This window comes from Conger conger, chromosome 2, assembly GCF_963514075.1.
Source record: "Conger conger chromosome 2, fConCon1.1, whole genome shotgun sequence".
Taxonomy (NCBI): Eukaryota; Metazoa; Chordata; class Actinopteri; order Anguilliformes; family Congridae; genus Conger; species Conger conger.
The window spans coordinates 48,552,354-48,624,442 of record NC_083761.1 but is presented as its reverse complement, the minus strand read 5'-3'; the positions used below and the strand labels follow the sequence as shown (position 1 = coordinate 48,624,442).

The window sequence follows — 72,089 nt, the reverse complement described above, 5'->3', positions numbered from 1 at the left end:
CCCAACCACTCTTCAACTTCAATGTCTGGACTGACCTTTGAACATCAGCCTCTAGAATTTCTTGATATTTGGTGGAATCCATTCTTCCTTCCACTCGCACAATATTTCCTGTGCCCCTAGCTGCCACATAACCCAAAAGCATAATGGATCCACCTCCATGCTTCACAATAAGCAAAATGATCTTCTCTACAAAGGCTTCACACTTTTTTCTCCAAACTTACCTTCTTTGGTGGTGGCCAAAAAGTTTTGGTTTTGTCAGTCCATAGCACATTGTTCCAAAAGACTTCAGGCTTCTCAATGCTTTCTTCTGCATACTTCAGATGCTTAATTTTGTGTTGAGGTCATTCTTTCTGGCAACTCTGTCATTTAGGTCTTTGTTGTTTAAAGTACATTGTATTGTGGCCTGTGAACAGTTAGACCTGTGTTTGCTGCTCTTTTTTGCAACTCTTTTGCAGTGATGTGTGGGTTCTTCTGGGCATTTCTCCATCTTCCAGTCCTTGCCTTGCCTTGCCTTGACTTCAACTGTTCCATTTATCTTCCATTTTCTAATAATGTTTATGAAAGTGGAAATAGTTTGAAACATTGAGGGAGTTTTTGTAACCTTCTCCTTTTTGGTGGAAATAAGCCGTCTTCATTCTGAAATCCTTAGACAACTGTTTAGAGGAACCCATGGTTGTAAACACCAGACAAAACAGTTCAGAATAAATAATAGAATAAAAAGTTCAGCCTTGGAATTATATTCACCTGACTCATTGAGCCCTAACAATAAATCACCTTGGTCCAGGCCTTAGTAATTTTTTTTTTAAAAGAATCCAAAAGCATTCCCAAATTTTTGCTCAGGGCCTTTTTCATAATTTGTAAACAGTAAAAAATGTAAACAAAAAGCAATCTTGCTTTAAAATTTGGAGAAAGAGTTCAGGTTTGCTTTGGATCACATACAGATTAATTGTAATAGACATGCAAATGTTTGTACCCCCACTGTACCCTAACCAACCAAGCCAATTTTCTTATAAAACTGCAGGACGAACGCACCTAAGAGAATTGAAGGTTGTTCACAAAAAATATTGATTTGATTTAGTTTTTAACTGTTTACTGCTGTTTATAGTAACCTTTTGATATTCAGAAACTTTTCATTTTATTATTTATGAAATCAAATTTGCTTTATGGATTTTTTTTTACAATATCTGTGCATAGTACTGTATAATATATGCAGAAATATATTCTTTCCACATCTATCTCTAGGTCAACAGTTTGAGAATCAAAGTACACAGAGAACCTCTGGGGTGTCCATTATCATGACAAAAACCTGCGTGTGCAGTACTTACTACTGAGTGGAATATCCTTTTCCAGTGAGAAATAAATATTATTTTATAATGACATGAATAAATAATAGTTTTTTCCTGGTTGAGTCAATGTTGACTGTCAGCAATCACACTTGTATGGATTGTTTATCTATAAATTGTTTTTGACTCAAGTAAGTGGATCCTTGTTGTTTAAAATGTCATATGAATTAGGTTTTAGCCTAACAGTGGCCGGACATTCACTGTTTTCATATCCAGAAGTTCCCATAAAATTCTGAATTTCATTGTCATCCCTACTCATACAAACCACCAAAGCTGTGCATTATATGTGGAATTGATGAGTAAGAGGAGAGAGACAGAGACAGTTGAAAAGAAAACCGTGCTGAATTCGTTATGACTGAAGGAATGACTTAAAAATTAATATTCCATTTTGTCTTTTTTGTTTAGTGTACCTTCAGTGTAATTTAGAAATAAAATAAGGAGATTGATACGGCTGTCCTCGATTTCAAGACAATAGTTTGGCTTCATAATCTTTATGAAAGTAGATCGCTGTGGGTACAGAAATCAATGCTGTAATGCTGGACAAGCCTGACACTGATGTGCATATTATATGTTTCTACATACACAGCCTTTCTCCTAAAGTGCACAATAATGCTTAAATACAGCTTTTATTAAAGATTATTTTTATGCACTTTGGTTTCATCAAGAAAAAATTACAAAACTTTTAATGTGGGGTGAAGTGCAAACACTTTTTTTTCAGGATGAATATAGTATTTTACGAGTCATAAGACCCATAATATCTTTTAGTTTCCATGTGTCATTTTGGTGCCTCTAAATGTAAATTTTTGGAAAACTAACTTGGAGACATAAATGAGCAAAAACTATTCAGAATCCAGATTTTGTGATATTGTCTTCAATTTGTAAGGGGATTTGTCCAGTGTTGTGACTAGGCTCCATTGTGTTTCTAAGCACACCAGCCACAGCTACAATAATGCGTGTCCAGTCAAAAACAGAAACTCTTTTCAGTGAGAAAAAAAGCTTCCTCTTTCGAGCTTCTTTGACTTTGTTTTAGTAATATTGGGAGTAAACTCTTGGAAAACAAACCCCAAAGGATTACTGTTAAGAAGAGACCAGAATTATGCCTGTGTGTGTCAAAAAAGGGGCAATACTTAGGGGATAATGCCAATTCAGATGACCTAATTGAAAAGATTGAGGATCACAGGATGGAGTAGGACATACACATTGTAATTCCCAATCTAGCACTACAAGATGCCTGAATTAAACTATTATCAAAGCCAGGTTCCATCCCTTTGTGCTCAGGACGACCATGTCTGTTCTGACTCCTGTCCGTTTCTAAGTACCATTAGTGACACCTATTGTCGCCAGTAGATACTGCGCCTTTAAGAAAATAATTAGACACGGCCCCTCGTGTGTGCCATCGTGTGATTCTCTTCAGAAGCAGGCAAACGTGTTCGTGCTCCAAGCCTACTTCAGTTGTCGTCCAACCCATAGAGTAGATCTATCAGTGAGTATGGTTGCTCCTTTCTTATTTAAGTTGGACATTTGAGTTCAGGAAACTGTGAAAATAATTAGTTTTTGGTTGTTAGAACCGGACGTTTATATGCCATTGTTAAGCTAACTGTTAGCTAACTGCTGTTTAGCTAGGCTGTGTAAGCACATTGTTAGCTACAATTTATGTTTGTTGGATGTTGTATTGCTATGCAGCTATGTACACCCACCTACTGTACTTACCTGGGAAGAAATCATCCTGTAATATTAAGTTGTTGGTTATAGCTAAATTGCACTCATTACAGCTGATGAACATTTCTGTTGGAATCTGGAAACCTGTGAAGGGAGAGAAAAATGTTAGTAATAAGAACTATGTTGAAGTTGCATGATGTTGCATATATATATTATTATATTATATACCTGTAACATGTACATACCATTGTCTGTGTTGCAGTTTTACAAAAAACAACAAAGATTTTCAGTAAATACACTCAACGTGGAGTCAAGCCTGGAGTCTTTTATGTGTTCGCTATCTGTCTAAACAATACAAGGGACGTATTTGCAGAGGGCAGAATAATGTCCTTGTTAGTGCTGATACATTTCTCATACGTCTCATTTTTCTTGCTTAGAATAGGCAGGTTGGCAGACCTTGTCCTGGCTGTCCCTAGAAAGGTGCTTAGGCCCCTGGTGGAGGCAGATTTAGAACATCTCCACAGAGTACAGGAGTACCCCTGGAGTACATTCTCTTACCACAAAACCCTCTATCCCTCCAGCATGACAGCTGCAAGCACAATTTGTCTGATTCAATTGATCCTTTGTTAGATATCCACATGTCCCACTTGCCACTGCAGCACCGTGGTGCTAATACTGCAAGCAGGCAGATTATAGACTACAACAAAAGTCAAAGCCCCCCTTTAGGTACGCAGAATTTTTCCTACCTTTGCGGAAGAGGATAACACAGTTTGTTTTTAAACAGGGGGTTATGACATTTCTATGATGTGCCATAGTTAGCGGTGGTTAGCGTTTCCGTGTATTCTTACCATCTGTGCACACCGTAGTCTATCTGTCAGTGCAGTCACTTCATTCATTCATTTCACCTGTGTCTCACTCATTGCCAGATTTTTATGTGTCCTGACCATACTCCCCCTTGTTATTTTCTGATTGACTTCTGTTTAGACCTGTTTTGTTTTAGACCTCCGTCTCTGGATTTATCCTTTTGTTCTGATTTGACCTGTTGTGTTTGGACCCTTTGCTTGTTACATCGACCACATATTGGATTATCCCGGATATATCTGTTGCTGGTGTTCTGACCCATTGCCTGGACTATCATTAAGCAAACTGCCTGTTCTCTGATTCTGTTTGCTCGTTAATGACCGATGCCTGTATACTCTGTTGCAAGTTTAATAAAGACTTTAAACTTACTCCTATGGTCTTGCTACTGGGTCAATTGTTCTGGATTGTGACAATAAATGTGGACACAGGTTTCCATCCTTTCTTGGATGACTTAGTGAAACATCTGTTTTGGTTGTTCATGTTGTCTCTTCTCTTTTATTTGAGATGTAGATCACAAGATACCTATGGTAATATTTCAGCTTATACTGTATGACAATTTTCAAAAAATGTTATGAAACAACTCTGGCTGTTTGATTTTTCCCAGGTCTCAAATACATTAACTAATGAAAAGTTGATTTCATGTGTAATTAATGTATTTGTAACAACTACATTAGTTTATGCCAATTCATGTTTCCTTATTGTACAGTGTAACCCTTTCCCCTAAGAGCAACCTTAGAGATGAGCTGATCTGAGCTGACACAACCCAGGTGCTATAGTCAGATGACCAATATTGGGCTTCTATATGCACACCAGCGTGGATTTGACATCAGAATGCTCATACTGAAAAGGGCGTTTTGGATATGATTAAATAAGGATCATTGATGTTATGGGGTTATTTTGCATATTCTTGTCCTGAAACACTTGATAAGGTCAACAGAATCAGGGACACTGACTTTGCTCTTCCAGGAAGCTTAAAGTGTTTGAGAATGGACCTTTCAGAAAGACAATGATCCCACAGATACCTCAAAATCAACCCACAAATGGTTAACTGAAGTGATAAACTCTACAACTCGTCTTTTGTGAAGACGTTGTAGTATAAAACAATAGACCACTTGGGAGTGATTGACCATATTACATCAGTCCTTCATGATTTATTTTCACACCAACCCTTTAAACTTAAATGAACAGTTCAACAACAGTTATGTGGCTAACAAAGCATGATTATTCATTCATTCATTCATTATCCTAACCCGCTTATCCTGAACAGGGTCGCAGGGGGGCTGGAGCCTATCCCAGCATACATTGGGCAAAAGGCAGGAATACACCCTGGACCGGTCGCCAGTCCATCGCAGGGCACACACACCATTCATTCACACCCTCATACCTACGGGCAATTTAGACTCTCCAATCAGCCTAACCTGCATGTCTTTGGACTGTGGAGGAAACCAGAGTACCTGGAGGAAACCCACGCAAACTCCACACAGCGAGGCCCTGGCCAACCGGGATTTGAACCCAGGACCTTCTTGTTGTGAGGCTACCCACAGCCGCTGAATATGTCATTAAAAAAAATAAAGATGAGATGCAAGAAAGTAAGATACTGGCTCCTGGAAAAGTCTAATCAAAACTTTAAACTTGTCATCATTTCCACAGTATCAGTTAAATGAGCAGTTCTGTTCAGTATATGAAAAAGGACAACCTCTGGATTCTTTAATGAATCGTGTGTTTTACTAATCGGTGTATCTTTTATTTTACCCATTCTTTAAATTGGGCTTGTGCTTTTAATCTCTGCCTTTTGCATGGATGGTGATTCATTGAAGTGCAGAGGCATGGGGGCTTAAGGAGGGAATAAAAAGAAACCATGCTTTAATTATAAAACTTTTTACCTCCTTTAGAATATGCTTGCTTTCAGTGGGCCTGAGATTTATATGGTGAGATTGATGGTAAAAACAAGGAGAGACTAATGATTAATGCAGCCCAATGTGATTGTTCAGAAATGTAATTTGTTTTAATGATTGTCTGCAAATGTAGTCAGACCGTTGCATGCACAATCAGTAAACGTAATGTTTTTGGTCATTGGCAGTCTTGTGCATAAATGGAATTATTCTGTTGTAAACATGCTTTACTTAAGTAACAGATTTAAAACAATTGTGAAAACAAATAGAAAATACATTTGAAAAACTAAATTAAAAAATGAAAGAATGTATGTAATAATACTCTGCATACATTGCTTTCATAATAATGAAACTACAGGTCTCCATTAGTAACAAGGTACTCCCATGTACACACAGTAGTAATTTGTTCTTTTTAAGATAAATACTTGCTTATTCTTCTGGGTTATTCTACGATAAGGGTCAAGAGAGAAAATGCAGTGTTATAGATTACCCTTCATCTTCCTTGTAATTCAGTATGTGTGGTTGATGTAAAGAAAGGTTAGCATGATGTTTAACAATGTACGCACAATGACAACTCGATGATTTTTGTTGGCTGCCTAACATCATTCTCTCTTTTCTTTACATCCGTTGCCATATTCCTATACTGTAATATGGGGTAAAGCAGCTACACCCTATGGACTATAAGGCTACCTATATTTCCTGATCTGTCAATTGAAGTTTTCTTTTTCTTGAGGTAGCTCCATAACCATGTCTCAGCACCTTGTAATCGGATGTGTAAGCATACCATAAACCAATGGTTTTCAAACTTGGTCCTGGGAGAATTTTAACAAATGGTACATTTTTCTAAGCGAGGTACTTGTCAGATTTTTTGGTATTATTTACCCTCATAAGTCACATTATATCTGAAATTGCTATTTATGTGTAACAGGTTACAAGTTACGGATTACTAAAAACACCCTAACTAGTGAATAGGCTATGTTAATGTGCATTCCGGTTTCTGGTTTGCTGACGCGCGTATTAATCATTTCTGGGAGCCTATAAATAGCCTGCAACAACAAGGTACAAGAAAATGCCTTACCTGTTGGGGTTCTTGTTCTTCCCTGCTTGTGTGCAGGTTCCTGTCGAGGTGGTGGAACTCGAGACTCTGCACATGCATAGCCTATTGAGGCATTTATTTTAATCTATCCTGTTAACGGTATGAGTCGGAAAGCATTTAGCTTCCGAGGTAATGTTGTAAAATGCGCTACAATATTGCATTTGCCAGAACGCCACACTGCATATGCACTAACAAATGTTTTTCTGCCATTATAGGACATTGCTAGCTGCTGTTTTGCCGACATTAGTCATTTGTGTTTATCGCGTAGTCTCATTAAAGGGCTAAGGAACGCGGATAGCGGGGCTCCAGTTATATTAATAGTTCGGTAACTGGCTACATGGAGCGTTTGTGTTTTTAAACTGTGTTGTACCCGTCTTTTCCCTGGGATTCCATATTTATTTCTAGTTTTAATACTCGTACCATTGATAAACCAACTGCTGATCGAGTTGGGGCTTTAGGGCGGCTTACTGTTTACATTGCAGTGCGTGGTTTGGAATCTGGTTTGGTGTGGAGGTCGCTACGGCGCCGTCAGAAGTGGTGCCGTTCTTTTCATTGCATGTTATTGTGTGTGTGTGGTAGAATATTTGATTCACCGTGTCCATATCTCGCCGATTTACGTTTACATGTGCATGTGTGTATGTCTGCTGGCACCTTCACGAGTGAGTGACCTTTTGGTTCCGCTTCCGGTAAGTCCTCCACCCTCCACGGACCCGTATCCGCACGCACCCAATAACACCCCTAGCGGCGGGGAAGACCTACCGGCTAATTTTAGTTCGGGGATCCTGTGGGTTTTTGTGTGGGTTTTCTACTGTTTCTTTGAATTGTAATGAATAAATTCTGGTTTTATTATTTAATTCACGTCTCTGCTTGTTCATTTACTTGAACATACCTATGTGAGGATTGATCACCAATCCTCGATTCTTAACCTATTTCCTTGGGCGTAATTCTCAAGGTGGTGTAATCGAGTGGTGTCATGCCAGGTCACATATGCAATGAAGAACAAAAGGCCCATGTTCATATTGTGCTAATTGTGCTATATTGCAAACAAAAGCAGCGTATTTTTCACTGATTAAATTAAAGGCTGAGGTCAATCAATATGCTCCTAATTAGGTTGCTGAATGCAGGTGTTTTAGTTGTTCATAATTTCATAATTGTTTCAGTCAATTTACTGACACAATGCACAATATCATTTTCTTGAATACTTACTACGTTGTCTCCCAAATGTTTAGTTTTCATGAGCAGGTGTCCACACTTTCACCTATTAAGAACCTATTGATTCACCTCAGTCATTGATTTATTCAGTTACTCTCTTTATGTACATGTTTGTGATATAGTGATATTCAGTTTGAATATGGGACTTATTCTTATTTTTCATTGCTCGCATAGGTATTTCTGACCTGGCTTAAGAGGGTAAATAATCCCTAAGTATCTAATTTAGAAAAAATACCAGCTTGTTAAAGGAGTAACATGGTGTTGGAATGTGACACTTTGCAGTTGTCTTCAGAGAACAATAAAACAAATGTGCACCATTTATTTATTTATTCAGTCATTTAAATGCATTTTAAAACATATTTTTCTATGCCCAAATTTCTCACTATAAACGTTCACCCAAACTGCCTGGCCTTGGTAATGAGAACTATCAATTAACTATGATTGATAGACCGTGCCCCCACGTTCCACAGATTGTTGTTCATTACCTTAGCTGCCTCCATAATACACGCTCATCTGAATTTTCACAAGCTAGCTAACTTTTGCAAGCTTATCAACTATGATTGATAGCTAAAGTAAGGACGCTAACTTATCTAATAATTAAGATGAAAGCATAACTATAACGTCCTTATGAAAGAAAACTAGCTGGCTAACTGTCAGGTAACCAGTCCTTCTTATTGGCATTGAGAACCAAGCAAAACCATTTGTAAATTATTTTAGCAAACTTGCATTGCCGTTTTAATCATGTGGAATGCTGTCTCTTCTGTCTCTATCACTGCCCCCCTCCCCCAAAAATTATGAGAGTTTAGTTCTTGGCTTGGGAAGAGGAATGCACATCTTTACAATAGGTAACTCTGGCTATCAACAAATTCGGCAATTGATTTTATAATATTGTTTTGGAAATATGGGCCTAAAATCCTGTTTGAAAAGCTTTTGCTGTTAACTTGAGATTGTCACAATCCGTCCCGTGATACCTTAAGTTCTCGGGTTGTTTTGTCTTTGTGGGTGTGTCTGTCATGTTTGTGTTCCCAGCTCCCGCAATTCCTGACTCCACCTTTGGTCCAGCCCAATCGTTATCCTGACCCACCCTGCTCCTGCTTACCTGCCCTGCATTACCTGCAATCTGTTATCCTATTTATTCAACCCTTTGTCTCTTAGTCTTTGCCAGATCACCTCAATGGTTTCCCTCCTGCCTTGTTTTCTGCCTGTTTCTGCCTGATTGCATGTTTGACTGTTTTATTCCTGGATTCACTCACAAGGTGATGCTATTGATAATGTTAGCTAGCTAGTTTGCTTTCATAAGGACATTATAGTTGTGCTTTTTTCTTAAAGTGGCTAGCTAGCTATCAAAATGTATTATTGGATGAGTCAGTGTTCTTCCCTTAGCTATCGATAGTTGATAACTAAGTTAGCGAGCTTGTGAAAATTCAGTCTCTCAAGATGAGCACATATCATGGAAGTAGCTATGGAAACAAACAACATTGTGTAGAAAGTGGGGGCACAATCTGTCAATCATAGCCAACAATTCAGTTTGGGAAACCTTTATAGTAGGAAATTTAGGCATAGAAAAAAGTTTTAAAATCCATTTAAATTACTGAATAATATTTTTAAGGACATTTGTTTGACAAGTGTCACATTCATCCACCATGTTACTCCTTTAATACTTGCACAGAATTTAATAATTGTTTGTCATTTGAATTGTAAAATTATTAATGTTTCCAGATATCACTATATGATTCAGTGAGCTACTGCTCTTTCTTGGGTATAAAAGTTGAATCAAGGATACCGCCTATCTCTGGTTCTCTCCTAAAGCCACTATCCCTTGATTGGTATTGACAGATCCCAAATTAAATGTACACCTATTATCCCTTGTCTACATGGGAAGCGGACGCAGAAAGCAGACACAAACATATAGTGTTTATAAATAAAGGGATTTTCAGATTGGTAGTAGAAGGCATGTGTGCATTTGAATTAAAATCTCATCAATTATTTATGCTTTAGAGAATCAGTGCCATGACCTGCAGTTTTATCCAGTGCACTCTCAAGGGACTCTGAGGCACTCTGAGGTCTCTCTTACATCTGTAGCACACAGCTGCCTGTCTGTATCATCATTGAGTCTGTTATAGTGGTAGTAAAGGCAGTACAAAACACCACAACAATTGTTCCTTCAAATTATATTATTACACTTATAATAATAATTTATTGTCACTCCATTGAAGCAAATTTATCCTTTTTTATAAGCACTTACAAAACCAAAGTTACAGAACCATCTTGTGTAAAATAAACAAAGGGGCTGAGGTGTTGATACTGTACCAGCCCAGGCGACCTGGATGGAGCGACCAAAGAGGTAGGACTCGATCCAGTTCAGTGCTGTGCCACAGATCCCTGTTGCTGACAGGGAGGAAAGGAGGATGGAGTGATTCACAGCGTCAAAGGCAGCAAAGAGGTCTAGAAGAATCAGGACAGAGGAGAGAGAGGCTGCTTGTGTGGCAAGAAGTGATTCACTGACTGAGTGAGTGCGTCAGTGGTCAGGTCTGAAGCCAGACTGGTGGGGGTCTAGCAGGTTGTTCTGGGAAAAGAAAGAAGAGAGTTGGTTGGAAGCAAAATAAAAAAGGAATAAGAGATACCGAGCAGTAGGATGATGGAGGGGTCAAGGGTCAGCCTTTTCAGCAGCAGGGAGATGTGGGCCGTATTGAAGGATGATGGAAAACAGCAGAGAATACAGGGAGTTCACTTGGTACTTATAGAGTGGAAAAATGATAGTAAGACAAAAATGACATTTTGTCTTACTATTGTGAAAATACCCTTTTGCCGTTTTATCTGTTTCTGGGTAAGAAATAAAACCAATCAAAAGTCAAATTTCATCGTAGCTATGGTTACCATAGTCAGCTAGCTTGCTGGCCTCAGTCAGGTGACCTTCACTGTTGTCTATAACATTAGCTAACGTCAGCTATGGAATATATAAGCACAAAAGCGGGAGTCAGAGGAAAGCAACGTTTCTGATTGGTGGTGGTGGTGATGATGGTGGTTATCCCTGCTGCAGCGGTGAGGAGCAGAAGCGAGGCGGGTTTGCACGTCAGGGACAAGATGACTGCTGAATTGTTATCTTGTCACCTTGAGAGGCGATCTTTGCTCATGATAAAAATACCTTTCATTTGCATACCATATCTCCGCCATGTTTACATACCAATAATGTGTTTTTCATTTGTTTTAGTTTGGCAGTAGAGCAAATTACTTACACGTTAATGTTGTAAGAGGTGGACAAATATTATCTGTATATTTATCTGGGCTTGATCTATCACGTTCAGTTTCGTGATTGCCTAACTGTACAGGTTACCAATACTTAAAACTGAAAATGACAGAGCCAGGAATTTTGATCTGTATAGTTTGGTGGATGATTTTGTGGATCACACGTTGCACTGGATGTCCTTTTAGCAGCATTTTTTCTTTTTATTGTTAAGCCATTGCTAGTCAGAGAGAGTAATGTGATATTGTGATGTTTTCTCCTATCTGTTAGTAACAATACTGGTGTCTGTTAGACGGACTGGTTAGCTCTTATCCCTGTGCCTTGTTTTCTGTCTGTGGTTCTGAATTGCTGGTGCATGCACATGCAAGTATGCGTGTGGGCCAATAGGTAGAGATCATTTTTGTAATCAGTTCCCGGGTGAAAGAAACATATGGCAAGACTTTTCCTTTCTGACCCCTGGACAGACCACCTCTGGTATACACCCATGGGAACAGTACCCCATTGACTGAACAAGTGAGTTGCACAAATTGATCAATAAATCTCATGTGCTACTGGTGATATAGGAATGGGTGATTTAGGTTGAGCTATGAAACAGGCCAAATTGTAGCTCCCACAGGAACTGTCCATGGCAGCAACTGGTGTTTGCCAAACACAATCTGACCAGGCTCTCCTGTTACAATGAAAGCTGATAATAATACTATTTTAAATAGAAAAAATAAGCTATTACTTCATATAGTTTGTGCTCTTTTACACAGTATGCCTCATCAATGTGTCTCTTAACAAGTTTATTATTTTTCCAGACAAGCCTTGTAGTCCTTTATGGTTCATATTCTATATCGGTTTAATTGGTTATTTCAATTAGCAATGGAAAAAAATGACTTGTTCCTCTGTATTGGAGTGTCCGTGTCTGTGGCTGCCTCCTGCAGGTGCAACCAATCAGACTGATTGCCAATTATGTGCAGCTGATTTCACACCTACCTTTTTTAGGTGCTCAAACTATTTTTTTTTTTAGGTCAGAGTAGGGAAATTTCCTTTTGCAAGATGGGGATAGAAATCTTTTGTGTGTCTTAGGTTAGGAATAGTTTAGTTGGCCTGTGTTTTGTGCTTGGACAATGTAGTCAATTTACTTATAGTATTTCGTTTTCCTTTTTTGATTAAATACACCTCCCCCATAGTTGTTGGGATTCTTTCTACATTGATTTCCCATGATTTAGGAATTAGGAATAATATGCTTCATCAGACTCTGTGTCCACCCACTAGTCCAAAACCACTCTTATTTTCTTTTTTCTTTTTCCTTCTGGCAGCTTAATTTTATGGTCACCCTAACAGACAAAAACAGAACTATATATCAGATCAGAACAAACAACTCCACAAATCAACTTGAAGCTTGACTCAAATTATGTCTTTCTCAAATGAGAACTATATAGGGCAGAGGTCAAGGTCATATGGCCAATTGAAAAAATGAGGTGCAACAAAAATTGGTGCTCAAATTTTGTGGAGGCGGAATCTCAGAAACCACAAGGTCCTGGAACTAGTCCTTGTACATCAGAGATCTATATATATACTGAAGTTGTACAACATCTATTTGTTTTGTGACCTTGACCTACTTTTCGTCTGGTAGGGAGGCCATCTTGGAAAACACATTTTTGCTGATAATTTGATAAATTGTCTATATATACTCATGGTTTGCACTTAATCTATGCCATCGCACAAGTAGGTAAAATGCATATAGCCCGGTTATTCAACCTGGACATGAACAAGATGGATTTCAACTTAGCAGCCCAGCAAAATTCACCCATCTCAGTGTCCCAATATATCTACATATTTACAAGGTATAGTTCTCCTGTGGTGAGTCATGGTCTGAAATATAAAAGTGACTCATATTGAGTGCATTGGGAACAAAAACAAACCAAGGCAGTGGAAGGGCAGATGGGGGAGGCTCAGTGAATTTCTAGTTTTAATTGTTTTTCTTTATTTTGATTTTGGACTTTGGTTTGGTGGCATTTGGTTTTATGTTACTGTCCATGTTGTTGAGAGGTTGGGCCATTACATGAGGCAAAAGTGTGATTTAACACCTTTTCCTAATATTGACTCCAATAGGTAATTAAGACCTGCTGTTTTAATGAAGCCCAGACATCCTCCGGGGCCTTTGAGAACCAAAGCGAGGCCATGGCTACAGAGTCATCTTGGTATTGGGTTAAACAGACAGCCTCTTTCAGATGTGCATAACCTTTCTGCTGCTCACTGAATTCCACTGCCTATATTCTGCAGCGTTTCCTCCACTGCCAGCAGTCTGCTCAATGCCAGGACAGTTTATTGGTTTGCGGGATGAGGAGGGGAGGGGAGGGATGGAGGGATTTTTTTGATGGAGTGATAGGAGGGAGGGCTGCCGTCTGAGCCATTGCAGTCCGATCCAGCCCACCGCTTCTGCCGGAAAACGGCAATAAAGCGAGTAGTTCCATGTTCATGCCATAAAATTGAATTAAAATATTAAATCTGTCAGTAGCTTACCTCGTAAATAAAATCATATATTACCTCCAATCCATAAACGTAAAAGAAAGTCGGTATTTCATAGCTGTGAAGAGGCGCTGGCCCATTCAAGCTCTGATTGTTGCCCTCCTCTGTTAGCTGTGAGGCAGCTAATTGTTCGCAAAACTGCAGTGCAAGACAGGGTGTGTAAATAAGAGACCCAGAAAGCCGTGACTACAGTGATTAACAGCTCAGATCTAGTGCCTCACTGTAATATCGGCAGTCACAGGGCAGGCTAGGCAGCCACACAGCATCTCCCCATCAATTCAGCCTCACTATCTTTACCCCACAGAGACAACTAGTGTGCGCCTACAGTATTTCCAGTTTGAACAGAGAGCACCTCATTGACATGTTGCAGTTTAAGCTAGCGTTCTCACAGCTTCCTCTGTGTTTTTTCACACATAATCCCTGGTTTGGACACAGTGCTGTGCTTATACTAATACTAATACTGTTATTAATTTTCTTCACCGATGCCCTTATCTAAGGTGACTTGCATACTTGACATTTTACACTGCCTGAACTAATAGAAATGGAAGCTTAACAAAAGTAAAATCACGTAAATGTAGGTCAGCCAATCATCAGCATTGACAAGGTATTTAAATGCTCTTCTCCGCGGCTATCTATGTTTCAGAAACTCACATCACCCACCACCACCAGCTTCTGGCTCCAGCTCGGCCCCTTGCCTTGCCTGATGGCCCTTGCTACCTACAGCATTAAGGAGGGAGGTTGACTAAAATTATTCAGCAGTACCTGCCCAAGAACCCAACGCTATGCAAAAACTCTATGAAGACAGCCACCTGTCATATCAACAGTATGGGAATTGTTTGTGTACAAATACAGAAATGTGATATTTCATAATCATGAGATATTTCTCACACTGAATGGTTTCAGATCAATATTACATTTAATTTAATAGATTTCATTTATTTAATAAATAAAAGATTTATCAAGCACCCAAAAGATAATTCCCCCTCAAACTTTACAATTGCAAACAAGCATTTTTCAATACTGAGTTTTTCACTTTTTCTTTTGTTTTTGTAATTTGTATTGCCTTGTTCCTTCATAGTGCAGTAATGTTTTTTTTTCTTCTAACTTCTGTTTGTTACCAAGCATGATGGCACACCTTTATTGTAGGGAATGTACTACAGTATAGTATCAAGTTATAGAAATGCTGCAGTATAGTTTTTATTGGAATATAGCCATCCATCCATTATCTTAACCCGCTTATCCTGAACAGGGTCGCAGGGGGGCTGGAGCCTATCCCAGCATACATTGGGCGAATGGCTGGAATACACCCTGGACAGGTCGCCAGTCCATCGCAGGGCACACACACGCACACACACACACCATTCACTCACACACTCATACCCACCGCAATTTAGACTCTCCAATCAGCCTAACCTGCATGTCTTTGGACTGTGGGAGGAAACTGGAGCACCCGGAGGAAACCCATGCGAACATGCAAACTCCACACAGCGAGGCCCCGGCCGACTGGGATTCGAACCCAGGACCTCCTTCAAACCCCATCCCACCATCCGTGCTGCCCAGAACAAAAAATATGAATAAACATTTTTTTTTTGTTAGCTCACTTTTATTCCACGTCCAGCCAATATATTTCCAGTTTGGTAGAAATAAAAGTTTGTTTTGCTAATTATTAGATAAAGACATATTTATGGAACCAAATATACCTGGTTATGAAGCTAATGTTGAAGCCATTTTCGAGAAAAGTATTTTTTTGCCAGCACTATGCCTCAGCAAATAAATGCATGGCTAGGTCATTTCAGTATCAAACTAATGTAAAACATGGTAAGCTTCTTGTACGGGGTTTCATACCCTTTCCAACGAGGTATTTGGAGACATTTCTGGACACCTGGGTGCAGTTTTTGTAAAATTCATGTTGAACTTCTCTGCCCAGTCTTTTTCTTCTGGTAGAGTCATGAAGATTGACATTAGCTAGAGAGGCCTGCATGTCTTTGAATATTCTTCTGGGATCATTTGTGACTTCCTGGATGAGTTGTCACTGTGTCCTTGGAAGAATTTTTGGCAGGCTGGCCACTCCTGGGAAGATTCACCACTGTTCCAAATGTTCTCTATTTGGAGATAATGGCTTTTGTGGAGGTTCTGTGGACTTTTTTCTGCTTTTACCCATTAGTTTTATTTTCTCTGTTAGTAATCAAACAATTCATATGTGGTCAAAGTGCAGATTCTCAACTTTTATTAATCGGTATTTTTGTAGTCTCACCTTGTAGTAATAACAGCTCTTTCTATATATAGCCCTGCATTTCAATGTTGGAGACATATATTTGTTGGCTAAATGGCTTTAAGTCATCAAGGGTCCACGGTATCAAATGAGCCACCATTCTGCTGCCAGATATGATATGAAGTAGATATGAAAATAATTGTTTCTCCTGAATATTTTTTCCTGTGAGTTCAACAAGAATATTTGTTGTTTCATTTGTTGTCTTTTATTTACATAACATTGATGTGTCCCAAATATTATGGTGCCCTGAAATGGGGGGGGGGACTATGTATAAACAGTGCTATAATTTCTACATTGCGAAACCAAAATGTATAAAAATGCCCCTTATTAAAATCTGACAATGTGTACTTTAACAACATGTGTTTTTTTATTGCAAATCTCAAATTCTGGAATACAGAGGCAAATAAATAAACATTATCCCAAATATTATGGAGGGCACTGTATATTTAAACTTTTTTTCTCATCTCTTCTGGAATTTCCTTTGATCATGGTATACCGAACCTATGAATTTGTCTGAATTTAACCCATTCCACCAATTTCCACCTATTTTGTACTAGTGATATTAAAGTGACAATATCTCACACACATGATTGAAGACTTAAATTTAAGAAGAGGCTTGTCCCATTCGGAAATTTGAGACAGGACAAATTTATGTCAAAGCATGTACATACACTGTACCCAAATATACACTAAAATAAACAAAAGATTACAAAACACCTCATGTTTTTATAGTTTGGCACTGAATATCTGAATTTCTCAGGACCAGTCAAGGTCCAACCCAGAACTATGTTATATTTATGCACAAACTTGATGTCAACTGGTTTACACAACATGGTAAAGATATCAACAGGCATTCAAATTCCACATGAGTTTTCCCAAAACTGCACCCAGATGTCCTCAGGTGTCCCCAGATCTCTCCAAATACAAAACATCTGCATATATTTTTGTCCAGACACATGAATGATCAGAAAAGCTTATTATTTTTATTAAAAACAGATTTTTCAATACAAAATAAACCTTCACATGTTTTATTCACATATATGTTTTTTGTAAAGCATGCCAAAGTGTCCAAAAAGCTTGTCAAAAAGGATTACTCACCCTAACGCTTTCTAACCAATCTGTATCACGTTTAAAATTCAATATTTTAAACTCAAAAACCTGAAACCATAGAGTGTGACAAATATGCAATAGTATAAGGAAACCAGGAAGGGGACAAATATTTTATAGCACTTGTAAATCCCAACGCTAACCCAACGACAGAATTTAGCGAGGGCTGAAGGTATCAGCGTACTCGTCCTTCTGGTGTTGCTGAAAGAATACTAATAGGGTTAAAAATTAGTGGCCCCTATGCAGACAGTCTAGATCAGCCAATAAACAAACCACGATACAAAGGCAGTAGTACCAGTAGTGCCTTCCGCTCTTTACTGGTCCGGGCTGACCCAGAATCTCGACAATAGGGCCAATAGATTCACGTTCGTTTATCTGACTCCATTTTAGAATAATAATTTAGATTAGTTATCCACATTTAGTGGATGTCTTATTTATAATTTTGACTTGATCGCTATAGGAATCCTGTACTGAGAAGAACTCGCTGAACAATCCTCTGCTGGTACCACCGCATGTCACATCGCGCGTTATATGCACGTCTCACGAACTGACTAGCTATCTGTAGTCATTACAGAGGTCGCAGGAATAGCTACTCTCGGGTATATCTGTTTACAGCCTAGGGACCCAAGCAGACCAACATAGCTACGGCTGTGCTCGACATGAATGAACTACGATGCGGAGGCGAGGGATTTACCAACATAGTTCTACGGGTTACATACACGTAATTACATTCTAGTTCCAAATCAAAAAACATCACAACGGAAACCAAATTATGGAGTCTTAAAAGTCATACCTGGTAATAAAAGCTACATACGGGAGTCTGGCTACAGACACCCTGTACGTAGAAATTACGTGCACGGAGTGCACGGGGGGCTGATTGCATTCTCCCAGATTGCTTAGTTTGCTGTCCTTAAATCCAAAATCTGGCCTTTGATGTTAACCCTAAAAATGGGTCACCCATCTGTAATTTGGAGCCACGCCTCCCCAGGAAGCGCAGGGGGGTTGAGGCACATGGCTTTCACTGGGGCAGAGCTCCACACAGCTTCTCCTGGTTGGTTATGATGTACAGGGTTTGCTGTTGCAGAAATAAAACCATTGCACCAGTATCAGAATAATACCAAACATGAATATTATCTAAACTGACTTTGTCATGAAACATCCAATGCTGTACACATCATTTAGTGACTGAGTAAAAGAGGGAGAGAGCAATAAAGGGGGGTTCAGGAGAAGGTCAGGGCCTAACAGGCCGTGCCCTCTGAAACCTTCCCGTGCCGTAAAGGATGTTGCCCCGTCGTAACGAGTTTTACGGCTGGAGGCCTGAGTCTTCCCCCACAGGCTCCTGCCCGTATGGGTGCGGAGATAGTGGGGGTTAATGATGCATGCTCCTGCGTTGTTATTATTAAATTACTTTACAGCCACATATTCCACAATACCAGAGGAAGCCAGCAAGCTGACCAGCCCTGAGTGATAATGCCAGATTTCCAGCCTTACACACTGTACATAATTTGTGAGCTACCTTAGATTTATTACATCTTGCTGTTTCAAGTTGGGATTTTTCACTTGCATCTTTTGCCTTATTTGTGTTTTAGGTCATTTTGTTTGTTTGATGTAATTTGGCTTAGTTTCTATCAAATATATCACTCAAATTATTCAAAAAGTTGAAGGAAGAGGGAAAGTGTTATTTGGCATTGAATACCTTTTTCCATAGCAAGTAAAATAGGCAGCCAAATGAAGACCTACTTCAATAATGTTAACCAAAATATCAGATGTAAGAAAAACCTTACTTTGTCAACATCATATCACTAAAAAGTTGCATGGCCATTGAAGGACAAGGCAGACAGAGGGCAGTTGAATTGTGAATCAACATATCCTGACACCCCATCTACAGTCTAAAGTCACTGTATTTGTTGTCAAGTCTCTCTTCTCTCCTGTTTAATTAGGATCCGGGGAGCCCCGCTTGAGTAAGCGCAGTATTAGATGATTAATTGCTGGTGGAGTACGGCAGTCCAGGGGGCGTCTGGTTGGAAAAGCAAGGTTGCAGCATTAGCAGCCCAAAATATTCCACACTTTCTCCTCTCTTTCACCCCTGCCGAACAGTGTAGGTCTTTTTCATGTTATCAGTATGCACTCCTTGGGGAAGCTTCTCTTCAAGACCTCCGATCTCATCTGAGTGGGGCTACCGTAGACCTCACACCCTCTCTCCCTGCTATGTCTCTGAACTGCGATGCATCTAGTCTGTCCTTGAGTGAGTTCTTATGTGCTTGTTAGAATACAGATGCAGGTATGATTGTCAGTTTGTGTTCCAACAGTCTGGTTTTTAAGAAGATAAAATGATGATAATTTCATCATCGTAAGACCAATGGCCAGCATTGTACTGTAGCTATTTCCTTGATTTTTACAATCCATTTGTGGGAAGTGCCAGATTGCAGGAAGGAAGCAGGGCAATTTGGGGACCACGCCTACTGGTTAAGTGGCATATACCTTGATTATGTTTCAAATTAGTCCAGGCTATTAAATGTGTGCTCTTTTCCACAGTAGGTGTCTGAGACCAGGGTTGCAGAGAAATGTGATGTTACATGTATAAACTAAATTCTAGGTTATTAGAGTCATTGTCAGTGTCATATTCATTCATTAATTCATCGTATTGTGTAAAGGTATGATCAGGAGGAACATAGAGTATAAAATATTTACCTCTTTGGTTTTCCCCCACTTCCTCAATTGCTTGAAAATGTAGAGATGTTTGATTCTCTCCCCCTTGTTTCTCCTTAATTTGCAGTACATGGCTTTGTCAGTTCAGATGAGTAGAAGCACCGGAGCTTCAGTAGACTAACAGCCCATCTGCTTTGGTGGCTCTAGAATTAGAGCCTGACACGTGGATGAAGAGGTTGGGGTAGGGCTATGGTCCTTATGTTTGATTGCTTTTCTAAGGTGTTTGTGCGATTATTCTGAGATGGAAACTGGTAGACATTACAAAAAAGTTTGGATTTATGCGTATTGAGGTCATGCAAGTTGGATCACCTTGCTGTAATTAGAAGCTTTATACATTGGACTCAGTTTTTGAGCTGAAATCCCTCTACTGGGATGGATTAGTATGCACACAAGGGTCCACACATTTGACGTTTTCAGCAACAAGCTTTTGTAACCTTGAGCAGAAACCCCAGTTGCTCCAATAAAATAAACATCTAGCTGTATAAGTGGGTTACGAAATATAGTGTACACCTTGAATGGCACTAATCAGATAAGGACTTTTATCAGATAAACGGTAAACCATGATATGTGTTATTACTTATTGTTTGGAATTACTGTCAACCTACCTTCTGCACTACCTCACTGGAGCAGGATATAGCCACACATTCAGATGTGCTAGGGAGTGAGTGTGAAGGTGGGTCTTATGCTTCAGGACAGTACATGGCCTGTGGAGGCCCTCCATGTGCTGTTATTGGTGAAACAGTCTCTGTTCACACCTTGTGTGTCACTGCTAAGCTTCTACAGCTAAATTTAGATTAATGGAGGCCAAACTCAGTTGGTTCCTGATTAATTCACTGACCTTGTGGGGCTCATATATTTTCTGATTGTTTATCACACACTAATGATTCTGTTCACATGTGCTATGGTTATATCATCAACATCACAAGAAGTAAGAACATATACTGTTTTACTTAAACACAGATCTTTTTCTAAATCATAATTGTAAATAAAAATAAAGTTGACCTCCCAAGAGTGGTGGTGGAGAGATTTAAAAAATAATGATAAAAAATAAGCAGCAGGGCTATATCGGATATCCACTGTTTGATCTGGCCTGATCAAAATCTGGGGTTTGTTCTCCTCTATCACTTTGGCTTGTACCTGCAGCATCAGGCCAAAGGGAAGAAAGGCATAGTGAAGGCCCTGGGGCCAGCGATGGGCCAGCTCGTTCACTCCCAAAGGGGCTAAATCGGCTGCTGTCATTGCAAACCAGAGCTATTAGCGAGGGATAGGTGCGGCGATTCCAGATGGGCTGTGCCAGTGGAAACCATCCCTCCACTAGACTCTGTCCTCCTGAGAGTGCATGGCAAAAGGTTCTCTCTGAAACACATGATGTAAGCAGTTGTCCACGACTGCATTGCAATGCTTCATGAAAAAAAAAAAAAGAGTGGTCTTTAATGAGGGCCTTCAGTTTGGATAAAAGGTCCATTCTCATAGCGGCACATTTCTGCTCGCAGAGGAGCTTTGGCAAGGTAGAAACGGCACTCTCCAGCTTGGTTGGTAATCTTGCACTGAAGATTTGAGAAGAAAGACTAAACAGCCTGCAATGTCGCATAAATAGCCACCACATGCAAATTCGGTCGCAAAACTGCATCTTTGCCCTGATTAGCCATCAAGATACCGTTATGTAGATCGTTTTCAGTTTCGAAATTGGATAAAATCCAATTGTATAATGGTTCTCTGCGTAATTTCCAGGCACTAGCTTTTTTTTGCTGCTAGAGGGCTTTTGCCAATTTGATGATTAGTTAACTTTGGCTATCACATAATCAATACTCTTGTGCTGATGACTGATTCCAATTGTTTTCCGCGCGTGGTCTGATTGCCGATGAGTGTCAGCTGTGTGCCTGTGTCTGTGTCCCACATCTTGCTGAACCAGGGCTTGTTTGTCATACCTCTTCAGCACTTTTTAATTTGCTTGTGCACTAATGTGAGGTGTGGCTGGACCAGTATCATTTACCCGTGGTGTTGACAGTCAAAGGAGCTGAACACGCAGCATTCCGTCATCATCTTAGGAGAATGAGTACGGTCAGACTCATCTGCACGTTGGCAGGCATGTGACAGTTGGAGGACAGGATTCATTTTGGAATGGAGATCCCGTCAGAATCTTCCTTCTGTCTAGGCCAAGTGTTTGGGTGGGAGTTTATGTCACCCTGTGCTGCACGCTTTCTCTCAGATACTGTTCGTCCACCTAAATGATTATCTCAGACTTCCTGTGGCTTGGGGCAAGTGTGAGGAAGAGGACGATTTTTCCCTGTTTGTATGTGGAACTTTCTCTTGGCAATGCAATATGTCGTTTTACTATGGCGTGCTGTTTCCAAAGCTGACAGCCGTATTACATTTGCTTCTTTATAGCGAGGTGTTTCTTTGTATCACTTTATTTTTATTTATGCAGTGTTTTCGTTCTCATCATAGTTTAGTGTCAGTTATTATATGAATTGCACTGAGGCTATATACCATTGTCGAAGGTAAAATCCCTATGAGAGAGTGTTTCACGTCTTCGGTACCCAGGGATCTTAGGAGGAGGTCTTCGTGGTGGGTTGTGTAGTTAGGTTACTTCCGCATGGTTCTCCGGGCAGGGATGCTTATGCATTTTGTTTCCTTCTCAGTGCAGGTCTGTTTTATTTGTTACACTTGGTTAAATATGTGAGTTTGGAGTGTTGCCAGTAGGAGCATTGCAAATCTCTGATAGCCCAGAGTTCTATACGGCAGATCTTTGTGGCTGTTCTCGTATTTATCTCACTTCCCCTTAGGTCTCCCGCATTGGCAGTGCAGCCTTAAAGCATTTTGTAGCTGTGTTAATATTAATGTATGTTTGCTGTTAGTATGGCTTTTCAATAAGTCTAAATGCATGGTGTTTGGAGGTTGTCCCGCTCAGTTGGAGAGCTCTTCTCTCTCGGAGGTCAGGGCTTTCTGTGTTTGATGCCCTGGCTGTTTGACGTGGCTGTTTGTGTGCACTTTTTGCCAATGTATAAATAATCACGTTGAACATGTTATTCATAACTAAGAATAAAGAATACATTTTTCAAGTATTTATTAAGTTTTACTAAACAAATCAGGGAAGATCATAACACAGGCCACCAAGCCATTCGCTGCACTGAATTATTCGGTATGAACTGTTGCTAAAACCAAATAAAAAAATTATGTCCAATTCAATCATTAATTCTTATGAATGATATGGCTTACTAAACTGAACTGATGGATTTTCTTCCAAGTGATGTTTGGTGTTCGCACACGTTGTATATGTGACTTTCTCCTTGGTTATTTGAACTTGAACTTGACCCAAATACTTGAACTTGATTTTCAGGCAATGAGCCAGCCCTCCAGACAAAAAATGTCTCGTTTATTTGTATTTTTGTATTTGATATTGAGCACAACCTGATATTAGCAAGGAAGATAGTAGTTCGGTAGTAGTCTTTCTTTCTCCACACCTTTCCATCACTTTGTAATCTTGGTGTCATCAGTCCAGAACTTTAGTGGCTCCTCTCTGTACTTCTTTGCAAGTTGTAATCTCCCCTTCTGATTCTTACAACTGATGAGTGGTTTGCATCTTGTGATATAGCCTCTATATTGCAGGTCTCTAAGTCTTCTTTGAACGATTGATTAAGATACCTTCACCCCTGCCCTGTGAAGATTGTTTGTGATGCCACTGACTGATGTTTTGGGGGTTTTCTTCACAGCTCTCACAATGTTTGTCATCAACTGCTGCTGTTTTTCTTGGTCAACCTATTCAATGTCTGTTGCTCAGTACGCCAGCGGTTTCTTTTGTTTGCAGGACATTCCAAGTTGTTGTAAAAGCTATTCCCAAATCTGATCGATTTGTCCTCTTTTCTAAGCTTCAAAATGGCTTGCATTTCTCCCAAAGACAGCTCTCTGGTGTTCATGTTAGTTTATTTTTTCTAACACAAATGCAGTCTTCACAGGCAAAACCCAAGGCTAAAACCAATTCAGAACTATTTACTGTTTATTGTCTCAAAAACAAGAAACACCTGTCACATGTTCCAGTTAATTTATTGTAAATTCATATTACAATTATTACATACAGTTTGCACCAAAATAGCCGTTTTTGCAAACTTAATTTTAACTATTTGCTAATTCTTTTTTTATTTTTAGTGTTTGGTACTATTACAGTTGTACTAATTTGAAAAAAAGACTTTTGTTTATTTTTTCATTGCTTTTATCACAGTGTTTTCTGTACTTGCGTTTAACTGTGCTACATTTTAAAATTGCAGTTTAATTACTTTATGCTCTGTAAAGAGGTTTTCTCTCTACTAGGAAAGCAATGAACAAATCACATAAATATTACAGCAGTAAATTACTTATCAGTTGCGGAAAACACGGTTGTCCTGACAGCTCATGACATGGATTTGAAGACAGAGCTTTCATTCATCACTGAATGTGGTTGACATGATGCAGTGGGAGCTCATGGCAGAATCCACAAAACCTACAATACAATTCATGCACAGCCCAGACAAACCAATCAAAAGCATGAAAACATTAAATAAAGTTGATACATTTCTAGTCTGAGCTTGATTATTGATTTATGGCTAGCTATCTATGACAACTGGCTAGCTAGTTCGCTATTCTTTGCACTGGAAGATGCATGGTCCATGTACCATAGATCTTACACCAATATTGATATGTCATGAGATTATTATAGAACTGCTGGCTAGTCATTCCAAACTGTAGCAAATGTTTAAATAGGTCTCCTAATAACACTCTGCTCTTGAAAATGTCTGACAGAAGCTACTCAATCTCTCAATGTCAAAAAAGTAATCCCATTCAGTTGACGTGATATCAGCTATCCCTGTGGCAGATCTAAGATTAGGTATTCTCGTGTCTTGAGTAGATGGAGTACTGATTTTAGATCTACTCTTTGGTGTACTTGCTTTTCACTCTCTGTCATGTTAGTTGCAGTTTTGCATCTTAACCACCAGATGTTGCTGTTGAATTTTCTTTTGAGCGTTAAATAAGATCTGAGCATTTAATATGATCAAATATGTTTCCTTCCTTATATTTGGTCTTGGTGGCACTAGAGTTCAGTCCAGGTGCACCGTGAAGGCTAACCAGATCTGTGGGGAACCTTGGAATGTAGTAATATATATGACTTGCAGGGAGCTATCACATGGAGATTTCTTGGTTTCAATCAAATTGGTTTAAAATGGATGCTGGGTTGTTTCAGCATCCAGTCACCAGAATGTATATATGTACGTATGCATGTATGTCTGGCGCTGTACCAACTTCACTGTAACATAATTAATTGCCGTGTACGCAGTATCAACAGATATCTCTCCATCTCCATAACTAAACTCTCCATGTATTTGGATGGAGAACCTGTCTCTCTGGTTTCTTTTCAAGCTGTCAGAGGTGAGAGGCATGGGGGGCATCACAGCTCAGCCTTTGATGGATGAGCAACACGTGGTGAACGGCAGTGCCGTTAATAGAGCCACCAGATTAAAATGCCGGGGAGGTAAATGCTAAGGGCCTCATAAAACATCCCTCTGCAATGGACAGGTTCATTAATTGGCGCATTTTGCAGCTCCATCTCTGTAAATGTCTGCCACGTGGGGGTAAGGATGGGGGGTGCCTGACTGATGGTGTTAAAAGGAGGCACCTAGCAGGTTCACTAGTGTAAGTTAGCCAAGACCCACTATTGGTGCTGTGGCCTGGAATTTACATAGTGGTTCTGCTGGTGACCTAAATGTGAAATCTGAAATGTGAACCTGCCCTGCTAGTCTGCTGTAATCTACATAAGGCTGAGAAAAAATCAGGGATTTCCTTAGCTGTTGGCCTCTCATATCCAGCATCAGTATTGGATTAAGATCTGTTCTTGGTGGGAATGTCCAGGCAGTTCTGTCAGCTGTATTAAGCTAATTGAGCAGTATGCAGGAAATTAATGAAAGGGAGTCAAAGGAGGATTAATTGAGGATTGATGTTGCAACCAAATTGGATACCCCAAAGCAACTTGGTGGTGCCAACACCTGGGAAAAAAGTAGAAAAGTGGATATATAGTAAGACCATTTCTGGTCATGTTTGTTTGAGGTCAAGTTTCTTCCTTTGCTTGAACTTTGGTGCAGATATTTTGTAGTTTGTACCTGTAAAAGGCATCGGTATTCATAATAAGGCAACACATCTTTGTGATTATGTACTTTGAAAGGACTGAAAGATTCATGTACATGAAATCTGACAGTCTCCAAAAAAGCAGAACAAATTGACAAATAAGACAAAAAAAGCATGCAAAACAAAATAAACAAATCCAATCCAATTTCTCATAAGCTCACGAAAATATACTGTAACTTGCACGTCAGCGTGTAAATCAGCAAGAAAGGCAATTCCTTTGATCAAAACCCTACCTTATGTTCAACTCAGACCAGTAATACACAGATTCAGAAGAGTGGAGGCCTCTTAATTCATACAGATTTTCCCATTGAAAGATCCATGCTACTTGATGAATGGTCAACCAATGGAAATAAGCAACTTTCAGACAGAGAGGTTTTTGCCCAAGTTCTCTGCATAGCCCAGCTGTTCCAAGTCAAGCAGTTTTGAGGATTAATCATTTAGAGTAAATCAATCCCAAGGTGCTGCTTCATCTACCAAGCCAATGACATGCTCTGATATGTTAATTCTGCCATTAATCATAATAATTCTTTAGCCATGCGGTGGGGGCTTTGAATCACATGGTTCAGTCAACACAAATCAATTCAGTAATAAAAATGCACTTTTTGTGGAAAAGGGACTGTAGTTCACTGGGAAAGGCAAGAGGACACATGAATAATTCAAAGTAGTAGCAGAGTGGTTAGAAATGGGGGAGAGAAGGAATGACGCCGGCTGTTTAGGAAAGTTTAGGGGCTTGTTTACAAAATGGTGTTCAAAGTGTCAGCACGTTCAGCCAGGCGTGGGACAGCTGTGAAGCACAGTGGCAGGGAACAAACAAATCAGCGAGCTCTGGTAGTGGAACCCAGAGGGCCAACAGCCAACCTCTGAATATGGCTGAGGCGTGGTTTGCTTATTGTGGACACCTTATACTTCAGTTAATACATGGCAATAGTTGTTAGACACCAGACACATGCTATTCTGTCATGTAGGCATTTTGATTAGCAGTTTGGAACAAGCAACTGTTGGGATGTGCTTGCTTTAAGTGCTATCAGCACCGCCAACTACAATGGCTCCGTCCTCTATTTAGCCAATCCAAATCTGGGTTCTGCTCTTTCAATCTGAGAAATCCTGTCGAAGATAAAAACCTGAACAGGAATATTTTGCTACATGAAAAAAAGTTAAGTCAGTCAATTGGAAAATAAATTGTTTCACAAAAGAGAAGGAATCACAAAGGAAAATGAAAAGAAATTGAAGACTGATGTATGTGCAGGCTAGGGAGGCCTGTTGTTGGTGTTGCTGAGTTGGCACATTGCAGTGTTCTTGATGAAGCCCATTCAGAAGTGCTGATAATGAGCTTGAGGAAACATGTGGAGATGGGGACAGATCCCGCCGATATACAACCCCATAGCATGGCTGTTATCAGCCTGGGCCCTGCGTGATAGGAAATGGCTGTCAGCAAAAAAAGAAAAAAGAAAAAACAGGGATTAGAAAAAAAGAGAATTTCAGAGTAGGCGGCGCTGCCAGATTGCAGATTTGTAGGACAGATTCCCAATAAGAGTCAGATCCATCTCAAGAGAGGCTTTTTTTTTTCTTCTGTTCTGGGTGATGTTGTTGGGTGTCTACTGGTTGAATTCAAACAAAGGCAAATGCCGTTCAAAACCATCTGGATTAATAATGTGTCATGTCTTAATAGTTTACTTCGATCACCATATTGGTTGGAAATAAAGTTCATGCCAGTGAAATGAGTTTACATGAGGGATTGACTCCTGATTCATTATTCAGACCACTTTATAATTCTTTTTAAAGCTCTGTTCGGTCCTCGCTTTTTCCAGCACACTAAATTCAGTTCAGTGTTTCCCATAGCACATAATGATGCCAAACTGTGGGGAAATAGACTGCTGCTGCTTTGAGATGACTTTATTTTGTCCTGGAAATCTAATAAAAAATGAAGAAGTTTTGTTTCATTGGTGGTGGCATGGTTGTGCTGTGTATGGGTAGAGATGGCATATTCTCCCTGTGTCCACATTCTCTGGTTTCCTCCCACCGTTCAAAGACATGACGGTTAGGCTAACAGGAGAGTCAAAATTTCCAATAGATATGTACAGATTTAAAAAGCTCTGCTCTGATTTTACTTGTATATTGATTTCTGAACTGTGTAATTGAAACAGTTTTTTAGATCTCATTTTCCCCCCATTCTCATGGTTGATGTGAACATTAATTGAAGCTCCTGACCCATATCTGCATGTTTGTATGCATTGCACTGCTGCCACACGACTTGCATTCTAAATATCTGTGGCCCAAGGCCATATCAAAAGGTAGTACTCCACTTGAAGTCACACATCTGACCCAGTAAGCCATGTTTTATGTCTAATTCCTTTTGTCTAATTCCATCTGCCTACTATGCCAGCAATGAAGGGATGTCATCTGATATTTTGAATGTATAATACTCTTGGGAAAGAAAAGTATCTCAGTCACACATATCTCTGCTGTGGGAAAAGGCAATTATCAGTTAAGTCTGGTTCAGTCGTCCCCTAAGCAGTGTTTAACCACCGATGACATTATCATCCTCTAGTTTTATGACTTTATCATGCAGGTGTGTGAGGAGTTTCTCAACAAAATTAATTCCACATTACATTGGAATAAAGCAATTTGCCTATGCTAGCCTCCAACTTGCCCAATCAGTCATCAGTCAGAGAATGAACATTACAAGCAGCAGGTACTAGCATTATAATGGTCTTGCATGGGTTCGTCACAGCCAAATGCATATGGTGCAAGAAATGTTTATAACCCAATATGCAATTTGCGTATGGCAGGTGCCTCCGAGCATGTCAAATGTATGCAGAAAATGTATTGCAAACATGACTAATTTCATTATTTGTGGTATTTTCTTTGTTAGCAAACCTAATTGCCTTCTTTTCTGATATGCAAGGATTGCTTGGAGTATGCCAGTGTATGTTGTTGTCCAATATCATGTGTATCATGTGTACATATCTTATCAGTTGACAATGCAGAAGGACTTAACCCTTTCTACTTGCCCCCCCCCCAGAGGGCAATTTCCACCTATCTTGTACTAGTCCTAAAGAAGAGGCCTGTATCATTCAGAAATTTGAGACATGCCAAAGCATGGACATACAGCATACACAATTTACATTAAAGTCTACAAATTAAAAATGCTTTATGTTTTATAGTTTAGCATTGAACAAATCTCAATTTTTAAGTCACGGACCAATCCAGAACCATGATATTTGTGCGCAAACTTGATAACTTGAACTTTTGGTAAACATTCAAAATCCACATGATTTTGTATCCAAAATTGCACAATGATGTCATCAAGTGTCCTAAAATCTCTCCAAATACAAAACATCTGCATATTATTTTGTCCAGGCACATGAATAATCAGAAAAGCTTATTTGTATCTTAAAACAGATTTTTTAAATCAAAATGTAAAGAGAATGAACCTTCATGTGTTTTATTCACATATATGAGAGTATGTTTTCATGAAGTATGTCCAAAGTGTCCAAAAAGCTCTCCAAAAAGGATTACTCACACAAATGCTTTCTAACCAATCTGCATCACATTTAAAATGGAACTTTATTTCAAAATTTGGTTAACCAGATCCATGTTAGCCCCGTTAGCCAGTACAATTACAGGTTTACCAATAGCAAGTCCAAAAGTCCACATGTAGTTACGCATGTCTGTATATTAATTCTGCTATGCAAACACTATTCCAAAACTGTCCCTTACCTGAATATGACTCATTATTCCTTGTTGGAAATGGTAAAAAAAAAAAACCTGTACAATAAGCTTACCATGTTTTACATTAGTTTGGTACTAAAATTACCTAGCAATTAATTCATGCAACAGTAAGTACTTCAAGACAACATCCAGTTAGGTATAATCCTGGAAAATATACACTCACAGAACCCTTTATTAGGAACATTTTTACTTCATTGCTACTTCATCTACTTATGCAAGAAGATCCCAGGAGATCAGCAGTTTCTGAGATACTCAGACCACCCTGCCTGCCACCAACAATCATTCCATGGTCAAAGTCACTTTGATCAAATTTCTTTCCACATTCTGATGGTTGATGTGAACATTAGCTGAAGCTCCTGAGCCGTATCTACATGATGGTATGTATTGCACTGCTGCGCCACAATTGACAGCTTAGTTAATCACATAAATAAGTAGGTGTAATAAAGTAAAAATGTTCTTAATGAAGTGCTTGGTGAGTGTACACTGTACTTCATTACCTTGCATTGAAACATCTTGATAGTCCTTGCACTAAACAGTACCTTGTAGCTGGCTGCAATCCTAAAATGCATATTCCACCCCCATATTTTTTGCAGCATAAATGAATGAAGGATATATTCATGAGGTATCAATTTAAGGCATCTATGGCCTTTGAGTGATCGGTGAAATGGATAATTTCAAACAATAGATGCTAAATTCTAATTAGGGAAGAGTATTTTGTGTCCTATTTCTACTGGGGCCTGAGAGCTTTTCCATGTCATTCGTCACCTCCAGTGCTCCTCCAGCCGTCTACTTCCTTTTCTTATTTTCTGGTGTGGAAAGAAGAACATTTGAATCCATAACCATAACAGCCGACTGATGTCTGAAGAGAGGAATATTTCGTTTTAACCCCAAAAGATACTTTTCATGCATGTTTATTTGCTTTCTTTTACCTGTAGCACTGTGTCATTCCTGGGAACAAGAAGAAAAAAATCAGGAGCTGATGGTTCTACTGTTGGTTCAGCCAGATGCTTCAAAACCAGAGGGACACCAGATCATTAAAATGCTGAAACATGAAACCACTTAGAGCGCCTGTGTAGATTGTGTGTCTTCTGTGACCACACAAAATTAGAAAGTATATTTGAATTCAATGTGCATGAATATATTAGTGTTTGCCTCTGGACAGGGTTGGTTTCCAGGTAACAGCGGAATAATTGCGTCCCCCAGGAATGTGCACTGTAATGCAATTTCCATTCATTTCTTTGTTCGAGATCATATGCTCTACCATGAAGGGAGCAGAAAGCGTGCAAACCTGGAGCATATTTTGCTTCGAGTACTTTGGTAGTAGTTATTGAGAATGATGACAATGATGATGATTATGGTGACATACAGTGCAGCCTGTAAGTATTTGGACAGTGACACACGTTATGTTGTCTTGGCTGTGTACTCCAGCACACTGTATTTGAAATTAAATGAAGGTGTGGTAAAGTTCAGACTATCAACTTAAGGTTAACCCATACATTGTACTGGCCCTGGTTTATTTCCATTCACTGCTTTTTTTCATGGTGAAATTTTAAATCAATATGGCCACTGGATATACCATTTGAAAGTTATAAAGTATTTTACAATGCCATTGTTTTAGTGACAATGGTTCCTTATTTTGTCACATTTGGGGTGGCAAAACATGCATGGGGGCCCAAAACATCCACAGATGACAGGAATTAGTGTAAAATTGGTGTCCTTTTCAGGGCAAGGGTCCAGCGAACCAAATCCATAATAGTTTTTAATTAAAAAAACCTGCTTAGAGAAACATCAATAGAATGTCCATAGTTTCATTGGAATTTCTCCGATGGAATTATCATTGTTGTCTGTTTCACTGTTGCATTCTTATGGGAGTGAGAGTATGTTTTTCAGGAGCATTTAAGTAAAGGATAAACAAGTGTACAATAGTAACACCTGTCTCAATGGGACTCTGAAATACAAGATTAAAGAATACATTTTAACTCAATTTAATGATCCAATTACTCATACACCACGTGCTTAGAAAAACAGTCAATAATCATTACGGGTACTTGTCCAAAATGAGTCGTCGGCACACCCCTACCCTTCAGGGTGTTAAACGGCCCAACACGAAATGCCACCTTGTCAGGCAGTTGGATCCAATCCAATTTACACTTGCTAGCTAGCCAAGTTAAGATAAAAGCACAACTATAATGTCCATATGAAAGCAAATTTGCTAGCTAACGTTATCAATAACATCACCTTATGAAAGCAAACTAGATGAATATAACCAGTAATTGTCTAATAGTCCTTAAAAGGCACTCTAATTTAAGTGAACCTAGCGTTAGTCAAATATTTGCATTGTGTTACCTGTATGCCAGTGGCGCGAACTACGTTGATAGGGGAGTGGTTATTCTTGTGTGACGTACTACTAGGCGAACATTCTCAACTGGTTGAAAATAGGATGATACATCCAAAACAAAAGAACAGACATATTTAATACTTTCATCGTGTTTCTTCAATGCCCTCTTGTGCAAATTGAATATAAAAACCTAGAAAGGGTGACCAACCACCATCTTACTCCTTTAAGTTAGAAAGTTATTTTCTGGACTGGCCTTCAAGGTTTTGAAGATTTCAAAACAAAGTTATAAAAAACATTGCTAGTGTAAAATCCAGCTATGACCAGCTGTTTCAAAAGATAGTTTGAACTGGTCAAACCATATGTACGGAGTATGGAGCCAAACTACTCAACCAGCTACCACCTGATCCATCATGAACAAATTACTTTGAGTGTATTAACTGACCGTGGCTGATTAGTTAGATAGATAGATAGATAGATAGATAGATAGATACTGCTGCTTGAGTATCCAACTGGATTTGAACCTGAGATGGCAGAGGTAACATTTTATCCTAAATTAACATAGAATTTTGGTCGGATATAAAACCCACACATCCATTATCATTTTCATCTCCTTTCTTGACACTGTATGAGTTTAGGAATGCTCTGTCTACACAAGTCTTTTGAGAAATGCTTAACACTTTCACAAACTGCATAGCATCATTAACAACATTGTTCAAGCTATTGTGGTGCAGAATTGTGACCTAGTCACTACAGTTGTGGGGAACAGTCCTGACTAGGTTGGTAGTTTAAGTTAGTAAGTTAGTAAGTTAGTTAAGCAGTGACTTTCATTGTTGTTCTGGAAAAGCACCCCTGGTCAGTATGGTACCTGCAGTGTGTTCCCTGTATTAAGTATAAACCTCCATAATGACAGAAGAAACCGCTAGCAACACGTCTGCCAGTCTGCAATCTTCTGGATTAGCAGAGGATGCTGTAGCGATGGGACAGGGAAACTAGTATGATTGAGCATTTTTAATTTGAAAAGTAGAAGAAATGGGAGTGCGAATAAAAAGCATTGATGTCAATTGCACTCTCTTGCACAGTCTTAAACAACATTGCAAGTGAAGTTAATGCATGTGGATGCATCTTGAAAGAGTTTCTATTTCTGACCCTCTGGTTGTCGTCTTTTCCTCTCCTTTCATCTGTTTGAGCAAGGTTATCCTGAGGCAGACTTTTATGGGAATAAGGAGGCGGGCAAGCACCAGCAGCCATGCCTTAATCGATCTTGTTTAAAGGGATGTAGTGACTTGAATGTGTGAATTCATCTCCTCATTAACTGTTGTCTGGAATTTAATTAAGAAGATGACCAGGCTTAATGTCAATTAAATCTTAAAAAGGCCAAAAGCACATATTCTGTGTATGTGTGTGTGTGTGTGTGTGTGTAGCTGAACCTGAACTGACTCAGCACAGACTATTCCCTGTTTAACTGCTTCTTTTTCTCCTGTAACCACCAGCGTAGCTTAGTAAAGTCTCTCCATCTCTTGTTCCTTGGAGATATGGGTATGCTTGTGTGGAGCATTTTCTCCATGTTGCATTGAAAAATACCATATTTGCCTAGGACTGAGATGACAATGACTCAATGTACTGATTTGAGATTGGACATGGGCATCAAACCACATTGGTCTGAATTGGATGTCCACCTCAGTCTTGTGCAAGAAAACAAGCTTCCAAATAAAGACACAGAAATGTGAAGACTTTTCAACAGAGTTTTAATCTGAACCAAAGATGGGGGTGTCTTTATGAGATAGTACAGAGCTGCTGCTGTTCTTGTATCATTTTATATTGAACAGCAATGATCTGTACCTCAGAAAGGCTAAACAAGCCAGCAGTGTGGCCTGTAACAATGAACCCAGGCCCACCTCCCCTCCACCCTGGGGAAATGCACTTAGCACTGGCATTAGCAGTCACTGTCCTCATCCGCTGCAGAGGAGTGGGAGGTGGAGCCCTTAAAGAGGTACCCAGAAGCCAGTTTCTATCAGTCAGTCAGTTCTGGAGTGTATGCTTCATTGTGAGCATTGTGTACTATGTTGGGCAAAGCAGTGTAGTCTGGTGGCATATTTCATGGTCAGAGCAGCATTCAGTTCCCCCCTATGGGCGGTGAGAGTTGATCAAAATCCTAACTTTTCCTCCTTTTTGAGAAGGCAGTAGAGATAAAACTAGCAGTCTCTGATTACAAAATGTAATGTCATAAACCATGGAAAGCGACCAAATGATCGAATGATGTGAACAGCACATGTGTTTTTGTGTGCGAGCATGTTTATCTGAATGAGTGAATCCTGAAGTGAGTGAACCGGAGTACAGTAAAACTGTAAATCAGTAATCCAACAGAGATTTGCCCGCATTGTTCATGCTCCCAGCACTGTGATTTCCAAATGGCTTGGGCGGTGGAGTGCTGCTTAGAGCCAGACAGGATGACTGGCAGTGCAGGAGCAGGGCAGGGTGTAGAGTCAGAGGAAAGGACTTCTTTGTTTCTCCATGATTGTGGGCTCACTGGGCTGAATTCCCAGTGCATCAAGGGAACAGCCCTCCCACTCCTATTGTCATGAACGGCAAGGTAGCAAAGTATGTGTTAGTTTAAATTCATGAATGAAGTTAATTAATCTTCTCTTTAAAACAGAATTTTTTTGGTGCACAGGGTAATGCATGTGTTGCTAGATGTTTCCTTCTGTTTTCTGCTTAAACTGAATGATAAAGGTGAACTTTTCTTCTAGGATATAATGTCTGCTGATAGGTAGGGCTGGGTTTATGGTACTTCATTGCTGCTGCTGAATTGTGCGATAATGTGACTTGAGTCGAATGGCCTTCATATTTCCATATTTTAAGTATGTTTTACCTCATACTTTGTCCCATTCACTGGCTAGCTAGGCACCAGCTATACAAAACTGCTCTAAAGTAGTTCCCACTTAATGTAGCCATTCCTTAAGTTTTAAAAAGTCATGTACCAAATCAGTAGATGTGTGAAGGGGAAGCGATAAGAAGGTTGTGTTAATAGCTTTTCTGAGGTAACTGTTGGCTGGGGGGACTTCACTACAATATATTGGTGCAAGTAGGGCTGCCACATGAAATTAGATTTGGATTGAGGAAGAACCATAAGCCAAATCATGGTGAATGGTTTCATATACACACACGCACACACACAACAACAAAAACAAAAAAACAAGCAAAGGGAATTACTTAGTAATTACTGTTGCAGCCTGTTCAAACCACAGCTTTATTGTAATAATTCTCTAGGCAGTTACATACAGAACCAGTAGGTGGAGTTCTTACCTTCTGTCTTCTTGGAGCCAATTTTTGGCTGTGTTGCCTAACACTACATTTAAGACTGTCATCACTGGACTTTATATTATTCATAAGTTACTGCTTAAGCATATACTTCCACTGTTTCATAAAGAAACAGCCTTTCATTGAATAAAAAAAAAACCTTTTTGTAAAATAAATTAATTAAATCACTCAATTTGAATAAAAAAATAATAATTAGGCATATATGTCTAAACATTAAAGACATTGTAGTCTGTCTTAGCACACTGTTTTAGGCATTGTCCTTGAGGTTCTGTGCTTAGAATACAAGCACTTTGTTCGGTTTCAAGAAACTGCAAACAGGGGTGACTACATTTCCTGCTGTACTGAATACCCACTCTGATGGATTGCTCAAAATGCACATACTTCATTGCTTGTTTTTCCAATAAAGGTAAGACATAACACTTCTCCCACCACCACATCTAAGCAAGTTGACAAGAATTTGATTGTTGTTAAGTGAATGATAAGAATGAACATTATGTTCACATCAAATCTTTATAGTCTGTCTTTTTCTAAATCAACATTAGCTGTCTTGGTACCGCAATTAGAAATATGACTAGACTACTTCCAGTTTCAAAACCAATAGTCTTTAGAACTATGTCACTCCCCAGGATTGACCAGTTGGCTAAGTTTAAGGTGTAGACTAGAACTCCTGTCAAGACAGGGGAGAGGCATATGCAGAACAAAGCACAATTTAGGAGCTGCATAGATGGAAGCAGGTAGCATTACAGTGTTTTCAAATTGAAAATACACATTTGAGCATTTTTTATAGTATATATTTACATTCAACAATACTGAAAAATGGTATAAACATTTACTGTTTAAAAAAATGCATAATCATGGTGATGAAAATCGAACTGGTTTCAATAAAGACCAGCATGATGGTTATAAGGGAATTGTGACAGCCCTAGTTGCAAGTTGCAGTTTGAGCTCTGGTTTGTTTTCTGTACTCTTAAGAAGGGGGAGATGAGTGATGATTCTAGTGCATAGTTATGGCATACACTTTATATTTCCAGTAAACTGTCATTTCTATAGCCATTGTGAAAATATAAATATTTAATATTATATTACCATTCTGCAGAAGACTCAAATACACATGATCAAAATAAAGCACCAGTTATACGTTGTTTGCAAATTACTGTACCTGGTACACATCAAACTAGTGACGACACTGTAATTTTCAGGGGAAGAATATCTTTCTTCACACAGGCGAGGGGAGGAGATGTTTCACATCAGGAGGTCTAAATGATTACAACAAACTTTTATCTTTTTTTAATAGAAACCGGCATGGCTATCGCAATATCTTGTAAAATGGGGAGAACAATAGAGTGAAAGCACCACTTAATTAAACTCCACATCTCGTTTTTCTTTCCTGTTTTAATTCAAATGCCTTTCAGATTTCTTGTGGTATATTGAGTGGCAGGACAGAATAAATTAGAACAGCTATTGTCGAACAGAAACAAGTCCTCCCGTTCTCGGCTCTCCGGCAGTTTGAAGTGCTCTATTTATATTCGCAATATTATGAATGCGCGTGAACTTCATTTTTGGAATGTGTGTGATAAAAATGTCAGATTTCCATTTTGAAGAAGAAAGTGAAGTTATTCTGGCTCGTCTTTCATGTGAAGCTTTGTCTAGGCCTCTTGTCACTTCATTTCAGGGTATCTTGGTCACATTTTGTTGATGGGGGGGTTTAATTGGGCTATGTGCTAGATATTTAAACAAATGCATATAAATACATTCATAAAAACATTATGATGAATTAATAAATAAGTAGCCTTGGGCACATCAGAACAGGAAATTCCTGTGAGTTTCGTGAATCATGACTGTATAATTCCCAAAAGCCCTTCAATGAGTCCCCTTCTTCTCTGTGCTGTGACTGTACTTCTCCACATGCCCCCACTGCCATTTCTGCCCTTCATCACACACCTCTACCCTGATGGCAGGTAGGGCATCTCGTTATGGTAGTTGTAGTCAGGGCAGACCTTCTGGACCAGGCGGTAATCCGTGCTGTAGAATGATATGTAGATGCAGATGACCTTGAAGGGCTTGGAGCAGATCCAGGAGACGTGGCTCTGAGTCTGCTCCTGAAAGCAGGTCTTGGACGGGTCATAGTTGCAGAGCGAGGTCTTCTTGTTGCGGTCCACCTTCTCGTAGTCTACCCGACAGTTGAAGATCTTGGAGTCCTTGGGATAGACCACGCTCTGCCGCTCCAGGTCGAACTCCACCGCCTTGACCGGCGGCACCAGGCTGACGGAGATGTTGCCTTGGCCGGTGGAGTTGTGGCGGAAGTACACGCTGAAGGTGCCGTTGCCATGGTCCACTATCTTGCCCGTGATCAGCAGGTTGAGCCGCACAGTCTTGATGTTGGAGTAGAAGTCCCCCCAGCCAAACATCTTCTTGAACTTGCCTGTCTTGACGATGGGGCGTCGTTTGACCCTTGAGGGGCTGGTGTCTGGCCGCAAATCGCTGCCCAGCATCTCCCAGAACTCCTGCTTGGAGAAGGGCACCGGGGATCGGTAGGGAAGCTCCAGTGCCGTAGTGTTGGCCGCCCGGCTTTTGGTGTGCAACATCCAGCGGCCCAAGGGAGAGAGACTTTGCCCTCTCAGGACACCAACCGTCTTAGCCTGCTCACTGGAGGGGACTTTGTGCCCCAGGGAGGGGTCTTCCTGTCCAAGAGCGAGCTGGGATAGTGCCATGTAGGAGAATAGGAAGGGAGACAGAGAGAGAGAGACATGGGTTTATAGAGTTTACATTGACCCCATATTTATTTTCTTCTCTCTGCTGAAAGAAATATGAATTGTATAACTTGAACTGATCAGTTGTAATAAATTATTCAAAACAATGTACAGCACCCTTGGCATTGTTGAATTTCAGGACACAATTAAAATGAAATAAATACAGTTCACAATATAGAAAATGTCAACAACCACAGTCCGCTAGTGTATGTATTCTTCATATTGGCATGCATACACATAAAGAGTAAAAACAATGGCTATATAAACACAGCAGTAATACTCTCCACAGAAATGCACATGCAAACAAACATATGCAAACTGTGTACATATGCCGAGCACAAGGAATACCTTCACAGACATGAACTGGTAAGAGCTCCTATGCTATCTGAGGGTGAAATGCTCTAAGCCCTTATAGCTACACTTCAGTTGGGAATAATGAATTACTCTGATACAAGACTATGATGACCAAAACAGGGTTTAATTAAGGCTTTTGATGTTTCACTGAAAGAAAAATCTGCCAAAGCAAAGTGCTGTTAGATCCTAACAGAAAGTGAGACATAAACATTGTTCACTCGGCTCAGTCTTGACTTTGTTCGAGTGTGTGGGAAATGGGAATTGATTTGATGGTGCTGCCTTGTTCACAGACCACTCTTTGATACTGGTGTCAGCAGTGCAGTAGTTAAGAACAAAGGAATAATGATGATTATTGTATATATGTACATATTATTCTAAATATGTACAGATATTCCCATTCCGGGGCCTAAAATGCCACACATGAGGACTGCGATGGCAAATGTGTAGTTATCTCCACTAGACACAGCAACTTCCTCTGCCTGTAAGGATCCCTGATGCTGCTGCGCTCTGTGGGATACTCCTCGGCTTCAGCACAGCACAGCACACCTGGAGCGCCTGTCTCCTCATTCTGAAATACAGGCAGCCAAGACCGGATTCTTTGACCCAACATTTTCATCTATTATTTAGTTCTTAGAAGTTAAAATATGGTGCTGCTTAAAAGAGAAAAAGCTGTTCTTTTTACAGTGTGTGCTTTGTGAAAGATGACAACATTGTACAACAGAGACATGTTTTAAGACACAGCCTTACTCAATTCAAACGGGCTATTCTGCTCTGTATCTATCCCTTCCTGAATGCTGGTACAGCGAAAAGCAGAATATGTTATTAGAATGCTTTACCACTGATCCTGGAGCAGAGAGAAGTACCATGTAATGACATTCAGCTATGGTAGTTGCCATACGGCTCAAAAATAAGACTAATGAGCACCTGCACAATGTGGCCAAATACAACAGTAAGAGGACTGGTATTTCAGAAACATATTTTGATGCTTTAATGGGGGTATTCCTGGGTTAATAAAAAAAGTGTGAAGTAAATGCACCTGAAGGTAAATGACAAATGGTCTGGAAATACTGATAATCCTGTGAAATGTTGCTCTAGATAATGTCCCCTACTAAACAGATAAATATTTTTTAGTGTAATGGTACTTGGCTGGTGGTACATTTAAAATGTGTTAGGGGGAGACTGAACAGGGTTAAAATGTGTACTGCATCTCTGTGTTCCTTTTGGTCATGGTGGTGGTGTTGGCTTGTGCCTGTTAGCTCAGGCACATACCAGGAGGCGGGTTGTGCCATATACACTTCTACTGTGTAAGTCAGATGGTCTCTTTCTGCTCACTGTGACTCATTTGCTGTCAGTGTGAATAGAGTGTAAAAGGCAATAAGAGCAGCAGAAGTAGTTAACTGAAGGTGAATGTGCCTCATGCATGCCAATGCAATATCGCAGCACAGCACTGCAACGATGTAGAAATCACAGGTGATCTGCAACCAAAATGACATTATCTTTCTTTAAAAAAACATTGGCATTCACACTGGCCTTCAATGATAGTACATAAAATAAATATGTAATTGAATTACAGGGGCTTGTTATAACAATTAATATAAAACAAGCAATTATTTATACAAACATGTGCATGGATATTAAACTAAACCGGACCACACTGATAATCATAAGCTGACATAACTGCTGTTTCCTGTAGCCTTTAATTGAAATTGTATCCTCTGGTATGACATCAATTCTTAATTAAAGGCTCAAGTTCTTTGCATCTTTTGAGATATGTTCACAGCTTTTTTCCCAGAGACAGACATAATGTGCTCATGGTTGGCGATTTCTTGTTTTATTAGGTGATTAAAACTGGAGAATTGCTGCCCTTTGACTAATTATTCCATTGGACAGTGGGGTGAAAAAAGGTAATTTCACAAGAAACAAGCTGTTTGACTTTAATGAATAATTTATGTTGCATTGAAGGGGCTTGCAGGACGCCACTCTGCCCTGTGGAGGCACATGCTCAGTGAATCAAGTCTTGTTTGGTTTAGGCCTCAGATCTCTCTTCAGCCACTGTATTTTGACATGCGTAAATGAGCTTTGGATGACCTCCCAGTATTGCAAAGAAACATTACATTAGTTATTTAGCTGATTGGACCAAGCAGGGGCCAGTCCATCCTGGAGTAATGTTGAGTTAAGGGGCCTTTGCTCAAGCACCCAACAACTGCACAGATCTTGGGCTTAAACCACCAACCTTCCAGGACCCAGTTAAGCACCTGAGCCACTAGGTTATATGCTGCCCCCTACTTGTAGCGAAGGCTGCTTCTCAAATATGGAGGTTGCAAGTAGAAAATATTGAAAAATATTTCACATCCCATTGATTATTTCTAATAATGTTGCAATGTCACATTTATATAAAATGGGACAAAAATTAAATTGAGTATTTAGACGTCTTAAGAATTATATAAAAAATGAACACATTAAACTTAATTCATAATTATTCACACCTTTGTATTAACAGCTGTTGCCGCATCTGCCCTGATGCAATCATTGCGGTCTGGTTCATTCTGCACGTTAAAGCCATTGCGCTACCTGGCTGCAATGCCCGTTTTCGGATTCTGTCATTTGTTGTCACAGCTGCCCTGCTGTCTGGTTCATTTCGCACGTGAAAACTATTGCATTGCCTGGCTCTTTCTGCTTCAGTACCTGTTTTTGAATGCTGCCATTGCCCATATTGCATGCTATTGCCACTTTTGCTAGCTGCTTTAGCTCAAATTATTCTGCTATTCCTAATTCATGCCTTCCCATTTTTCTGCTTCCACCACCACCCCAGTGAGCTCTGCTTCTCAAGATCCCCATGAGGGGGGGTTTGTAGCCACTCCCTGTTTCAGCAGGCTTGTGAGTGACCAAAGTTTGCATTTACATTAAACCTCAATTCATATTGCTTAATTCATTGTGAGTTGTCTGACTGAAATTGTAATTGTGTTTTTCATTTTTTGCACTAGTTGTGGTGACTATGCTAGACCCAGACATGTATGGCTATCCAGTGGGAAGTTCCTGATCAAACTCTTTTCTGGGACAGGACACAGAAGTCCTTACTTGTGATGATCTTCCCTACTTCAGAGCAGGCCTGAAGATGGAACAGAATGGCCAAGTAGGTGTGGGTGGCCACATGAGCCCTGTGTCTACTTTGACCTGGAGAGATCCATAAGCCAGCTAAAGACAACATGCCCCCTCTAATGAACAGGAAGGTACTGTATACACTACTGTCCGAAAACATGGTAATAAACTAAACTAAACTGTCTTCCTAAAGATGCCGGACCTCAATCGATTCCCGGGTCAGAGACAAGGAAAAGAAAAAAGAGGTGAATTATAAGCGATTCAAAAGAGCCCTGTGATAGCTCAGTCTTCCTTGGTTCCTTTGTGGTTAGAGGACAATGACGGGAGATAATACAAAGCTGGCTAAGCCTCTTTTTCTCATATTTCAGAGGAGAATCTTGTGACATAGCACCGACACTAACGTTCATAAGTTTGGGATCACCTTGTCTTTTTCTGCCTTTTCTGATTAATTATTTTATTTGCTCTGCTTGTAATCAAACAATTCAGACAGAGCAAAGAGCTTTTTATTAAAGGGTATTTTTATACATTTTGGTTTGCCCTTTTTATATCTAGTCCCTCATTTCAATGTTTCAGTCAAATTAACATAATGTCAAATAAAAGCGTCATGTTTTATATTTGGTTGCATAGACTTTCTGATGTCTGTGACCTAGCAATGTTATTAGAGTCTGAATATCTTATTTTCAGCTTGTCCTAAAAGCAATACAAAAACTCTGCATTTGAATTGATCTCAATGGAATTGATACAGTATGGTACATATTGTTGGCTAAATGGCTTGAAGTCATCAAGGGTCTAGGGTATCTAATAAGCCTCAACCCACCATGCTGCCAGATATGCAGTAAATACTACAAGGATAGTTTCTTCTGACAAATTTTCCTGTTGAAGGCAATGGAAAAACATTTCAGGAGAAACAGTATCTACTGCAAATCGGACAGCAGGACACAGTGGTTTGAGGCTCATTTGATACCTTGGACCATTGATGACTTAAAGCCATTTAGCCAACAAATATGCTCCATACTGTATCAGCATAATTTACAGCTGAATCTAGTCCCACCCCCCAATTCCCATAGAGATCCATTCAAACGCGAAGATTTGTGGTATTGTAGTAACCTAAAAATAAGATTCCCAGACTCTGGTGATGTTGCTAGGTCACGAACATCAGGAAGTTATGGCATGCAAAGGATATGCAACCAAATACAAAACATGACTCTTTTATTAAACATGACATTATGTTAATATGTCTCAAACATTTAAATGGAGGACTACATATAAAAAGTGCTGTAATTACTACATGGTGAAACCAAAATGTATGAAAATACCCTTCTGCGCTTTCACTACGTATTAATTGTTTGATTACAAACAGAGAAAATAAAATATTAAATCAGTAGTGTAAGTACATCCCTACCCACACACATAACGCAGGGATGATAACTACTGTATGTCAGTACTACTGCCTGTCAACACAACCAGCTGCAACTTCCATGAATCCATGAACATAATGCACATCACTTATGCAAAAACATATGCATACATTCCCAAGCAAATCAGGAGAATACAATTCAGCAGAAAGGGCAAGACCACAATGAACCAGCAGAAGCTTAGCCAGTAGAGTAGCAGGGCCACATAGTACCTCCAGGGCCACGTAGGGGTAGGTTATGTATCGCAAACCCCACTGAGACACCTTTGAGAGGGTGAGAACTAAGTGCTGCATCTGGACTCTCACATTATGGTGTCGCTTCAATCTGGTGAGTTTAGCAGCTGAGGTCACTGGGAGACCAGGGAGAACATGACTCTAATGGCAAAATGGGATGTGTCCGCGCACATCATACACAGATTTATGCTGCCAGTATCCCATTAGACACTCTGCAATCTCTCATTGCTAGAGCTCATCCTTTTGTTCAGTCTCCACAGGTGTCTCCTAAAATGGCTCTCCTTGGGAAGGCCAGCATTGTTCCGGAAAAGGCGCAGTCCTGCTGTTCCCTCTGTATCAAAACTAACAAAGACCTACAATATATTCAGGCTCTGTTATTGTTCCAGTGATGTAGCGGAGTGTTTAGGGAACAAGGAACAGAAAGCACTGCTGCTCTCATTGATAAAGTTAATCAATTCCTGGTGGATGCTTTTAGAAGAGTTAAAGCAAGAGAAAGTGAGGATGCCAATACAATCTAGGGAGGTTGGTGTGTTTCAAAAGTCCCTCTTGGTTACTACTTTCCCAGTCCGATATTCAACAAAATCATCTCTGATGCATTTCATATACAATATTTGCATTTCATTTCACTTCAGACTTTCCTTTTATGAGTCATATAACAGGTAATCCAGGTTTGAGTGGAGTCCTTCTTTCCCGTCTCTTTGTCATGATCACACATCCCATGCTGTTTTACTACAACAACAACAACAACAACATTAAAATTGTGGTTCATCAGTACTAATGAAAATGTCTGGGTGAATAGTCGATACTATCTAGCTGGAAAGTGTGCATTAAACCTACTTAATGCACAAGTAGTTTAAATTCAAGTTTAAGTAGTTTAAGTTCAAGGATTAAGTTCACTATTCAAAATTCATAAGCTGCCTAGCCATCTAACCAACCTATGTAACCATAGCAGCATGCTGAAACAGTAGCAAGCCTAGTAAACAACTTTGTTCATTGAAAAAAGCTTATATTTTGAAGGCTAATTGACCCACTTTATAATTTAATCCATGATATGAGTGGAATAATTCACACCAAAGTGCGCATAAAATGGTTTGAATGCTTTGTGTAGGGTGCTTCTTCTCCTCTGCAGCGTGCATTGAAACCCTTTCACCTTGTTGTCAATTATTCCTATCATAAGTGGGTGAGTCAAGGGGATATTTTAGTGTGGGTTCTCAGAAAATGGTGTCCTTTTCTGTGAAAGAAAGGCACAGGGCAAGGGCGACTAGGCCACTGACTGCGACGTTACTGTAGTGCTGGGTTTCCGAGAAGGACTTTCTGTCAGGGCAAAGCACAGAAATTTGGCAATATCCTGTACCTACCACTTTAAACCTTTTGGAAGTTCTAAGTCTACTAAGTGGGTGCTAAAGATCACTATAATCAATATTAGACTTACTATTGATTTACTTAGCTGATGCAAAGATAAAGCGCTTATTCAGCTAGGTGCTTACAGGGACAGTTCAAAGCCTTGATCCAACCATACCAGTTGTTAAGTGTTGTTAACATGAAGGGCGTAATGACTGCTCCACGTCATGCCACAGTTCACATTTCATCTAAACAAAACACAATCTATATGAGGCGTAGTTATGCACATTGTTTATGAAATGTTCTATACATTTGAATTTTTCAAGGGATAGCAATGAGGAGCAATGCTATTTTCAGTCAGTCTAGCTGTGATATAATGAACACCTTGATTTTTTTGAAGATTGTAATGATGTCATTTTATTTCATTGCATTGTTCTCACAATTCCATCCAAAGGGGTTATTTACATTTTACATCACTGTATTTTATTGGTGCCAAGCTGGTATGCCTTTATTTAAACTTCTTCCTTCAGATGTATACTTACCAAGATTTTAACAAATTAAATAATTATGCAATAAGTGGATGGAATCAAATTAACAAAGTCTCTAGAATGGAATCTGATATAAATTTGCAGTTAAATAATATGGTTGTCTCAGTGACACCATTGAGGATTTCTCACTAGTGCAGTGGAAAAATGAAACCCTTACACAATCCTACACTGAAATAAATTAATTCATTAGATAAACATACAATATTTACTTTAATTTGTCAGAGCTGTTTTTTAGGCTTTCTCAATTCCAAATTTTTGGGTTAATTTGAGTGTAAGAAATTGAAGTAAAATGATAGTTTATGAAATGACATTTTTTTAATTCAGTGTATATGTTAAAACAAATTTGAACACGCATATTGGATTAGATCTCAATGTTTCAACCAAAGCTAAAAATAAAGGAAATTAAAATAATTGCACTCCAGGCTATATTATACAATTGGGCCTACATTTCTACAGACCATAATTGCATCTATTCTGCACTCCTGTTTAGATTTATAATTGTGCTTCTCTGTGTACTTCACAGCTATCATTTAAAAAAATGCGGAAAAGGCAGAAGTGTGAACTTGTTTTTAGCTGTAGTCACTTTGGATGTTGATTAACTCTTGAAATGTTTCAAGTCAGGTTCATCAGGAAAACGAAAGTCCGAAATATGTTTAACCTGTAGATTCTGTGACCGTAAACAGGAAGAAATGGTAAAAATCTTGGAAAAATCTATGAATTCCATCGCAAATCATTAATTGGCCAGGTCATATGTATGGTTACATATTCTAGTTTCATTACATCTATTTAATTCCTAGCAAAATTAAAAATAATCAGGCTTGGAATATTATAACATTCTACAGACCACTTTCATGACTATTCAAGAACTTGAAACACTTGAAACCCTATTGCCGCAACAGTGATTATGGATGTATGTTATTTTCGCAAGTCAAGGACATATCATTTCTTGCTCGGGCTTGGCTCACTGTGATTTTGTCCACTACAGTGGTATCAGTAAACATGACTCATGTGTAATGCTTGTTCCTCACCTCAAAAGAATGATGTGTATGCTCTGTATAGTCAATAGAAGGTCCCATATTGCAAAAACATTATACAGTAACGTAAACTCACAGTGTTACGAACACCAAGTTAGCTCACATGTTCCAAACAGTGCAACCTTCATGACAAATAAATAATAAATTACTTCCAGATCGGCTTTGGTTTTTGTGCGGGTGTAAAGTTTTCATAAAAAGGTATGAGACACGTCCGCGATCTGCATACAGTGACATGGTAATGGTGCTCCCCTGTAACAGTGTGCTGGGGAGAGACTACTAACTGGGCAGGCTTACACGGCTGTGCCAAAAGTGTTCCTTGTAAAATTGTTCACACACGTACACATATTGCTTTATATAGACAGTATCAGTTTTTAATGAATGTTTGATGAACCAGATAGAGATTTAATAGAGCTTTCCCAGCATAACAGTACAAAACTGCAGTAGCTGTATCTCAGGTGCCAGTCGGAAACATCATGAATAGGTGTGCGGAACATGGTGAGCTAACACAGTTACTTAATCACATCACTGTGTGTGTATTTTATACGTCATTAGGTTCACCTGCTCATTAATGTACTGTGCCTGCTCCTGCAAACAGCAGATCATGTGGCTGAAACCTATATAAAGCCTGCAGACATGGCGAATAGGTTTAGTTGTTGTTTGACCAAATGTTAAAATTGATTATCTAAATGTGATCTCTGTAACATTAACTGTATGATTCTGGTGCCAGACATGGTGGTTCCAGCATCCAGCAGCTGGCAAAAACACAGGTCAGAAGGGAATGGACAGATTTGTTCAATCAGAAAAAGGCCAAAAATGCTTAAATAACCGCTGTTTGCAACAGTCGTGTGCAGGAGGGCATCTCTGAAAGCACCAAACTTGGAAGCAGATGGGTCACAGTAGCAGAGGACCACGGAAAGTTCCACTCCAGTCAGTTAAGAACAGAAAGGTGAGGCTACAGTAGGCACGTGATCACCAAAACATCGGCTGGTCTGAGACAAATCTCATTATATGCTAGACATGCAGTAGGTCAGAATTTTGTGTAAACACCAGGGATCCATCCTGCCTTGTGTCAATGTTACAGGTTACACCACTGTCAATAATGAGATGGTGTGGGGAATGTTTTTTTGGCTCCTTAATACCAAATGGAATGCTTTGAATGCCACATCATACCAAAGCATTGCTGCTAAGCATGTGCATCCTGCTACCTAATAAAGTGGCCACTGAGTGTGACTGTGTGTGCACGCGTGTACATATGCATCAAGCTGTTATGCATTGACTTTTTTTGTTTCAAATTATAAAATTAATGATAATGTTAATTCAAACTAATTAAGGAAGGTACAGCCATTCTTCAAATATGTTCAAATGGAATATAAAAGAGACATCCACCAAGGGACAGTGACACAACTCCCTGGACTATTAGCAGAAATGGTTATTTTAGTCAAATATGCTGAATTCATAATTTGGTCTTTTGAAGACAGTCCATTCACACTACTCCCAACATTTTAACATGGAGATGCTCAATAAAAATACATGTTAATCTACACCTACTTTAAGTCAGTGAACATTCATTATCACCTCAGTGGTAAAAATATTGTCTAACATTTCTGGTGGTACTTGCCAAGTCGTGTCCTAAATGCTATATTCTAAGTTTGACCAAATGCAATTCACCATAAAGGAGGTAGCAATAGCAGATAAATGTATTACAAAAATGTAAATACAGGTGTGTGTACAATGTCTTCCCCAGCGAAACCTCTGGAATGGGCCTTATACATTGACGAAGTTATGTCTGTGGTTGTCTCTACCTCGGTCATTCTTCAGTTCGAATCAATGCTTACTGTATTGTACTGTATGTCTGCATGTTTTGATTACACATGGTGCTGCATTGAGCTGGTGTTTTTATTGTATACCATTTTAATATTACAACTACTCCTTCTTATAATGGTGTGCTTTGTTTTACAGACACATATTCAATGCAGTGCTTCTTTTGGATAATGATGCTTTTTTTGGTTTTGGCCTTCTGAAAAAAGCAAAGCTGTCTGTTTTCATAGATGAAGAGTACAGAATATTAGACGTTCATTCAGAAACACCTCTAATTAAAGTGTAACATCTGTTCCAATACATTCACTTTTGAAATTTTTTCAATAGATAGTTCAAACTTTTTTTTTTATTCCTCGACCTATTGCATTTTTCCAATATTATGTATTTATTATTTTTCATTTAACCTTTTTCTGGTATATTTCAATATTGGTGTGCAACACATTTACCAATTGAATAAAACAGAACCACATTGGCCATATTTGCAGCAATATGTAGAACTAATAATGAGTAATGAGAATTTTCATTTATTGTGATCAAACTGGCAATATTTAATCAATCTAGCTGCTTTACCAAACTTTGCTGCGAAACGTAATTTCTGTTTGTAATACTTTTTCTTAAAATACTTAATAATGTGCACCGGATTCCAACTAACATCGTGTAATAAAAAACAATGTATTAATGACATACTGCATTATCCACGACTCTATAATTTGGTAGCTACCCAAATATACCAAAAAATATAATAATTAAACTAGTTTATTGGATCGCTGTACAGCTCAACTTCCATTGATACAGTAGATACAAGTGAACATTAATGAGCAAACCGCATTTAATATAATAACATTATCTTGTGCCTAACTGCGTCTAAAGGCCATGGGTGCTTGTCTGTCCCTTTCAGCCAAACATTGAACATACGTCCAAAATAGTTGGTCCATAGATCTGAAAAACACGATGGCTATGTACAGAAATATCTTCTTTGCTGCTTATATTAGAACCATTCGAAAGAACTTTAAAAAAATAAAATAAATAAAAGCCACATTGTATTGTTTCAATAGCTCGTGGGTATTTTAAGTTTTGAAAAGTATATGTTCACATATATAAACATATAGGAATGCATATATATCAACGATGTAATGTAAATATAATAACTGTTTCAGGGTTTCCTGAAGATTTTAACAGGCAGTTTATTTCATAGCCCATATCCAGTTTTCTTAAAATGCTATATGCTCCCCGTCTACGATGTGCCACTAGTTACAACATTTACTTTTATATTAATATGAAAAGGTAGCCAACATATTCACAAATATCAACGGTATTATTAAGCACCACCTTTTAATATTTTTCAAAACGATCACATATCATTGCTTTTGTAATTGAGTTGTATTGTTGGTGTTTTCATATTTCATATGTTGTATATTGGTAGGATTATCCTCCGCGAATCCCAGAATATTCTTATTCATTGTGAAGGACACATCTGCTTCGCCAGTGAAAATTAAGTCACTCGACCGACGGTGCGCTACTGCATCCATATCCCTTTATTAATCGTAATTTGGAACCGAGCAAGTTAATCAGTTTTAATATTGATCACAACATTTTGAAAATAAAAAAGACTGCATATACAAGCAAGTGGATAGTATTGATTGTGAATCTTTCAAAAATAATTATAGTTAGCACTTACCAGAAAACAGTCTCAATATCTATCAGTTAAGGGTACACGCGGACACATCCGATCCCACTGGTTGTCAATTTAGGCTTATTGCGTGTAGGCATTTTGCGAAATTTGCTCACTTTATTTATCAAGGAAATTTGGGCACAGATAAACCACCGGTGACTATATTAGGCTCTTGAATATACACACACGTAGAAACTAACTTATTTTAGACCCAAGACGAGTGCTGCTGACAAGGTTTTAAACTTGCTTCCGCGGAACAGTAGCTACCTACACGAACCCCGCGTAAGTGCAGTGAATGGCATTAGTTTTTTTCCCCCAAAATGTAAACTATGTAGCCCACAGCAGTTACTTATAAACATGCCCATTAAAAGCGTGTCAATATATGTCTGGTACCAATGAATCTGGTTTCGGGTTATAAAATATATGACCCATCCCCTTCTGCCTTACCAAACAAGTCGTCCCATTCAGAAGCAGCAATAAGAAGCCTCGGCTGGAACGCATCTTCACTGCGCGCAGTCCGCTCCTCAGCTCCCTTTGTCGCTAAAACCAAATTTCATTTAGGGAGACACAATTCCTCTCGTACCGTCTACCCCAAGCCCACAACGCGGTCCCATGTCCAATGAAAGCAAAATAGCGGCGCTGAATATCTAAAAAATCACTTGTGAAATCTTAGTCCCAGATGTCAATAAAACCACATGAAAACTGGAAATCCATACGGAGCATTTACGTGAAATACAAAACATCCACTTTAGTTTTCCCATATAGATTTCCCCTTTTAGTATGCAAGGTAGCCTACTGAATGTGACCAAATTTGAAGTTCAAATAAATCCTCTCTCAAACGGTGACACTTTCGCTCCACGCAGCGCACACGTGAAGCGCACGGACCCTGTAACTGTGCATTTCAGTGCGTGCACACTGACTAGACTCGCGTCTTGCCTTCACGTTTAAACAACTCCACTCTATGTTAGACACTCTATCTCTCTATCACTCCCCCCCTCCACCAGTGTCCATGTGCAACACCGACCTTATGATTGCGCCTGAAAACCGAAGATCAGCGCCTTTTACACAAATACAGTGATACCTTCATGTCAGTAACTGCATGACATGATTGTGTATGACGCGTCCTGAATAGGCATTACAAACATAATAGATCGAATTTAAATATGATGAAAAAATGTTTTATGTTTATGTTATGGATGCTACTAGACAACAAACGCATAAAAACATGTGGTAGTCTGTAAAGAGCATGAGAGTTGTCATGTCACCAAGGCAATCACACTTAAGACCCAAACCACTGGTTTAGTCTAAGAATGAATCAGAAAACATCCTCACGTCACCTCTGATACAAATACAGACTGTATTATTGCCTGTGTAAAAGGAAGATAACGCATACTATCCAGTCAACAACTGAAACAATAGATTATTTAATATTTATATTTATTATTGCCACACGGCATGTTTCAGTTCACTTATTTTGTCATTCTGTCAAGATTCTATTAATTGAACATGTAGTGACTAATTCATGACCTGTGCCCTCGGGCTATATGTTTTAACAACCAACATTCGCAGTGCTTTCAACTGCAATATTGGTTTTCTAGCATTCTCAGGTGAACTGGAGGGAAAACGTACATGACATACCGGATCTTATGATATGTTCTACTGCCCTCTAGAGCAAATTTTGCTGTTCGTTCTTAGATTTCCAGTTCAAAGACTAGTGCAGTCATAGCAAGTGTATATATCTTTAACACAGACAGTGGGACTGGGACCTGGGGCCTCATGTATAGAATTGGCGTGGATGTCATCCAACATTTTATCTTAACTAAATTGTGCATACACCTGATTCATAAAATGGGCGTGCAGATGAAAATAACTTTGTAAATCATACATACACACCTTTTATTTATAAATCACAAATAATAGTGTGCTGACGAGAACGCGCTTTACGACTCCACCCAGTAAATTTAAGGGAGGTGCAGGCATCACTCTCTCTCTCTCTGCCTAGCGAGTGGGTATTGGCAGGTGGCGGTGGCCCCATGGGACCGTGAGAAAACTGCCTTTGCCATGCCCATCGGGCTTTTCCAGTTTGAGCGATTCATCCCCGCTTTCTCCAAGTTTGAGGTTCCCCTGCAGCAGTTGTTGGAGGGGACCCCAGCCCGGGTAAGGGCACTCGGCGGGTGGAGTGGGAGTCGGAGTGTCAGCACGCCTTCCAGGAGTTGAAGGCGGCCTGCTCTCCATGCCCGTGCTTGGGTACGCAGATTTCACCTTTCTTTTTCGGCTGTATACAGAAGCGATTAAGGAGGGGCTGGGGGCCGCCCTGTCCCAGCTGCAGGGGTGATTGCCTACGCTAGCCGGAGCCTGCACCCCACTGAGAGGAACGACCAGGACTACAGCGCCTTCAAGCAGTGGACAGGTCAACTGGCCAGCTTTCAAGTATTGGCCAGGGGCCCGCAACGCCAATGCCAACTCGCTGTCCCGGCTGCCCAGGGGCGGGGGGTTGTGGAGGTGGGACAGGTGTCCAGTGGCCCAGCGGTGGAGAACACATGGGACTGGTCAGTTCTGCAGCAGGAGGATAACCGTAAAGTGTCTGTCAAAAATGACAGTTTTTCACAGACACCTTATTTTCTAACATGTGTAAAGTAGTGTGCTTTCTTAACGATTCAGTGTAATCAACTTTTCAGTATTTTCCTATAATTTGTGATGAGGTTAGAGAACACATTTGGATGGATTTTTGATAATTCTTCCATAGAGAACCAATAATTGATGTCCTTGGGTTTGCTTCTGGACCCTGCTCTTCCATTCAGACCCCAGGTATTTGATGGTATTTAAGTCTGCAGACTGAGATTGCCAAAATTGTTGTTTTCACTTACCGATTTCTGTGTAGATTTTCATATTGTAGGTTTTGATGTATGTCTCAGATTCCTAGCAGAGACAACCAGATTGTCTGCCTAAATTTCCAGGTACTTTGTTGAATTCCTTGTGTTATTGATCTTAAATAGTGCCCCTGGACCCCTGCCAAACAATGCCAACAATGTCATATTTGGCAGTAGGTATAAGGTGCTTCTCCTTGTATGCATTCCTATTTTGCCGCCAAACATGTTGATGGTGTGTACACCAAAACATTCAATTTTGGTCTCAGCTTATCATAGTACTCTCTTACAGCTTGGTTTTGTTCATTACAGTCATGTGCAAAAATTTGGGGCCCCGGTATAAACTAATACAATGAATCATTATGTGATCGAAAGCAAACCTGAACTCTAAATACAATTAAACATGAGACCTTTCTGCAAATTTGAAAGCAAGATTGCTTTTAAAAAAAAATTTGTACTATTTATGAATTATAAAAAAGAAAATAAAAGAGCCCTGTGCAATATCTTGGGAATCCTTTTGGATTATTCTTTGTTACTTTTAAAAAAGCTGATTACAAAGGCCCAGACCCAGTTGATTTACTTGTTAGGGCTTCAACGAGCGAGTGACTATAATTCCAGGGCTGCAGTGGCTGTTCTGTCTGGTGTTAACAACCATGGGTTCCTCTAAACAGTTCTCCGAGGATATCAGAATGAAGATGATTCATTTCCACTAAGAAGGAGAAGGTCAAAGTTTCAAACTACCTACCACTGTCAGAAACATTATTAGAAAATGGAGGATAAATGGTCTTCATTTGAAGTTGAAGTCAAGACAAGGTCTGAAAGACCAAGAAAGATTTCAGATAGAATGGTCTGAGACCTGGTGAGAAATGCTCAGAAGAACCCACACATCTGCAAATGCTGCAGAAAAGAGTAGCAAACACAGGTTTAGCTGTTCAACAATACAATATACTTTAAACAACAAAGACCTCCATGGCAGAGTTGCCAGAAAGAATGTCCTCAACACAAAATCAAGCATCTGAAGTATGCATAAGAAAACATTAAGAAGTCCAAAGTCTTTTGGAACAATGTGCTTTGGACCCGCAAAACAAAAATGTTTTTTTGGCCACAACCAAAGAAGATATGAGAGAAGAGAAGGTATGTTTGGAAAAAAGGGTAGAGAAGAACACCTTGCCAACTGTGAAGCATGGTGGATCCATTATGCTTTGGGGTTGTGTGGCAGCTGAGGGAACAGGAAATATTGTGCGAGTGGAAGGAAGAATGGAAGCATACCTCAAAATCAACCAGAAAGTACCTCCAGGAAAGACGGATTACGGTTATGGAATGGGCATCACAGTACCCAGACTTGAATAATATTGAAAATCTGTGGTGAGTTCTCTAGCAAATCACAGCTCCCTGGGTTCATTTTGGCCTCCCTCACCATCTTCCTCAACATGTACTTCAGTCCTCTTCATGGCAAGTTTGCAAGCATTATATACGTTTACATTTTTTAAATTATCGCTCTTACAGTGGTATTTTTATCATTATTATTAGTTTAACAATTTATGTATTTGTTTGTACCCATTACTTGATTTCTGATGGTCAATTACCACCTGTCTCTTTGTCAGATTCGACAGTTCTTTGGTTTTTTCCATGCTGATGGATGAAAAACAAGAGATTTTTATACTCCAGTGAAATGGAATGGCACAATATATTTCCTTTAGAATGATATTAACTTAATGAATACATTTTATTGCCAAATTTCATTGCTTTTATTTACAATAAATCATACAATGATTTCAGGGTGAAAACAAAAATGAGTAGACCCTGTGCCTCTGGAGACCACTGATCTAGATTATTATCTGTGTTGTTTATTATATGTAGCCTTTTTTCTTCATTTTTATTAAGGGTGCCAATCATTCTGGAGCCCATTGTACTTGTATAAGCTGATTACTGGTAAAGCAAAAGATTAAATGTTTGATTATTTCAACATGCAGTGTACACAGATGTAGACACACACCACATGTATAGTACATGCACATATGCAAACACACACAAGCAGACCATATGTATATAGATACACACACACACCCTTATTAGGAAGAGCAGGATGTGTGTGTGTTGTGTATGTATTGTAGCTACACACAAAACAGGAAGTTTTGTCTGAAACATACAAAGTAATGTACTGTCCTAATACAGCTATTCTTGAGTATTTTTGGCTAATGACACTGGAAGCAATCCAAAAGTAATCCGATTAAATTACCGCTTTTGAGTAATCCATCAGATCATACTATCATTACATTTTAGCCATTGATTCAGACCAGATTACTTTTTCCAAGTAATCTTCCTGAAACAATACATTTTTTGGTTGATCTTCTTTCAACCTTACTGTATATCTTCTACAGCCTGTGTGACATAAGCTTGCCATCGGGAAGCTATGACTGCAGGGTAAAAGTTAACAGTTTAGCCGTAATCATATTTCCAAAGCAGCTGTCCAGAGGCATTAGTGGAAGAAAGCTTTTCATTGTGCTTTCACTGTCAATCTGAATTTCAGTGTCTATGAGAGTGTACTACCACCTAGTGATCGCTGTTATGTTGACATTCTGAATAAAAAAGACCTTGCATTCATTCATAATTATATCTGCTGCATGCTTCGAAATAAAATATTTTTGTCAACCAAAGGTCCAGGCACACTTTTTTGTTTAGACATAATTTATACACATTAATTGAACACAAACACGTTTTACTGGGCCACTCCACTATGACGGTTGTCTGCAATCAGAGTAGAAATCTTCACTTGGTAAGAATGAAGTGATTCTGCTCCTCATTCTCAACTGCATTTAACACTCCCAGATCCTTCATGGTCTGCAGAGAATGGCATATCAGGATATCCTTTTACATCTTTTACATCCTGCAACTTCCCCCACTTGGCCAGGAAGGAATCAATGGATTTTTTGCGCAAGCGAGGGAATATACCTCAATTACTCAATGCTATACCAAAATAAATTATAGCCTGTTCTTCTTTAATGCAGCAATTTGGAATGTCCAATCATGCTCACAATGCGATGATCATTACAGCCTCCTGACATCACAGTTGGACATCGCAGGTGCAGTTTAACAGATTTTGTTAAACTGTAGGTACTTTGTAGGCATTCTAAAATAAAGAATACGCTTACTGAATGATAATAACATATTTAGAGAATGTATTCAGATACTCACCCTATATAAAATGGGGTCACGTCACTGAAATGATCGAGTCAAAGGTGAGGCGTTTCACTCAGACGATAGATTCCTTGGTCCTCCAAAGGAAGCAAAATACAAACGTCAACATTTTTTTGGCACAAAATCTGAATAATTGTTTTTGCCGAAGCACAACAGTTTCAGCATGCGTATTGAAAATGCTGCGGTTTTGTTACGCAGGCAGAAAAATCCTGTGTGGTTTTATGCAAGCCTAAGAAATTATACACCATTGGAAACGTAATGTCATTAGCTAAAATGCTTTTCAGTCCTCACGTCAATAATTATGTCCAATAACATAACAGTCAGTTCTTTGCTGGACAGAAGTTATACTGTAGTTGTTGCGCAAGGATAGGGAAAATGCCTAAACTTAGCAATGACGTTATAGTTACTAGTGAGAGAAGCTTGTACCTGAGCTCACGTTGTTCCAGAGCGCTTATACAAAACGTAGGTAATGGCATTCCTATGTACAAGTACTTTTGTAGAAGTATACAGTGTTGAAACGGTCTAGAATCTTAATTCTAAGTAAACAATGGACATTCTATCGAAGATTCTCTGGGTTAGCGTGTTTTTAATTAGAAACTATTATGCATTTGGTTCCCTGGACCCTTGCCGTGAAAAGGACAGTGACATTACTATATTATATAGTATGTGGATTTCCAAAGAGCTGACAAGGCGAGGTACTCCCACCCCGCTTGGTTTGCCACCCACATGTTACAAAATAAGGTACTGTTGTCGTTAAAGCAATGGCATCTTAAAATGAGTTATACAGATTGAAGAGATTACCACTTTAAAACAGCGCATCTTGTTACCATAGTGATTGAAAATTGCACCAAAAGACCCATATCAGCCCAGCCCCGGGTTAATTTTGAAACTTAAAATATAACAACTGAACAGCACCACCATGTGGTAAATTCAGTGATTTGTTTGTGAGGATTTATTTCACAGCAACCTATATGTACGTGTACAGTACATTTTAATGATTTTTATCTGCATGTTATAGTCATTTATCTAAATAATAGAAATTCTGGAAATACCACATTTATACAAACAATGGCATTGAATTATGCTAGCCATTTTATTTTATTAAACCCGAACATTTAAGTAAAATGGTAATTGTTGTCTAGGTGTAGATGTTTGCTTCCTTTGTGTTAATATAGATGTGTGCATGTTCCTTTACTTTGTTGTGTATACTATAAAAACATTACTTATCAATAATTGACTAGTAATTCATGCTATTTGTGATCCTTACTGTATTTTATATGTGAAAATATGTTGTATTAATTTAAGTAACATCCTATATCCTACCCTATATCTCTGACTGTTTTTCTCAGGCTTATGATGGCTTCTTTGAGTTTCTCTGGCACAACTCTGGTCCTCATGGTGACTAAGCTTTTAATATGAACATGGCACGTACTATACAATGCTTCTATCTTCTATAGTTTGCTAGTTTGGATTCCCTGTTACCTGGGTAGCAATAGCTTGCTCAATTAAACGGGGTAACTTAGTTGGCTACCACCTAGGTTATGCAAATAGCAAATAGCTATCTCTGCTTGTTGAAAAAACAAAAAAGCTGTTTTTATTAATTTTATGCAATTTTATATTCATTTTATATTAAATGTTACAGCTGATCAGAGCAGTCAGGATCTTACAATGGAGATCCAGGTTCTGGGCGACATTTCCTCAGAGGTAAGACCATCTGACAGTCTGAAGGTTGCCAGTTCAATCCCTCACCCTGGGTGTGTCCCTTACCTAACCCTCAACTGCCCCTGATAAGCTGGTCAGTGCCTTGCATGGTGCAAGTGCAAACTGTCTCCTTTAATTTTAGGGTATTTACATCCATACTGGGTGATTGGAATAGAAATTACATCCCCTTTTATGTAGTAACCCCATTTTATGGTTAAAAGTAATTGGACAGTTGGCTTCTCAGTTGTTTCTGATTCGTCAAGTGTACTGGGAAATGTGTGTGGGAAATTTGTTTCAGTTGAATATTGAGTATTTTTTAATGTCCCAATAACAAAACAATTGTTAATAATATTGCAACCATTTATTGATACATAGGTTAACTGCGTTTTATGGATTTTCCCCATTACGTTTGAACTTATGAGGGCATCAACTCATGCAGCAAATATTTGTGGGAAAAGTCTCAGAGAGCTACATATTACTTACAATTTTCTGTATTGATTAATTGCTTCAGATCTGTTATTGAGCAGACCTAAAAGTTTTATTAGACTACTTTAACAATGTTTCTCACTCTTGCATGTACACTCCACCTGGTGGTAAAAACTGTTCTATGCAGCCAAAATACTGTAAAAAGGAAATAGTGAGATACACTGCTGGCATGCCATGTACTTGACAAATCATTTTTATATTATGTCTATACTTGTGGTTAACATGACTGTATAAGTATATGAGCAAAAGTACAAATGTTTCAAGTGAAGAATGCCACATATTGAAAATTAAATAACAGTGGTTTACATTAGTTTTGTTCTATGGTGTATAATCTATTCGGATTGTTGTATAAAATCCCCAAAAATCTACATTAAGATAGGTGCTGGAAGTCTTCTATGATTTATTTACTTCCTGGGTGCATACATGTAGAAAGAGTGTAACTAAAAAGGGAGAGTTTGTGTGGGATTGTAACAGTTTTCATCGTCTGCTTGCTCTACCTCTTTCACTAAGGTGAGTTTTGGTGCCATCTATTAGCTTTGAAGTTGCATTTTCAAATCTGTTGCAAATCTGTTGCAAATTTGCATTTAGCAGTCTGCACACATTTGATAAAAAAACAAAAAAAAAAAACAATCATCAAATATGTTATTACATATAGGGATGCAACTGACATGGTTTACAAAAGCTGTATCCAAATTATAATCTAAGGCAGTGTTCACAAAATCTTGCACAGAAATGTCACACATATGATGTCAAAATATAATGCAAGATGGCCTACAAAAATACATGAATGTTCTTAGTTAATATATTGTATATTTCAGGATGTTGCATTTTATGCAGAATCTAAAGGGACATGCCAAAATGCTGATTCCCAGTTAAACCTTGTTAACATTCTAGTTTAGCACAATGAGAAACATAATCTTTACAACAAAATGATTAATGCCATGTTGGCTAAACTTTTAATGTGATTTATGACAAAAAAAGGGGAGGGAGTGCCCTTCTGACACTGTAATGTGAAATAACTGGATGGATTGAGTTAATAACATTTTTACAAACATTATGTCACCAATCTGAAGAGTGCAAATTATTAAAGTGTAACATAATCAAAACATTTCAGATCTGTTACATATGAGCTTTTAAAAACTTACTAATTAAATGTATTACATAGAACTGTGCATTGCCACTGGCAATAGCCAACATAGGTTCTGATTGGCGTTCACTAAAATGTATTTTGACTTTTAAAATGGAAAATGTTGCTTTGTCCACTGTCATGTGTCATTAATATCTCTTCAGATTTTGCAGTAGCAAATTTACGGGAGGATTTTAAAACTGGACTATCTCCACAGGGTGGTCAGCTGCAGTTTAAGAATGCCGGAGGCTGCCTTACATTAAACACGGCACCATCAAAGCCTTGATCTAGTTACGGCCCATGATAGAAGAGTAAGGAAAGAAAGGCCCTGTTCGAAGAAAACGATGGGGTTGAATTTCTCCTCTTTGTGCCAGAAACCTTTGTTGGGTCAGGAAGAGAGACAATATTGGCATCTTCCTTTTGAGGTCAGCGTTGGGATGGGTGTGTACCATGTTTATATATGGTATGGACATGTAGATAGTGTGAGGCATATTCATAAACCATTGTGTGTTAATTATGACATTGTCCATCAAGCATAAAGGTAAGAATTGCATTGTGGTACTAATGTGTTAAAGGGTGGCATCATGTAAGATTTCATGAAATCCCCAAAATGGGTGTCGCTACTATGTTCTGTCAGTCACGCTGGCAGTTGCTGAATCGAAATTCTGTTCTCCACAGGAAAGCACTTTAATTTGCTCAAAACAGTATTCATTCAATATATTTTATAGCTCCTCTCTTTCAGGGAGTCATAAAGCCTCACCTTTCAAAAGCAAAAAAAGTCCTGACCTTTAATCTATTTTTGTTTACCTTTAACCTGAAAAAAAAACAAAAAAACAGGTACTACACAGATGATGGTGGCTCTGAAGTGCCATGCCTGAGTCTTTAGATAATGTACATTTTCTGAAATAAAATGGAATGAAGTGGAATAGAGAAGTGTACAGTATCTCAGAATATAGGACTATAGCAGAATATATGACTATAGCAGAATATATGACTATAGCAGAATATAGGACTAAAGCAGAATATAGGACTAAATAATTGGTTGGTAAGTCAAACAGAAAGGCTGAAAAACTGACAGAAGCAATCAGCAGTTGGGCGGGGGGTGGGGGTTGGGGGTTGGGGGGGGTCGTCCAGGGAAAGGTGGGAAGCAAAGTGGTATAAATCTTAAAAGCTTATGCAATGGTGTCCCAAGGAGGCCAAGCTTCATTAAATCCTTCATTCCGTTTCATTTCCTTTCTTCCTCTTGCAAACAAGAAACCTCTAACCCCAATACTGTGTACCTTCATAAACCTTTTCCCACAGCTGAAGCTGCACTCATGAGCTGTAACATACGTTATCAATTACCTTTGTTTGTTTAGAACTGCATTTTTTTTTAATTAACAGCAAACATCCCCCCACTTAAAAAAGTAATCTCCCGTTCTTGTTCAGCCAGATAGCTTTCTGGGCAGCTTTGTACAGTTATAGCTTCTTAGAAGAATTAGGGAATTAGGGATTAGGGAAGACTTTCACGCAATGTCCATTGCAGCATATTCAGATGGCAGAGCAAACATGCACCTTCATGTGTGTTCTGTTTTGCCAAGTATCACCATGGATAGGTCCATTGTGCCAGCCACGTTTTATTATCAGATTTCCTTTTCCTCGTCCTTTTCACTCAATCCCCCTAGTGGTCATGGTGCTGGTGTCCCAAGACTGCTGAACTCAGACATTCAGTGCGCCTTATTAGTAAACAATGCATAACAACTAAATCAAATAGAGAGTTTATAAGTGCCACTATTGTCACACAGTTCAGTTAACAATTAACAACCACCCTTGCCCAGTCAATCTCCAACTAGCGTGACACACCAGACAATAGCATCTATTTGGAAGTTCATAAATATATTGTTTCACCACCAACATTTTTTTTTTCTGTTATAGCAACAGGATAATGTAAAAAATAACCCAAATATTCCAAATAAACAAGAGGAATTCTTGTGTAATTGTACCAGGTCATTTTATCAGTCATTATAAAAATAATAATCTTACAGTGAAGTAGACTAAGCAGGAGGCAACCCCCGAGGGTCAATGCAGGATTAGCAGCTGCGTGGATCTTATCATGGCTACACTGGGTCTTGAACCACCAACCTTCCAAGTCCCACGCATGTACCTTAGCCACGAGGATACAGGCTGCCGTGCCTCACTAAATAAAAAAACAATCTTACCGTTGACTTACACAAATTGAAAGTGGAGGTAAACATTCACTTGTGCTTAACCCTGTTTGCCCACCCTGACTGTGCCTTTGATTTGCCACTCTGCTCACTGTATAGTGGCTCCAGTAAAGTGTTTCCAGCAAGAGTGCATCCTTCCAACGGGACACTTTGTTATTTTGCTTTGTTATTTTTCCTTAGTTATTTCTGAAGGCGATCCTGGGAGGATTCCCGATCTCCGTTGGTGGTTGGCTATACACCACTTTGAGCCTGGTAAGCTTTCGAAGACTAGCCAAGGTTTATTTAGATTTGTTTAGGCAGAGAGGACAGGAGTTACTCGTCAGTCTGCAGAGTTCATTTCATTCCCACTCCACCTCCCTATCCTTTACCCTGTCACGGCCTGACCCTAGACCAGGTCATAACACCCTAATGCTTTCTAACAATCTGCATCACATTTAAAATGGAACTTTATTTCAAAATTATGTTAACCAGAGAGTACTTGCACATATGAATGCTATAACCTATGTTTTGTATAGACTGTATACAAGACTCTCTGACCAGTATCGGTAGTCCTGTTGCACAGTAAAGGCATTATATTACATTACATTACAGGCATTTGGCAGATGCTCTTATCCAGAGCGACGTACAGTTGATTAGACTAAGCAGGAGACAATCCTCCCCTGGAGCAATGCAGGGTTAAGGGCCTTGCACTCAAGGGCCCAACGGCTGTGGGGATCTTATTGTGGCTACACCGAGATTAGAAGCACTGACCTTGCGTGTCCCAGTCATTTACCTTGACCACTACGCTACAGGCCGCCCCCGGCATGATCCACAACCATCTGCATCCATGAGCAAAGAATACAGTATACCTTCTGCTGAAACAGTAGCATTTTCAATACGCATGCTGTTACACTTCACACTGTTTTAAAATTTTATGGCCGGAAAGGTTGGCGTTCTACAACAAATTTGCGATGCCTATGTGAAAATTGAGGACTTCTCTCTAGCTTCCAATTTCCATAGAGATCCATTCAAATGCAAAGAGTTATAGTATCACTTGTAGGACAACCTGAGAACAAGATATCCAGACTCTGGTGATGTTGATAGGTCACAGACATCAGGAAGTCATGGTATGCAATGGATATGCAACCAAATACAAAACATGACGATTTTATTTCACATTATGTTAAATCGTCTCAAACATTGGGGGGCTATGTATAAAAAGTGCTGTAATTACTACATGGTGCAACCAAAATGTATAAAAACATGGTTGAATAAAATATGAGAATCTGCACTTTGACCACATATTAATTGCTTGAATGCAAACAGTGGAAATAAAACATTAATCAAAAAATCCAGAAAAAGGCAAGGTGTGTCCAAACTTTTGACTGGTACTGTATAGCTTAGAAAAGAATGATGCAGAATGTTCAATTTTGGTGATATTGTCATCAAATTTGAAAGGGGACTTGCTCATTTTAGTTTGAGGTTCCGTGACTTTGGTTTACTAATACTTACACTAATTCAGACTCATGGAAAACAAATCTCAAAGGGCTCAGGAGACAAAGAATAGCAGGCATTTTATTTTGGGTATGTCATTTTCAAGCTTGTGTTAAGAAAAGGGGTGATACTTAAGGGGTTAAATGCCAGTTGAATTGACACAGTTGCTGTGCATGTGTGTGCATATGTGAATAAAATGTATCAGTTTATTGCTGTCTATGGACTTGTGTACATACATTTTGGGATGTTACAGCCGTGTGCATGTGTGTGTCCATGTGGCCTATGTACACAGTGTGCTCAAAGTCTGTGACAGGGTATTTGCAGTTGTGTGGTTGTAATTAATGAAGACTCAAAATTGAAAAGGTTGTCAAAACACTTCTAGTCCAGAGAGGACAACATTTCATAACACTATGAGGGTGACAAAAACACATGGGAATGCACACAGATGGACACAGAGACATACACTCACTGAGCACTTTATTATTTTAACTTTATTACACCTACTTATTCATGCAATTATCTAATCAGCCAATTGTGTGGCAGCAGTGCAATGCATACAATCATGTAGATACGGGACAGGAGCTTCAGTTAATGTTCGCATCAACCATCAGAATGGGGAAGAGTTATAGAGAGGAAATGGTTTTCTTGGTTAAGAGCACATCTCTAAATCTTTCAGCCGGAATGGTCAAAAATCCCTCCAAATGTGTTCTCTAACCTTATCACAAATTATAGGACAACATGACTATCATCTTTTACAGGGGATGTTTGCACAAATTATTAAACCAGGGGTGCCAATAATTTTGGAATCTGGTTTTTGTGGAAATATTTTTTTATTTGACAAATGTAAAACTCGATTCTATTGACTCATTAATAAATCACACTGCTTTACACAAGTTGGAAAATAAAGCTTATGTCAATAACTATTATTATTTTAATGTATATTTATCAAGGGTGCCAATAGCTTGATGGCTAAAGTTACATATAAGAAGACTATTTTAAAAGTTGGTTCAGTAAGTCACATTGCCATTAAGTAGCAAACACTATTCCCCTTACCAACTCTGATCTAGTGGACAGGAGCAGTAGATTTAAGTTGGAAACCCTGCTGAAAAAAACACAGCTCAAGCTAGGTTTTGAAAAATGGTAGCTGGTCATTTCAAGCTAGTCGTAGATTGATTTTACACCAGGAAAAGTGTGTTTTTTGGTGCAGGGCCTAACTTATTCCTGCTCAAAGACCCGCTTAGTATCCCAGTTGCCTGAATCTCATGTTTCAATATAATGACTGCTGCTTGGGCAGTGATATTTTTACTGAGCAGGAGAGTTGATGAGTTCCTGACATGGGATCATCTTGATTTCATCATCCCCTCTCCCAAGTGTATAATGCTTAGTCAGTACAAAAAAACACACAGTACTTCAAATTTAAGTCCTGGAGAATGGAAAGGATTTAAATAGATTAACTATCACATCTTTTTTGATTTAAAGAAATCCCCTTTTTCACTTGCCACCCAGAAAACCTTCAACTCTAAAATGTGTGGCATTTTATAGCTTTGAAAAGGAAGGCGAGAGGGCTCTGGGATCTAGCTCATGATGGACACGCTCTGCCAAAAGTCAGAAACAGCCTCCTCTCCCCTGCTGCTTAATTGCACAGATCTGACACAACGCGTTAAGATCAGACCAGTCTGCGTCTCGCTCAGGACTGGCTTTCAGCTTGACACATTCCCCTGCACCACTTGTGTTTGTGTCAGTGGCAATCCAGGAGGACATCCATCACCATCTCCCAGAGGACCCGCTGCAACATGTGCTTCACTTTATGACAGGAACCTGAAATGGAGATTCAAACGGGCTGCTTGGACATTTAACAAGAGATATCGCAACACAAAAAAGAATGATACTAATGAAGATGATAACCATGGCTGTAAAGTTATTCATAATATGGATGACACTTCCAGTGAAAAATAACTTGGAACAAAAACATTTGTAAAGTGTTTCCGCAGCTGGCTGAGGTTCAGGCAGACAAGAAACACTCGGCTAAAACAATCACCCTCACGGGAACTGTACAGTCTTCCCACCTAGACTTTGAGTGTGCTATTCAGTGATTAAAATTCCAGTACTATTGACTCTTATCTGCTCCAAAACATGATGGATCATTTTTGCATCCAGTTCATGACTCATTCCTGCAGTGAAATAGGAGACCGGACACACAAAGGGTTGAGGAGAACAAGTGCCCTACCATAGCTTGCTCTGTTCTTCTATCTATGGTATCAGGCATCTGACAGATCTGATTCATATGAATACAGCCACTTTTCAGATCCCTGGACACACTAGCCCATGCTCTCAGTGCTGGTCCTACTCCTCAGTCTAAACTAGTAGGCTTGGCCTTCACTGTCACTCAAAACCATCTTCCTTCATCTCATCATCTCCATCCACAAATAACATACTGAAATGACGCTACTTTGTAGACTGGCATTATGGACTCCACGTGTCTTGTTTTGCATAGCAAACTGTATACATTTATGTTTCTTTGCTGAGTCCTTGTGGATACTCAGCAAAGAGGATCATTTTTCCACAGGCACAAATTTAACTCCATCCTATCGCGGCGGGCACTCATTTTTTATTAGGCTGAGCGTTATTTGATATTGTTATATCTATCGGACTGTTTATTGTCAAAAATGCGTTTAAAACATATTTTAAACAGTGTGAAACTAATCATTTTGCTTTTGTCGTGAATATAGGCCGATAAAAGAAGGCACTGTGTTCACTTTGAATGAACTTATCACTTATCTTAAATACATGATAGGCCAAAACCATTTTACCCACCAAAGATAGTGAAAATTAGGCCTACCTTCCTGTAATGAAACCCTTGGTTTGCAGATTGTTTTCACAAGGCTGCTGTAATTCGGCTTAATTGAAATAGTTGCAATACGGAGACTGGCCCAGTCTATAGCTGTTTTTCACAAAGTTCATTACATAGACTCACCATGTTCCAAAGACCCTGTTAGCTCCCGATGTTCGGAACAGTGCTACTTTCATGACGAATAAATAAGAAATTACTTCCAGATAAGCTGTGGTTTTTGCGTGTGTGTAAAGTCTAATTCCTTCCATTTTCATAAAAACTTGGTGCGAGTCACGTACATGATATATTTCAGCATACAGTGACGAGGTAATGGTGCTCCCCAGTGGCAGTGTGGTGGGGAAGCTGTTGATAACGAGACTAAGAACCGGACAGGCTCATACGGCTCAGCCAGTAGTCTTCCTGGTAAAATTGTTCACGCACATACACACATCACTTTATACACTCACTGAGCACTTTATTAGGTAGACCAGAACATCAGCTTGTTAATGCAAATATTTCATCATATGGCAGCAACTAAATGCATAAAAGCATGCAGAAGTGGTCAAGAGGTTCAGCCTTTTTTCAGACCAAATGTCAGAATGAGGAAGAAATGTGAGCCAAGTGACTTTGACTGTGGAATGATTGTTGGTGCAAGACGGGGTGGTTTGAGTATCTCAGAAACTGATGATCTCACAGCCTGACAACAGTCTCTAGAGCTTGTAGAGAATGGTGCAAAAAAAAACCCATTTGCTCTGATAGCACAATCTGTATTCTTTGACTTCTTTGCATGTGGAGCTTGCGTTAACAGAAGTGGCTGCGTCTGCACCTTGATGGCTTGTCGGGGTGACGTGGCTCAGGCAGTAAGAGCAGTTGTCTAGCAAACGGAGGGTTGCCGGTTTGATCCCCCGCCCGGGCTGTGTCGCAGTGTCCCTGAGCAAGACACTTAACCCCCAAATGCTCCTGAGGAGCTGGTCGGTGCCTTGCATGGCAGCCAATCGCTGTTGGTGTGTGAGTGTGTGTATGAATGGGTGAATGAGAAGCATCAATTGTACAGCGCTTTGGATAAAGGCGCTATATAAATTCCAACCATTTACCATTTGTCCGATTGCGGTAGATCAGGATTTTGTTTTGAATCTGGCATCTTCATTTTTAGGAACCACCTGTCCATTGTAAAAGAGTTACTGCTGTCATTTTTCAGAACTAGCCTACCAGTTATACTATTGTCATTCAATGTCGAACACAGGTGCCAAACAAAAGGTGCATATAAGCAACATCTTCAACAAGTTTAGTGCGTAAACGTTTGACCCTTTGCGTCATTAGCTAGTTGTAAGTCTGATTATAGCCTCTGACTGGTGGCTATGAATGTGCATTATCAATATAATAGAAGATCCTTCACAGGCATGACTGGATTGTCTCACAGGCTGCGAGCATGTCTATGTGGACCACTACAGTTGGAGACATCTGCTCTGCATGCTGACAGATTTGAATCACTTGAGAGGGACAGAGACAGGGGGACAGTGGGCTAATTCAAGGCCTCACAAGATAAACAGCATCTTTCTCAGGCAGACAGGAACTGTGAGTGGAGCTCCTTGGAAAGTCACCCAGCTTTGGATAAGCTATGTTTCCCTTGTGAACAAGAGTGTGCCAACTTCTGGCAAATATAGGAACAAATGGATACAATATGAACGTTTTTCATTTCCAACCATGCTAAAACTGTTGACTCTTGTAACTTAATGTATTGCGAAAGTGACATGTCTCATTAGTTTTGGGAAACCATCAATCAGTCCACAGACATCTTTATCAGAGAACCTGTGGTTATTTGGGTATCAATCGTGTACAGGGCAGAAAACGTACATCTCCTGTACAGCAGTCAAGCAATAAGTAGTCAAGATCTTGCACAGTATTCTGCTACATCAATGCAATCTGCTATAGTAATCCCTGCCACAATTTCTCATTTTTTATTGTATGTTCAGCACTGTTTCTGAAATGTGTATTTTCTTTCTCTTTTAATGAAACATCAAAGCTCAGGGGTAAACAAATCAGTGGCAGAGGAAGAAGGTTGGGGGGAGGAGCACCCCAGAGGAATTAATCCATCTCCTCTGACTTGGTGGCCTGCAGGGGTGGAAGAGTAGCAAGATTAAGAGCACTGGGAGTCACTGTTTACAGAAAGTGAGTCTTCTTGCTGAGGCAAAGCAGGGCCTGATTTGTCTTGTTAATACACTAATCATGCTCTGGTACCCAGCTGGATTGCATCAGGTAATGCCTTCCAGACTCCTGTCAAAGGACATATTTTGTCACTGAAGTAACGCTTGAGTATATCTTGGAAAAAAAGAATGCAATGAAAAGTATATAAAAGATTTGCATGCACACAAACCCACCCCAAGTCTCACAATGAAGAATTAAACATTTATTATATTGCCATGGCACTTTAAATCCTCATTTCCCCTACCTCATCCTTTTCTTGCTCTCCCCATCTGAGAGCAGCAGGTCCAGAAGATCAGATCCAGAAGATCAGCAGGTCCAGAAGATCAAGTCCCCCCAACAACAAGTCAAGTTCCATTTTTTCACATTCCATTTATTATTCAAAAGTGTGCTTATTTATAAGTGTAAAGAATAATACAACATTTTAAGAATGTATTTAGATGCTCACCAATATAAAATGGGGTCAAGTCACTGAAAATGCCCTTTTGCACACGTCTGCAATGTTGAAATGGACAAAAATGATCATTGCTCCAGAGATTCAATGGGTTAACAATGGCCATTCTATCAATGTTTCTCCGAGTTAGCACTTTTTCAGAATTATATTATTGATTTGGTTCACTGGATCCTCACCGTGAAAAGGACACCAACATTACCCTGATTTGTGTAGCTGATGGATAAACAAAATGCTGATGAGATGAGGCCCTCCTTGCTTGTTTTTCCACCCCACCAAATAAGGAACTGTTGTTGCTAAAACAATGGTATCGAAAAATAGCTGGAGTTTTAATGCTTTCAAACAGTACATGCTGACCATATTGATTGGAAATTGCACTGTGAAATAATGAATGAGCACAAAAAATACAGGCCAATGTGATTTAAGGGGTTAAACTATTTCCCCATAACATATCTCCAAAACACAATATTGGAAAATTTCAACCATATTTCTAAACTATTATGATCTTCAGCATACATACATACAGCATAGGTGGGAAGTGTTTATTGGTCATAATATTTCCACAGCCATTGGTAGAATTGTGAGATTAGAAGAGAAAGTGCTTCATTTGAATGACACATTGAAAGATGAGATGTTACACTTTACCTAATTTGCTTAAAATTGGTCAATTAAAACAGAAATTGCTCCAAGGGTTTTTTTTATATTATTAGCCTGTGTGGCCTGATATAGAATGCCAAAACATTATTTGTAGCTTATTTTTTATGAACAACTTTTATTATTGTGAGTTGGCGAACTTTTTACTGCAAAAAAAGTTGTTTTCCTCAGAACACAAGATGATTAAAAATGTCCTGTGGTCCAAAGATGCAGCATTACATGGGTTAGCGCAACCACTCAGAAGCGGGTAAAAAGGTGACAAACGTGAAATCTAGTCACCCAAAAATATGATGATAGAAGGGATTAGGCTGCTACAGCCACACAGGTCACTCATCAAACAATCACCCTGGGAAACCTTCTCCCACATGACTTTGTGAGTGTGAAGGACTCCATCTAAAACTGTAAAACAAAATGTCTGGATTTCCCCTGTGCCTTTTTACTGTCATCTCGTGTCAGTTACTGCTGCCCACATTCCAGAGCCTGCTCCTTCTCCGAATACCATTTGATCCTTCCCAGTTCCTTTCTTTCTTCCTCACTTTGCCTCACTCTGAAACATCCTGTCTTTAACATGGACGCAGATGGCCTGAATCTGTGGTTGCCCTTTTTCCATCTCGGGTAGCGTCTCTGAGGAGAACACAAGCGGTCAAGTGGTGGTGCCCTAATGCGTGCAGGCAGGTCCCTGGACTGTCGGCCCCTGAAATCAAGCAGTCATTATTATTGTCACTCATTTGATGGAGAGTTGTCCCGGTGTTTATATTTCATGAGAAACCAGGAGCCCATTGCTGTGCTGGAACTATTTTTTACAGCACCAATTCGGGAAAAAGTACTTTCCTCAAGTGCATAAAACGTAATGCACTTTCCAGGACTCTAAACTTTGATCCTCAAAAATGGTTAAGGATCAACATCTCTTATGCTCCACCAAACTGAGCTAAACACAACCCACATGTGGTTTACGTAGTGGTTTCATGTGGTTTAAAAACAACTGTCACATGCAGTTTATGTTGTTCTATGCTGCCCTCTGTGTTACAAGGTACATACGATGCCACGAAATAAATGATGCATTAGCAGTGTGTTCATTTAAGTCTAGCATTTTCAACAACAATCTTCTTTAAAGTCTTTTGGCCCAGAGAAATTCGTTTTTTCTGGAAGCCTAATCAGGCTCTTAAAACTGACATTGGCAGTATCTTGCCTGGGTCCTGTACCATATGCTAGGGTGGAATCAGAACCAGGTGAGTGGTTTATAGCCACCTCTGACTATGGTGTTTATGAAGCATGCCTTGTGGTCTACAATGAATTCTGCCAGTGCTTTGTACATGTACTCCTTTGTGTGTGTTCACTCGACTGTGTCTTGTCTGTGCACCAGCCTTTGCACCCAGCCCCTTGGAAATTCCCCAGCCACACTGGGTTGCAACACACAATTTACCATCATCTGGTGAGATTTATTACATTTACTTGTAAAATGGATTGCATGGGTGGGAGGACAAAGCAGCCATCTAATGTGCGATAATGTAACAGTAAATAGCTCATAGTATTTGATCTAGTTTCTCTAGTTTCTATTCTCTTTGGTTACCAAACACATTTCATTTCTTCCTGAATTTGGTGTTAGAGGGAATAAATTGTGATCGACCAGAAAATGTTATCTGACCTGTACTGAAGGTGCAGCTTTAAAGCACTGAAAGATAATATTTCAAGATTCAAATCTTTTAATCTCAAAGCTTTTCAGACTCTGTTTACTTATTATTGATCCTATAATATGTTTGTATTATATGATCATTTTGCCAAAATACACAGTATACCTTCATGCATCTCAGCCAATATGTGAAACAATTACTATATATAATGAAACAAATAAGATGATATACATAAGGCTCATCATTTTCAGTTTTTTATTTTATTACAAACTGGTGGAAATGAGGTTATACTACCACTATTCCTTTTTGATTCTGGGGACGAAGCTGCTAATTATAGCTAGTTAGCTGTAGCTACACCGTTCCCTTGTCAGCAACCTTGGAGTAACACCCAACTTAACGACTTAGCCGGAAGATATGGTTTCAAGAAACCTCTTCAGACTGCACCTCTCCCTCTCGACCTCACTGCTATAACTAGCCATGTAAGCTATGTGTGTGCTATAGGTTGTAATTGCACCTATGTATAATTATTTTAGTATTCTTTTCTAATTGCTAACCATGGTATGCTACTTGGAAAGTTGATTTAGTCTTCAAGGGTTCAAGTTTTACCTATGTGATCATTCTATAATTTGGAATTGTACTAAGGCACTTGTCCCTGGTTCTGATTTTCACTTTATTGTACCAGGCTCTGAATAGGAGTGTCTGCTAAATGACTGTAGTGTAAAGCTAAGGTAAAGCAAGCGATAACCAGGCAAAAATGCATTGTGTTGATAGGTCTAAGGAAAACAAGCATACACAGGGGTATTCCAGGATCGAGTTTGGGAACCACTGGTCTAGAGAACCAAATTCATAATGGATTTGAATTCCAAAAATATTTCAAAGGTGGAGAAACATCAATAAGAAAATAAAAAATCTGGACAGAAATCGGTTTAATCCGAACCATCCTTATAAAATCTGGGAATTATTTTGGGAAAAAACGGTTAAAACCGACAATGATGAGCCTAGTATATACTGTATAGTACATTCATGATATAATTACAAATCCACTGATGCACAGCGTAGATAATTTAACACGTCAAAACCAATAGCCCATTGAGTGAAATTGCAGGAGGTTATAATAGAATTGTATAATATAAATTCCCATTCTTACCATGCCCATCTGTGGATGAGAGAACTTGACTTATAGAAATGCTTGAGTGGCACCTTTCATGTGTAGGGTAAAACAGACATTACATTGCATGGAAACATCAGTCTTCAGTGGGTCTTCATTAGTTTTCTCTTCACTGTTATACTTCCTTTTTAATTACTCAGACAGAAGTGGAAGTTCTGCTCTGCCGTTACGGGCTCTTAGGTTTTAACCACACGTACCACGCTGTTTCACTTCTGTCATCCTTCCTGCTCTTTGAAAGGCTTACTTTTTTTTGTCCTGGGGGCCATTTCAGTCACGGGGCGTGTCGACATTTTGCTCCTGCAGCATGTTTTGTCAATATTTGTCAGATGAATCACAAGGTCTTTAACAATAATCCTTAATTCCAATTCAAGCTGTCAGCTT

The 72,089-nt window shown here is 39.3% G+C and overlaps 1 protein-coding gene across 1 annotated transcript; it reads right to left on the bottom strand.

Annotated features, from left to right (window-relative positions):
• Positions 1–33,863: 33,863 nt before the first annotated feature.
• LOC133122119 (neurexophilin-1) lies at positions 33,864–50,592 on the bottom strand. Its single transcript, XM_061231856.1, has 2 exons — positions 50,165–50,592; positions 33,864–38,149 (listed from the first exon to the last, which is right to left on the bottom strand). The coding sequence occupies exons 1-2, from the start codon at positions 50,216–50,218 to the stop codon at positions 37,397–37,399; spliced, it is 807 nt and encodes a 268-aa protein (XP_061087840.1). The 5' UTR covers positions 50,219–50,592; the 3' UTR covers positions 33,864–37,396.
• Positions 50,593–72,089: the final 21,497 nt, after the last annotated feature.

Excerpts from the sequence above, each read along its gene's own strand:
- LOC133122119 (XM_061231856.1), bottom strand. The coding sequence starts at position 50,218 with ATGCGTTCCAGCCGAGGCTTCTTATTGCTGCTTCTGAATGGGACGACT. Across the intron at positions 38,150-50,164 it reads TGAATGGGACGACTTGTTTG|CTCGCTCTTGGACAGGAAGA; the intron begins GTAAGGCAGAAG and ends GCACTATCCCAG.